This window comes from Columba livia, chromosome 14 (assembly GCF_036013475.1).
Source record: "Columba livia isolate bColLiv1 breed racing homer chromosome 14, bColLiv1.pat.W.v2, whole genome shotgun sequence".
Taxonomy (NCBI): Eukaryota; Metazoa; Chordata; class Aves; order Columbiformes; family Columbidae; genus Columba; species Columba livia.
The window spans coordinates 13,276,543-13,348,631 of record NC_088615.1 but is presented as its reverse complement, the minus strand read 5'-3'; positions in this window follow the sequence as shown (position 1 = coordinate 13,348,631).

The window sequence follows — 72,089 nt, the reverse complement described above, 5'->3', positions numbered from 1 at the left end:
AACAGGTCAAATGTGATTGGGATGCTCCCTTTTCAAGTGCAATATTTAGCATTGAGATGACAAAAGCTTCGCATGTATTTAAGACCACAAATGGCACACATTAGCAGGGATTTATGTTAGTAAGTTTGGAAGTCATTTATCAGTTGAAAAACAGAAATGGCAATCAAATACAAATGAGGAAAAAGTACCATATGAGCTTCCACTCCTATATTATTTTGTGGATTACAGATACAGCTAGCAACAATCTCAGACTCTCAATGTGCTACTTAAATCACAGAATCACAGAATGTCAGGGATTGGAAGGGACCTCGAAAGACCATCCAGTCCAGTCCCCCTGCCGGAGCAGGAACACCCAGATGAGGTTACATAGGAAGGTGTCCAGGCTGGTTTGAATGTATGCAGAGAAGGAGACTCCACAACCTCCCTGGGCAGCCTGGTCCAGTGCTTTGTTACCCTTACTGAGAAGAAGTTTCTTCTCAAATTTAAGTGGAACCTTTTGTGTTCCAGTTTGTACCCATTACCCCTTGTCCTATCATTGGTTGTCACCGAGAAGAGCCTGGCTCCATCCTTGTGACACTCACCCTTTGTATATCTGTAAACATTAATGAGGTCACCCCTCAGTCTCCTCTTCTCCAAGCTAAAGAGCCCCAGCTTCCTCAGTCTTTCCTCACACGGGAGATGCTCCACTCCCTTCAGCATCTTTGTTGCCCTGCACTGGACTCTCTCCAGCAGTTCCCTGTCCTTCTGGAACTGAGGGGTCCAGAACTGGACACAATATTCCAGATGTGGTCTCACCAGGGCAGAGTAGAGGAGAAGGAGAACCTCTCTCGACCTACTGACCACCTCTCTTCTAATACACCCCAAAGATGCCATTGGCCTTCTTGGCCACAAGGGCACAGTGCTGGCTCATGGTCATCCTGCTGTCCCCCAGGACCCCCAGGTCCCTTTCCCCTACGCTGCTCTCTAATAGGTCATTCCCCAACTTATACTGGAACCTGGGGTTGTTCCTACCCAAATATATGATTAACTCTCACAACACCCTTGTGGAGAAGGTAAGTATTACCAAACTATTTTACAGGTGAGGCTGCTGCCATCCCAGAAGGCAAGCAGGCTTGCCTCAACCAGTGCGCCAGGCTGTTTGATAAGGTAATACATGGGCAGCACACACAGGATGCCCTTTGCTTCTGCGCTGCCCACAGATGTTTGCCCAGGATGCTCTGCAAAGGGGCATGCTCAGCACTCAGCTGAGGATCAAGAAGGGGCTAAGGAGTTCTACAAGATTATCTTTGCCTGCCCTAGGTGTGCTCTTACTCTTTGGCCACTAACCAGCACCTGGACTGCAAAGGTTTGTGCTGTGAAGTACCAGCTGTTCTTCCAGGAAGGGAGAAGAACGATGAGTCACCTCCCTCGTGTTAAGAAAGCACAACCAGCCTGCACCTCAGTCATCCACTTGAGCATTACATCATCAGCGTAGGCATTCTGCCTGCTGTTGCACAGGATCTGCCTAGGAGCAGAAAAGATTCTATGTATTAATTGCATGGCTAAGCTAAACAACACAAATGGAAAATAGTTCACCATTTACATTCCCCCTGCAGTATTTTGTATAGCATAACCATACATAGGTTTTTGGAAGATTGCATCATGGGAAAGGCATTTCTCTTGTGAGGATTATGGTTTCTTCCCAGGGAATCCTAAAATGCTCTACATTCACGGGCATGGTACTGCAAGTGCTGGGCATGAAGAACTCCCTGCAGCTCCAGTGGGAGTTCTGCTTGAGAAGCTTTGAAGCTTTTAACAATATTAGACTGTAACAGCCCCCTGAGGAGTTTGTGAACATGCCAGCCAATATGGAGCACAGCAAACCACTCCTCTTACAAAATGTGTCACAGGATCTTTTATCCACACAGAGAAGACAGATTATTTGAGAATGAGCCAAAGTACCCACATGCACAACCATTGCCACACACTCAACCCCAGCAATTCCACTGCCACACAGCATAAGCTCTGTCCCACAAATAGGTGTCATTATGCTCTTTGTCAGACACAATATGACAGGGACGTGAAATTTGGGGTGCTACTAAGTGCCACTGCTTTTAAAATAAGAAATTCAAGAGTAATCCTTACATTTAACTATGGTAAAACTTTTTAAGTCCAAAACTTTGTCCTAAGTCTGAGGCAAGCTTCCACAGCTGTGAAGTGAGTGAGACCAGTTCCAAACTTCAGGGTGGCTACAAAATATTTTTTCAAGTTTAAATGTAGGTGACTTATTTTGGACACCAAAAGATTAAATTGCTTTAAGATCTACAATGCTGCATATAATTGTAACTTTAGTTATTCTCTCTGCTGTCAAGCACAGTATGACACTGCACGGAAAAAGACAGTGTCACATGGAAAACAGGATGCTGTTATGTAATTTTGATTTATTAAGAATACATTATAGTCCTATTTCTTACGCTATTAAAGGTTGCATAAACATGGAAGTACAGGACAGATGAACTGAACCTGCATAAGCAACTTCCATTATGACATTTTCTAGCTTATACTGCATGGTTTTGTACACCAAATATCTTTCTTTAAATTTTATTTATGTGCATATGAAATGTAATATAGAAAAAAAAAGTATGCTATAGTTAAATTTGTTGAAGACAAATTATGGAAGTATTTTTAAATTTGCTATACAGGAAATTAGATTTGGAATGCTAGGAAATATTTTTTTGGTTTTATTACTAATTCTATTGTTGAGATTGCTATTAGTACTTTCTGAGTTTTCCTCTTCTTCATCTACAAAACAAACAGATGACAAATAAGAGAAAAAACAACAAACACAAACCTTCAAGAAGACTCCCTGCCATTGTTTTGCTTGGGAGCTCTGTAAAAGTTGGGGAGAAGACGATGAAGAGAGTAACTTTCTCTTGAGTTGCTCGGTGCAGTTTCTCAACACCCGCAGCTGCTGTGCTGCACTTGAGCACCGAGGGGATGTTACACCCATCGCCATTCCCAGCTAGAGGAGCACACAGCCTGGCACACCTGGTCTGTCCAACAAGAGCCAATCCCACACATTACAGCCCCTCACAATGCTGTCCATAATCAGTTATGTGCTTGCTGATGATCGCATCTTCAAATACAGGACACAGATAAATGATTAATTTTTTTTCCCCATCAAGAGCAAGTATCTTTGTGCAAGAGCTTCTTACTAACTGGCAGGAAAGCCACAAGGTCATCTGTAATAGAAAAATAATGAAATAATTTGAAAGGAGAAGCCCAAACACTTGCTTGTAAAAGTTATGGCCTATTGTCAACTTGCTATGTTTGAGATAAGGTACCTATTTTGATGGCTTAGATTCTCCAAATTGCACAAGAGCACCTAAAACTGGAAAAAGCATCGTTTCCAGTGGGAATCTCACCCAGAGAACTGGCTGCCTTTGCCTGGGCTCAGCCGTTTTGCTTGTCAGGGCAATATTTTGATAACTATGTTCTACACTGAAAGAATCTGCCAGAATTTACAATCTACACTTTAATTTCTGAAGTTAATACTCATTTCAATGCAACCATTGACTAACAGTAGAGAACCTGCCTTCACTGCTGTAACACGCTGCCATGCTGGGATGCATAAAGGAAAAACTGGTTTTTGGGGACACAGTGACAGATACTTTGAAAAATCACATATATTTCAAACTGATACAAGTTTGGACTTTTGAGTAGTGATCCGATAACTGTCCATTTAGTCCAACTCATATCGTCCTTATATCTCCTTAACTATTAGACAGCAAGCGAATGAATCAAGGTACAGTTCTGTCTTTGCTGACTATTGTCTAAATGGTTTGTATTTATTTCTATTATAGTACACAGTCTGGCTCATGGCATTAGTATTTTGTCAGATTAAACTGCAAATAACTTTGTATGGGCATGCAGTTCTTAGCACTTTGCCCTCATTTGGTCCACACGAGGATCAAAACCTGCTGCAAATTGCTATACTCATATATAACCGACGTTACAATCTGCATGAAATACAATACATAAAACTGCCTAAAAAAGCTAAAGCGAAACAGCTTTCTAATTATGTGATCACAACTAACTGAAGAGTTATCTATTTGTTGAAAAAGCAATGTTAAAAATAGTTCTTAGCTTCCCCTAGCAAGAGACCAAAGAACTGAATCCAGAGAAGATTATTTTTCAGAAAACAGAAGAGATGGGAAAAGTTCAGGTGTAAGATGGATTTGACCACTGAGACTTGATGCTACAATGCATAGATTCGTTTGTTCCATGATAAAGAAGGAATCTGGTTATGTGTTTTTCTAAAATAACTGGGTACAAGAATGTATTCCATGCAGCCAATGAGAGTTTTTCCATCAACTTAGACAGGAAAGATTTCACCAGTTGTGTCTGCAACTGGGTATATAGCCTATGAAATGCCTGTTTTTTCCAGGCAAAAATATTTGAAGTATTTCATTCACGGTATGCCAGTTAGTCACATACCCACCAGAGATGTAGGAAGCACATACATTATTTACATTTTTAGCATTTAAATTGTGTAAGTACTGTTACTGTCAAACTTTGCAGAATGAAACGTAGAAATACAAATAACACACCTTCTATTCTCCATGACGGCAAACTGCAAGGAAATCTACACTAAAATTAGACTACATTATTAAAATATTTGACTTGGTATTCAAATACTTTATGATGACTGCTGAACCACGCTAAACTTCTGTGGTTTTTATCAACTGGCCTTTCTAGTGGTATTGTATAATATTCTTTCAATGTGAGAATAAACATACAAAGTGTAGTGTCATGACAGTTCTTTGCCTGTACTTCTGCTATAGTATAAAGACTGGCCTTTCAAGGTTTTTATTCTTTAACACAGTTTAAATTCTCACTGGCTTAGTAACATACATAGAAAATGTTCTTACAAACACCCATGTGAGGAGAGGAAAACTAGCCATTGGACAAATGAAAGCTGTGTAATGTTGAGCACATTGCAACTGACCCCCATGTTCTATGCAACAGAGTGCTCCTATCCATCAGAATCAAAATATTTTTACATGCCCAAACCCTTTGCTGCTTTCTGCAGCCTCTACCAGGTATTTCTGTGCTCTAGTTCCTGACATGTGATTTAGACACCAAACATGCTACATTATCTTCTTTTGCAAGCTGAAGAATGTCACATGTGAAAGGTCTGGATTCACCTGTCATTTGGTAACATGATTATATAGGACTTGAGCTAATACTTTTGTGAAGGACTACTTCTGATCAAATATACACGGGGCACTACTTCTGATCAAATATACAAGGAGCACAAAGATAATAATCCTTCTCTTCCACGTGAAAACATTTAAAGAAATGTAGAATTTAATTTGTGCAACATCATATGGCCTAATTTTCTGATGCTACTTAAGTGAAAACCAGAGAGCAGTACATATTATGAAGTTAGTTAAGAACTTTAAATAATAATTTAGAGTAAGAGGGTTTTGTTGCTGGGAGCCATCTCTTATTACTGCTAAATTCTCCTTTGTTGTTCACTAATAAATTCCATCTAAACACATAATTAATACCAACACAACTCAGGTCTTCTGTGTTTTTCCTTCAACATACTGTAAGTTTCCATCTAGAATGTGGCACAAAGAAAAATGAAAGCTTTGTGCAGTATAATAAACATTTCCATAGAAGTCTATATAGTATTTCTGTTTTACATCATGTTCCATTTATCAGCCTGAATTAGGCTTTTGAAAGAGAGGGAAATGCAGCTTTGCAGTTCAGTACATTTTCTAGTCTTTTCTTGCAATAACAAAATTGCTTAATGTCATTTCAAGTTCATCCTGTTCCATACACACATGTACGCAGAGCTATGGGTAATTCACTTATACAGTTCAACATCTCCTTTGTCACAGATGGTAAATGCGTAGATTTTCCCCTCAGGAAAAGAAACTCTTTTATAAAATAATTGTATATTCTGCTCTTTTTTTTTTTTTCCCTTCACTGATGCTCCTGTATTGTTATTATACCCTGTCAGGCTGGTAATTAGCATTCAGGCTCCATCTGACACAAATGCAGCTCTCAATCCTCCTTAAAAATCCCTTAGGACACGCATGATAAGTAAAATAATGTGATCCACTAAAGGGGGGAAAGTACTAAAAAAAAAATAATTTAAAAAGAAAGAACGAAAAAGAATGAATAAGAAACATGAGAGAGTGAATAACCACGGACGGCTTTTGTCATGCAGTCAATGCAGGGCTCTTGTTCAGTGAACTGCACGGGGCTAATCCTACTGTGTGGCATTGGCGTTCAGAATGCTACAGCTGTCTTCCTGCAGCTCTCCTTTGCTTTTCCTACACAAAGATCTATAAATTCTTCCCAATCTCACCTTTCTCCCAAACTTCTGAGGCACCTGGTGTACCTAGGTTTCTCTCTTTCACTCACAGTGATTGCCCCTCCTCCTTTTTCAGGTCTCTCCAGTGAATAAACATTTCTTCTTTTAGATCAATCATTATTTCTTGAACATTGTCATATGTGATACTTATGGTATCGTATTCTGAACTATTTTAAGTAGATTATATCGCTCTTGGCAAGACAATAATGTTACCTTAGAGCTATGTGTACATACCAGAATTCTTCCATATCTAGTGACTGCTGCTACTGAAAATAAGAAGAAACTGAACTTTTCTTGCAGTCCGCACAAGATCCTACTTTTCAGTAACTTCTCCTTCAAATGATCGGTGTGATCACAGGTTAGGTCTAGCCCAGAAATCATGTAAGACTAGTACCATCACATAGTTATTTTTTTGCTGAAACTCCCTCACGCACGGCTGTGCTTCCATGCAAGGCTGGCAGGTGTGCTGAAGCCAGACTGGTGCAGCACAGACACTGCAGCACCAACCCAGCTTATCACAGACCATGAGCCAGCCTTCTCTGCCTTTGAATACACACAGTAAGAGGAAAGACAGAGCAGCAACTCTTACTGAAACTGGTGGTCTAATATCCTCTCAGCATCCTGAAGTTAATATGGGAAAGACAACAAGAAGAGGCTTGCACCTCAGTACTAAATCAGTACGGCCGATTGCAGGGACAGAGACCTCAGAAGTCCAATGGCTCTCGGCAGCCGTGCAACAAGGCAGACAGTCAGCAATCTCATAACCATTAGTGGCTTTACATAAAACCAAAATACTAGAATTCTTAATTTTGTGATGTCAAAAAAGCGTGTCTCCTAATATGAGCACAAGAAACTTCTGTTTTGATATCAGGCCAGCAATTCAATGTCTATGAACACTTGGATCCAACTATTGGCATAAGACTAACACGCCAAAGATGTTCAGCCAGTAGCATCACACTATGTTATGGTCTAGACATTAAGTCAATGAGTACAGAAAACTGTCAGAACACACAGAAAGGCAGGTAAGGCTGGAGTGCTGTGTCACAGAGCTCACAGCCACACTGCTGCGCCTCCACCCACTGTGCTAAAGCTGAAGAGTTACTGAGCACACACAAAGCTCAGCAACAAGCATAGTATGAGGGTCTCAGACATGACACCTTCATACAAAAGCTACTGAGTTGTTAACAGAGATGTGTTCCTTAAAATAAGAATACCACATTTATGCTAATATTAATTAATGCTCCAGCCTGGCAATATATGCTTAGACATCAATCTTGGGTCCTACAAAATCTCACTCTTCTCACAGAAAGTGTCTAAGGAAGAGATCTCTTCACACCACTGACACAAAGGTGTTGAGTACAAAGTTCCTGGAGATCTGTATTTGTACTTTACATCTCCACAGCTGAGGTAACACTGCAAGCATGAGCACAGCATCATCACTCATGCCGTATTTCACTGCACAGACATGCTGTCCAAGGCTTCCAGCCACATATTTGTCCACAGGTAGGAGAAAAGCAGTTGATATAAACCATTGCTAATGAAATGTAACTTCTAATTGTAAAATGCAGTCTCAGAATGATTCAAGTATTTAAGAAGTTTTGGATGAGAGGAGATCTCTCATTCAGAGTGAATTCCTAGGAGAGTGAGATAAGCGTGGGGATGAATACACCAGGCAATGCCGAGCACACACAGCGTAACCTGCACTATTTTCAGAAGCTGAATAGATTTAAAATAACCTGGGGTTTCATATGTTTAATGGAGTTCTGCATGTTATCTCTTACTAACTGACTGGGATCCTGTCTGAAACTCTACACCTGTAACATTCAAATATCTAGCACAACCAGCGTCTGACACAAACAGCATAATACTGAGAAATCAAACAATACAGTCAGCTAAAAATGTTGCCTTAGTCCGGTATAAAAAAAAAGTGGAAGAATAAGGTTCAAACCCTTTCTGATTCCACATGTCACAGACCTAGAAGCTTTTAGGATTATTTTGAGAATTTGGAGTACTTTCTCCTCTCATACTAATAACTTCATCTTTTACTAGGTAAACCAATGAGGAGGATTAGGGATTCTGTTAGTCTGCGATTTATGGCTACAATGGATTTAAACACATGAAAACCATCTGCCACAGCACCCAAAAAGGAACTATTACATACCTAAATCAGAAAAAAAAAAAAGCATTAGTGGTGGATTTTCTGCTTTTTGCATTAGAAGCAAAACTCTGCCTCCTCCTGACCTCCAACTTACTTCAATCTCTCTACAATGTTTATTATGAAGTTACTAAGATGACCTTCAGAACACATTTGTGCAGTATCTGCTCACACATTTATGCTTTTGATGCAGCAGAATTCCCTTTTCTTGGGATGTTGAAAGTCCAGAGATCCAAAAGGGGAAACCCGCCAGAAGGACTGAGAGGGACGAATGTTCAGTCTCGACATTGCTACTCAGCCCAGAGGCCATATGGGTCTTGGTTGCCTCTCTGTAATTGCACGTGCCAATATATCACAATGTCAGCAGTATCTCAATGACATTTAATCTCAGTGCTTCCTCCACCTCATGGACGGGAACCATTTTCACAGAAGATGTGGACTGTAGAAATAGTGAGATATACACACATCTAAGTAAGGGCATGTTAAGTTGTGCTGTGGAATTGGCTTGACAGTACAGCACAAATCTTTTCTGTAAATGGCACTGGTTGTCTAGCAGTCTTCAAATGACCTCTAGAGAAGCACACTACAATGATGATCCTGTCCCCTCCAAAGGCACAACATTTTATGGAGAAAACCTCCTGAGATGTCCTCTCTTTCAGCTCTTGTATGGAAGGTTGGGCTCTGAACTAGAAGTAGTCTTGGTATACCAAAATGTCTAGTTCGTAGCTATTTTAAATCTTACTTTCTTCTTCTGAATTTCTTTGAGAAACAAATTATATATTTAACATCTACCTATCTTTCCATTTTAATGTTCAGCAAGATGAATGGATAGAAAGATCATACCACCACAAGTAAGAAGCCATATTGCACATTTCCCATATTTGGTCACGCTTCTTTTGTTATGTATTTGAAAAAGTAGTTCTAGATATTATCACATTTCTCTGGACAATGCACTGACCTACATAAAACAACCTACCAGAGAACAATCTTCTTTCATGAAACACCAGTTTTTCTGATGCCTTCAAGGCAAAAAATGTAAGCATCCCAGTTCTCCAAGTAGCAAAAGAAAATTATCTTCATAGATTTAATGAGGGAATAAATACAACTTTGCTAACCGATGACTTCCATTCATTTTAATGGCAATATGTTGCTTCTCCAACAATTAATAAAACAAACCTACCCCATACCAGGGAAAAATGCTGACCATACTAGGATAAGTGAACCAATACATCGTCCAAGCATGTACACACATTAAGTGACAGCATAATTAATCCTCAGTATATAATCAATGAGGAACAGTAAGGTCTTATGAAAAATTGAAGACACCAGAATGAGACTGAATTTTCTCAGCTAAAATGTGGAGTCACTAGTCAATGAATCCTCCCTCAGGAGACTGTAACAAACACAAAGAACCAGCTCAAGGACAGTCAGAGTTGTAAACTGAGAGCTATAAAAAATAATAATATAATGATTGTGCCAGCATGTTTATAATTTACAGGTTGGAGTTACAGGTGAGAAATAGGGGTTAGCAGTCTGTTATAATCTGAACCTGAGTCACTAAAGCACTGCAGAACCACTAAATCACCACTTTTCCCATTGCATGTAGTTTAAAAACATATAATAAAACTATCAGACAAAGCCACTTTCTTTCAGGGTTAGAAGCTGGAGCTGTGGATATCAATCTGTTCAAAGGTAGAGCACTACTAGGGAGTCCAGCAAAGGGAAGCTCTTAATTTTTGTTATAGTCTTTTCTTCTTTGCATTAGGCAATTGCCATGAAAATACAAAAAGCACAGGGGTCTTTTTGTCATAATGGAGGCAGGAAAGAAAATAGGAGTTCCATTTCACATAAATTTTGGTGTTCTCAAATTTAATTCCATTTTGATAATCTAATTCAAGGTAACAAAAAATGTTTGAGCATGCATTTAAGCAGACTGAAACTGGAGCCTTTAATCCTATGCAGTGCTGAGTAACTGAGTTTCAGATTCCCTTCTCCCAGTGGGTGTTGAGGTCATTGCTTACCCCGCAGCAAATTGGAGTCTCACTGCTCTCTATTCTTAGTAAATAGGGGAGGCTGCTCTGCTGGGACTGAGCCGCTGTTCCAAAAGGGTTTGTATCAAGGTTTTGAGCTGTTCCTTGGAGGTCAGTCCTCCTTAGAGAACAGTGAACTAAATAGGGCAACTCTTCATGCACTTGCTAACAACAGGACAGAGACCAGTACGCCACTTTTACTTTTCTTCCGTTATTAATTTTCCAAAGTTCCCCCTGCTTCCAATGAACAGAGCAGTTGCTGTTGCCATCAGTCTTGTTACATCCTTTGCAATGGACGGTACTGGAACACAGCATGTAAAGATGGAGCTATATCCATTTGGATTCTTGCTTAATAATAAAATATAGCTACAAACACTAAAAAAACTTATAAACAACCCTCAAGATACTGCCTGTTTATCTGACACAATCACCAGTTGAGCTGCAACCCCCCTTACGACTGATACACTGCATTACTCCGGCATCATGATCTGAATTTAACCTGAACTTTTAAATACCAATTGGCATTTGATATTCTTCACCCATGAAAAATCTGGACATGTTTCCTGATTAATTTACTTTTCTGCATGCTGTATCTGTAAATTCCAATGAATTTCTATGTGCATTTTTCATTGTTAAATACTTCCATCGAGAATAGTTGCAGCATTAATGATAACTAAAAATTACTACTAGAAAAAATGATTCTGCAAACTAAAGTAGATTGGTAATGCAGTGCAACCAGTAGCTAGGAAGAGTGCAGCCAAGCTTTTACACTGAATGAGCCAAGCGGCACAGTTTTGTTTCTGCATTTAGAGCCCTTTCTTTGAAACAAACATAGCAAACACACTGGCAGTCCTGTGATGGACAGAAAACCTACCATGCAAGCTCACAAGCTGTGTCTTTGTGGGGGCTTGACAGTAATTTGACTTTCTATGGTACTAAGTAAACAAAACTGAAATAGTAGTCCTCTGTTCTTACATTGTTCCCTAAAAATGTTTCTCTTAGGCTCAGCTACCCACCAGTCAGTGAAAGCTCAAGACAGTGTTAAACACTTATTCTGATCTGTCACAGGTTCCTGGATATTGTGAGAGAGAGAGAGGGGAATTTGGTACAGTGAGGAGAGATGTATCTGCAAACAAGGCGTAACACTGACTTACCCAGCCATCTTTAATAAAACACCATTTAACACACAGACTTCTTCCTAGAAAACTTAGTCTTGGAAGAAATGTATAATTATTTGATAAATAACTTCAGACCTTCTCAAGACAAAGGTTAACTCTCCATAACTTCAGCCTAGCGAATTGAAGGTTAAAAATGAGAGCTTTAGGATAACAAGAAAGTTCACATCTGCTGAACAGATATAATGCTTCCCTTATTCCAGAGTAAATAAATTAAGAAAAGATAATTTTCTAGTGTTAGGATTCAATGTGAAGTCATCAGCAATGCAGCATCTTAGGAGAACCCACACATAGTGCAGGAGACAAACAGTGAGCCAGAAGGAAAGGCTCCCAGTCCACTTAGGCTCTGGGGTCATCTCACAGCATGCTGTAATCAAGTGAAAACGCTCTGCTGGAAGCGTGTGATGCATTTAAACCTACTTCTGTGGTTTACATTTCACTGTAAACTGGGTTTAAGGTGGCTAACCTAGGAGCAGAGCAGCACAGAGTTCAGCAGACACTGAAAGCCCACAGTAGAAGCACCTGCTGCTTTGAGATTCCTGCCAGAAAGACAGCATAAAGCTTCTGCAACCACAGTTGCAAAAGTGCAAAAAGCCTCATAAGTACTTCAGGAAGGAAAGTAGAAGCCAAATACAAATCTGTAAGAGAGACACTTTCTTGAGCAGCCTGCTTTTATCACAACAGAATTTAGCATTTCTGTAGACCACAGCTACTACAGGGTCACCTCAGGTAGAAAGGTCCAAGCCCTCTCAGCTCTCCCTGGCAGAAACAACACTTCCAGCTTCCTTAGGAACCAGAAACACAGTGAGTGCGGAACATCAGGCTGTCACGTGAACTCCATGATATATGACAGGTAACAAATTACCTGGTACATTATCCAGAAGCTTCCATATCCGAACAGATTGACTGTACGCCAATAAATACAGGCAAATCTGGGTCTCATGAAAGCATGGAGAAAAGAATAAGCACACACACAACTTTAATTATGCTTTATGCTACAATGGACACACTGTTTAGGAGAAAAACTGTCTACAATATATGGTTATATGAGGCTTTTGCTCTACTTTGTCAAAAGATGGATGTGAAGCACTTCTTTCACTTGACATATTATTGAGCATACATAAATGCCTGGGGTTGCCCTGACCCATGTGCAGGACCTTGTTGAACTCTATGCCCAAGCCTGTCAAGGTCCCTCTGGACCGCAGCTGTTCCCTCCGGCCTGTCCCCGCACCACACAGCTCGGTGTCGTGGGTGAACTTGCTGAGGGTGCACTCAGCCCACAAGCATGTTAAACAGACTTGGGTCAAACTCGGGAAATTTACAGCACCTAAGGGATCTGCTGTATCTTCAGTAGATTGTTTTATTTTCTCTAGGAGAAAAATTGATATTTGACCTGTATGTATATTTGTATATGACTTTCATTCTGCCAATATTTGTATCTTTTGCCTTAAGAAGGGACTGCCAAGTACCTTCTGCAGAAAAACTTCCACTAGGTGAGCCATGGCAAACTAATAATGGAAAGTTATAATGTGGGACAAACAGGAAATACGCTTTCAAGCTTGTCTGACTTTGGTTCAATAACCTTCTTAGTGAATTTACTAAATTTACATGTTGGTTTTTTTTTTCCTAATCTCATTATAGGTTCTTGAAAACAGGAAATTGTCTCCTTCTAGCAGACTGATCTGCTTGCATACAGCAGGATGGTTCTCTGTGGCTGCAGTTGTAGGAATAAGCATGAAATGAGAAAGATTTTTCTTTTGTGAACAGATTTGCACACAACACACAGCTTTCAAACAAAGAAGTCATGATGTGCACATACCTTAGGCGCTCAGTGTGAGCTAGACAGGATCAAAATGTAACTGCTGTTCCAGTGAGTGGGACATAGAGACATACAGTGAGTCCCGACCAGGGCTGTGCCATTGCAGATTGCCTCTGAAAAATGACACAGCCTTCAGGATTGTGATGGGGCTGTTCCACATCGCATCACGCTATCCCTGCGCTTGTCTGTAGCTCTTTTGTGGTAAATTAGTGTTGACACTGTCAGGATTAATTTGCCCTATTACCTCTCTGCTACTTGAGAGGCCCTCAATGAAAAATCCTTTTTTGGAAACTCCAGCAGAAGGCTTTACAGTCCTGCTTATATTGAAACCACACTTACATACGAGCTCCTAGCCAGAGAAGACACACGAGCTAATAGGAAAGTATATGGATAAGAGACATGGAAATATTGAGAAAAAAGGATAGGAATGTGCTAACACAATTGACTACACAGCTATTCCAGGTTTCTTCTAGAAATATGGAGGAGGAAATGGCCTTCTTCTATATATATATATTACTTTTTAACACATGAATTTGGTTTTTAATGAAATAACAAAAAAAAGTGTTCTTCCTTAATTTAAAATCAGTTTGGGGGGCAAATTTTCAGCAAATGGTTAAGAATTTTCCAAAACTTTATTAAAAAAGAAAGATCTATAAAGGAGACCTATGTAACATCCATAATAATTTCATCCTATTCATTGAAAAACTTCACTTTTAAATGAATCTGAAATGACTCAACAAATTCAACTTGTGTTTACTAATAATTTAATCTTGAATGTATTTTTAAGAAAATAACTACTTTACCAAGCCAACCCCCTTTCTGTCTAAAGTTGAGAAGAGATCTCTTAGCTCCTTTCATGGAATAAATTATATTTCTTTCCTTGAACAATTTTGGGTTTTCATACAGATCCAAAATCTTTTGCCCACACAGTACTCTCCTGCCAAACGGGCTTGGAGCAAAAAGAGCTTTTTACAAATTAATAAATTTCCTGTTTCAAACATTTTGCATAAATATTGTGTTTCTTAACCTATTTTTATTTAGTCCAATAATTGCCATTTTGGTTCAAAATAAGTCTGAAAGATTATATTAATGCAGAACACTACTTTAGAATTTTTGTGCGCTGCCGGTATGCCTACATAGACTGTCCATGCTCTTGTATCCAAGACCTGCTCTTCTTATCTGAGGATATATCATCTTGCCTTTTGCACTGAGTCTTAGCTATAAAGCCTAAACAGGGAAGAACAGAATTCGGAACCACACGTAAACAATTGATCTGCAAGACACCAGCTGCAATTTCTCTTTGTGCTGCAAACATCCAATGCCTTACTCTTGTGTCCATTCAGCAGGAGAAAAGCAGCTCCTTGCACCATCTGTCCTTCCTGCAACTTGCTATAAGCTGGCCCAGAGTTTACAAAGAAAACGGTAACGAACGCAGAGCTTGAGGCTGTGCCTTTCCAAGCTGCCTGCAAGGCTTGGCCACCTCCAGACAGGTTTGAAATGTCACTCTTTTTGCCGTATCATGTTGCTTTGCAATTCCCAAAACCTGCCCACTCTGACAGCTCAGGCTACCTGCACCCTTGGCTGCTTGGGAATGTTGCAGTCCTCGAAGGCCAGATTACATACATTCATACATACCGACTAGCTATGGTTTCTCTTGCTTCAGAGAAGAGGTACCATGCATATCAAAGAGCATAATTTGGCTCTGTGGACTGAGAAGCTCTTAATAATTAAATTGACACACAGACACAGGTCTGAATACTCAGTACCATATGATGGAAGCAGAAGGAGAACATCACTGACTTTATACCTACATATCTACTCACTTCACAGTGTGCTTTCTGTATAGACATAGTTTTCTTGCAACTCAAAAGGAAGAAATGTCAATTAAATAAACTTTTGATTCCACTTTTGTTGATTGTGTACTTATGAGAATAAGAAACAAACAGAATGGACAGTGTGGTAACTTCTAAAACAGACATTACTTGTGATGGGGAACAGTTAATTGGCACCACAGAATGTGTCTGAAATACTGATTAAGTTTGTGTGGATAGGGAAGCAAGTCCCAACATACTTTCATCTGTTCTTAAATATAAATGAAAAAACAATACTTTTACTATAAGGTCACAGTGGGAACAAAGAGGATCAGCCAAAGCATACACAGCTGGTGATTTACATTCAGAACCCACAGGCAGCAAGAAAAGACAGACTGATAGCATCATCTTACAATCAGCTTTTGGATCATGTTGTGCATCTGAGAATGCCGGCAGACTCCATGGCTGTTTCTTTCCCTGCATTCTGCAAACAAGTCTTATTCAACAATCAAACACCGGCCTTTTCTATCCCTCAGTGCAAGCAGCCATTTATAGTACTATTTTATGTAGCTGTTAAAAAGTCTGCAGGCACATAATTATCACATTTGTGGGTGTCTTTCAAATATCAGTTAAAAAAAAACAAAAAAAAAAGGTAAAGCCTGCAAGGAAAGAAGATGCATATGGCCATCAGTGTTCTCCAGGAATCAGCCACCGACCTGTAACCACTCTTAAGCACATGGAGAGATAATTGAGAGTTTAGCTGTTTGTTCAGAACTTGGGGAGGGGGAAGGACACAAAATTGCAACACTTAATGACAAGACTGAAGAATACTTTCATATAGTGCAGAGATGAAGTTAATTTGCTGGGTAACTCTGGGAGCACTGGGGAGACTCAGAAGGCTTCGCCAACAAGATTTCAGGAAGGTTGTTAGTTGCCTCTCCATCTGCTTCACAAGGAGCTCTTGGCAAGCTTAACTCTATTTCCAGTTGCTAGAGAGACACTTTCAGCCTCAGGATGAAAATAACACTGGTCTTTCCTTTCAATAGATAGCACTGTAACTTAATTCTTAAATAATTTTCACTGTTCAGGTTGTAGTTTGGAAGCTGAATTCACAAGTTTGCTCACAAAACACACTAGCAGTTTATGAGACAAATATTGAAATTCAAAAGTGAAAAAAGTTCAGAACCAACCGCAAAATATGGTATAGTTTTTGTTTGTGTGTTTTTTAATTTAAGCAGTCAAAGGCAAACAATTCACAACAAATAATTAATCTGACATGTTCTTTTTGCTCATAGAATATCCTTAAGTAGTTTGTTACAACCTCAGATATGTTCCCTTTATAAGCAGCTTTGCTAAAATTTGAGCCACATTCTGAACTTTCTTGGCATGTTCAATACTCCAGAGTTAGCAAGCTGCATAGTAGAATAGAAATGAAGGAGAGCAATTCTGGCATGCACATCTTCAAGTCTAAATTTAATATTAAGCTTCTGTGACTGTACCCTCATAAAACTTTGAAGTGTCTTCTTTTCCCTGCTCTCCCCTGAGGAACTCACTAGCAGAAGAGAACCATGTGAATGATCATGAAAAGGAGGAGCATGAGAAAAGCAAATTAACTCAATGTAGTTCTCTGAACTAAAAAGAAAAGCATTTGGCAAACTCTGGATTTAGGGTATGACACTGCAGATTTACAGAACGCTAAAGAGCAGAAATTCAGTTATTCTCAAATGTGCTGAGTAGAATATCTAGATGCTCATCAACCAAGAAGCTGAAGTAAGGATAATCTTGCTTGTTCAGCCATTGTTCAGATTTGCAATTTATAGGAGTAAAGTGGCAGAACGCCTAATACTGCATCCCCTTATTAGTGGTCCATCTTTGTCTTAAATGAATTAGGTTGAGAATTCCTTGGTCAGCAGTGCTGACCCTCCCTGCTCCCCGCTCGTGAGTTAGATGGACTTGGCACCACAGCTCAGCCCCACTGCAGAAATGAAGGAGTCGGAGAGGAGAAAGACAGCGCATCACTTCAGCTGGTTACAGACAGACAAAACGCAGCCTGCTTCCTGAGAAATGCTGCTCCCAAGTGCCTTAGATGCTGGCTGCACCTGCTGTTCGGTACTTCTGCCAGGCGTGACTCAGTGTGTTCCAGAATTAGGAGTGCACATAATTACTCCCTTTTTGGGCCTCTCTTTGTAGGCATTACAATGTAGTCTTTCAGTGCAGATCCATTTCAAAGAAAAGAGCAAACAATCACATCATATATCTATACAGTAGCCTCTAAAGAGCTCTACAGAATACAGTGCAGATTGCTTTCCTAGGATGGAAAAAGCTACATTACAAACACAAACCAAACTTAATTTCGTGACACCTAAATTTGCCTCAGGTCTACAATATGCGCAATGACAGTCTTAGATAACAGAAGCATAGGCCACAAGTAATTACAATAATATTGATTTTACTCTGTATCACAGTGGTGATGTAAGTAATATTAGCATTCTTACATTGCACTGGAAAGTGCAAAGTGGATGTGTGAATATGATACTTTCATTTTCCATAAGGTATCACCAGAAACTGCAACAAAAAGATTTCAAATCAGTCTGGTAAAAGGGATTTTTTTAGAGACTTTGACTGAAATATTTGAAAATAATTTAACCCAATAAATATACAGAAATAATTCTCTGCTGAGACACTGAAGAAACGCTGGGATGTCTCGGTGCACTCAGGATAGGAATATGCACAAGGAACACTCAACCTGCTCACGAGTTGTGATGTAAGGAAAAAAAGATATGCATAGAATTCCTCACTCCCTCATTGTACCATAAAGTGCAGGTGATTGTGTCTGTCCCTCATTCTATGCCTGCACTGTCCTCTGCCCTCAGCCGCCAGTCACCACGGGCCACAAAGCCCACCACCCACTCGATAAATTCCCCAGGATATTGCTGGAGGAAAGAACTATATCTGGTGGCTCTTCAGTTGCTGCAGCATTCTTCAGATCTGCCAGAGGCATGACGAATTTGCAAGTCAACATGTTTTAAGATGGATTATCCTTTTCAGAAAATGTCTGTGGGGATGGTTTGGGAAAAAAAAAAAAAAAATCCTTTAAAAATCTTGTTCCTGCTTTGCTTTTCAAACTAAACATGAGAAGAAATATTCAGAGATGATTCCTGTATTCACAGCTAATGGGGGGAAAGGATGATTTAAGTTCATGTCACATTTACAAGAATAGTTAAATAGTCATTTATTTTGTTATTCCACATATACATACATGTATATGTACACACATATGCACGCACACATTCCAAAGACCATAGATATAAGCCTATAATATCTATTTGTCCACGCTCAGAATGATAAGGTTAGGAGAATTTTTCGAAGTTCTGCATCACTGCAAACCCCACATATTTCATAAAGATAATTAACCACTGAAGAAAGCTCCCAGCAATTTAACAGATACAAGTGAAAATGTGATGCCTTGGAGGCACATCAAATATTGGAGGTTAGCTTAACTACTGAATTATCCACTACACTTCTCTTCCAGCTCTGCCTTAGGGACACTACAAAAGATGTTTCAAGAATGAGATGGAAGGACCTGAAGGAAAAGCCATGTTAAAAACTTCTAAGGAGTGGCCTAGATCTTAACCTTATCTAAATTAGCTTGGACTTGCATAAGATGGGAAAAGGTTGATGTGGAGGAAAAAAATGATGATAATGATCAAGTGCCTTGACTTGCAGCCAGGCAATAAATCACTTTTATTGGACATGCCATGAATGACAACAGAGAGGCTTAGCACTGAGATTGAGTCACTGCAGACATTGTGCCTTCTGAGTCACCTGGAGAAAAAAACCCACCATAACTCCTTGTATAGGCACTGTCTTCTTAATTTGCAGAAATGTAAAGAAGTATCTTTCTCAGATTTCAATGACAAAACAAAATATAAGCCCCAAACCTTCTGGATAGCCATATAGTCAGCAAATCATCTCTCCAGTTAAAAAATTCTTCACTTACTATTTCCTTAAGATAACACACTACATTGCCCAGGGCTGACCTTTAGGATTTAGAAAAAAACTCCTATCGACATCTATTGATTCTCCTTACAAACCCAGAGAAGTTCATGGCCTGTCTGAAGGAAAGGAGTTAGCTCAGCGCAGGGCTGCTCCAGTTCTCCTGTGTGCAATGGTGAGGAGTCCCACCTGCACACAGGGCAGGGGCAGCTTGTTCTCTCCTGCTCCTGCTGAGCAACTGACCTGGGCACTGATGTGCCCTGCACACAGGGAGGAGGTGCTAAAGGCAGGAGGGGTAGCAAATGTGGGCATCCCGCCACAGCGGTACTGCTGCAGGGTACACGGTAGGAAGCTGCAGAGTGAGCCTGAGGACAGTCCTTGCTCAGCCATACCCAAATCCATCATCCCTCGTGGCAACCAGCGAAAGTATCTGAGGACCTTTGTTCTGCAGGTTCTTTTTCCTGTTCTTTTCTTAACAAAGGAAAAGCCTAACTTAAAAAGAAAAAAGAAAGAGCAATTCATTTCAGTGACCTTGTTCACACAAGCCAGCACTCTTAAACACAGATTTTAAGTCTAATCATAAACCTTCCAGAAGTAATCTCCTGCTGCTGCCCTCTCCAGTTTTCCCTACTCTCTTGCTGCCACAGGAGAGGAGCCAGCAGCCAGAATGAGATCACTGTACTGCTGCCAACTTTAAAAAGCACCAAACAAAAAACATTTCAAATAAAGCCCAGCTCTGTGCACACAACTTCAGCAGAGCTGTGTATGCATTCTGAAGGCTCTTAAAATATCTGTTATATGCTTTACAAATGTTAACTGCTTAATTGTTACACTTCATGGGAGGTAAAGGCCTAAAGGATTCAGAGATGAATTCACTTGATATCTTAGTTTTTGAGCTTTTTGGGAAGGATGGGGAGGATAAAGGCTTACAGCTTACAAAAATATGAACAACATACCAGTGGCACTCAGTCTACTAAATCACCTACAAGGGCTCCCACACAGGTGTGCAATATATTTGTGAGCTGCTAAAGAAAAGGCTTATGACCTCGAAGATGGGAGTGTTTAGAAGTAAACATCTTCTCAGAGGTTTCTGATAATGCAAGCAGGGTTTGCTTAAGCAGGGATACTAAAAGGAAGTTTTCTGCACCTTCTTTTTTTATCGGTTGTAATGTTTTCATTATCAGGCGTACAAACCAAGTTGTACTTGTAAAAAATTCTCAGTGCATCTCAGAGTCGTGTAATAGTCTAAAAAGAGTTTCTGTCTTATAAGATGGCATGACCAGCTTTTCTCAGGAGTTCAGGTCTTTCTCTCTTCCTCAGTACAGTCAGTATGTTTGAACCTTTGCCTCACCTCATTAATTAGTTCAGTTCTCCAGACACACTGAAAACTCCATCCTCTGCCCAGGTAGCCAGCCTCCAAGAAAACAAAGGACAAGTTCAAGCCCTTCTTTCAGGTTCTTTCTTAAAGGTCTGTCAATCTTCCCCTTATGAGGCGAATCCTGCAGTCTTGAGGGACCTCATGCCTACCCTTTTCTGTCAACGTGCTAAACATCTCATCTGTCTTTCAACTATTCCCCTTTCATTTAACTGTGTTCCCCTCATACTCCTGCCTATACTCCAATATCTCTAAATTATTCTTCACATAATCCGCAGTTGCCCTTCCTGTGCTTGGATTCTCTTGGTCTCTCAACTGCCAGAGCATGCTCTCACGGGCGTTATGACCCAAGTCCTGAGCCCGAGGTTTCCAGCCTCATTTCTCTATGGAGATCCAAGAGCCAACTGTCCTCACTTCAAGAGCTTGCCCCACTCCTCCTTGCTCTCTGCCAAGAGATTCATGTTTATTTTGTCCCTCTGCTCTGCACCTCTGTCCCTGGCAGGGTCTCACCTATGGCAGGAACGTGCAGCTGCTGTCACCTGCAAATGTCCTGAAAGGACGAGCATAATCTTGCCCCCTCTCCCCACACACAAACACTGCTGTGTGAACCACAACGTGCCACCCTCTCTCCTCATTGTTCGATTTTCTACACCTTGTCATCCAAAGAGCATGCAACATCTCTAAGAAACCACCGCTCCAGAAAAGCTTCTGAGAAGATGATTCAAAGGCAACGTCCTTTGCTCACATTGCCCAAACTCCAGAAAGCTTTCAGACCTCTGTTACTGCGTGTTGCTTTCAACAAAAAGGTGGAAGTCTAAATCTGCTTTCCCCCATCTGCAAAATCATTATTAGTGGTATTTCTTTTTAATCCATTTTGTCCCATTGTACTTTACCAGCTGTTCACTACAATTCCACTTTTTTTCCCCTCAGACATTGAATTTTTGTTTAGTTCGCAAGGAAGAAGAAAAATTCCAAGTCAAAACCAAAGTGCACAGAGAGGGCATGTCTGACCGCAGCTACACGTGCCCATCAAACCCTGACTACCTGGAGTTGTTCAGGTTTTTAGATCTTAATTTCACAATTATTATCACCCTCTGCTATATGCGTATTTTCTATGTTTGCACTAGGAAAAAGGTATTACCAATGGAATAAGGGATTTGTAGGAGACTGTTGTACAGTCCTATTAATAATATAAAATCAGTCTAAACCACAAAGTAATTTTGTTGACTCATGGGACATTAAACATGCCTTATTTAATGCCTTTATATTTTTTTTATTTCTGAGTTCTCCTTCAAACCATTTTTATTGTCTGATTTAGAATAATTCAACATAAGAGATGAGTTTTCCAGCTAAGAAGCCATTACCAATTCAAATATCAAATTGACTTTGCTTCCAATAGGCAAGAAAGTGAACTTAGCTTGTTAAACTTTCTTTAAATTAGAAATATTTTATAACTTAGAAAGAATAGCTCTGTCTTTAATGCATGAAATTCTTTTACTGTTGTAAAATTTAGATGTTTTACTTACCATGCATTTCAGGTTCAGGTCATAGAATACATAAATACTAGATTTTCTGATTACAAATATGTGACAAGTGCATGTCTATGCCTTATCTGCAATACACTGACCACACAAAATCTTCAGACACATATGAAAGTTATATTTTTTACTCACACTGACTGCATACAACACATCAACTGTAAAAGATTATACGTTGAGGTGGTTTGTTATTTTCTCATAAAAATAGAGGGGCTGGTGAAGCATGTTAAATGCTAAAACTTGTTTTTTTATAGGAAAATTTAAACCAGCTTTGGCAGAGAGCATTTCCTTGATCTAAAATAGAATTGCAGACAGAAAGACAACAAGATTGAAAACTCACTGTGAAATGAAAGAGTCCAATCCTATAGTAATTAAGTCTTTAATCATAAGCCTTGCCTGTCCCTCTACCCAGTTTAGTCCACCAAGCACCAGGCTCATTTCAGTACAACACTGAAGGGCTGATCAGGTAGGTCTTCACCATTCATTTATCCAGAATTTCACCTTGAGATCAATTCTTCATGGAGATTACTTTTGGTACTATTTCTATATCTATAACATTCATGGATATAATGGAGAGAGGGTGGGGATGTGAACAAAGTGCTAGTCTAAGACCATTCAGTCAACAGGTTCTCTGATTTGTTAATTATCTCCTTTAATCTTATACTCCCGTCTTCCTTTTTTTGCCATCAAGTGAGCACTTCCTAGACATACCTACACATTCTAATTTCTGAAAGTCGGCAGCATCTATGTTAGTGACCTTCATTTTCACAGGAAACAGGCGTGTATGGCAACTGCAGACACTTAGCCCTTCTCCTAATGAGGCAACTTGTTAATTCACAGAAATATACAATACAGTCAGGGGGTCAGGAAAGAATGACACATGGTACAGACAGCTCAGATCCGGACACTCCCGTAGTAGCCTGCTATACTTTTAGTAATTCTGGAAATGGGAGAAGAGAAAGAAGGGATCCCTTCAGAACAACCAGCCGAGTCTTTCAGTCCCAACCTGCACTGCAGTGCTGATGCCATGAGTTGCACCCAAATCTTACAATCCCATCTGCATTACCAAAATGTATCGAGAGCAATATAGCCTTAGGAATGCAAATGTAATTCTGTTGTAATAAGCAAACTACCCACTGTCAAAAAGGGGAATCAGATGATTCATATAAAAATGAATTGTCTGAAATTTTAAGAGGTCTTATTAATTCTCTTAGGTAAAAATCCGATAAAAATTGGCCTAAGCTACAAAATCACCTTTGTTTGGTTTTTTCTCCTATGGGTTAGCTTACTATAGCTGCACACTGCAGGAAGAAAATATTTCTAAATGGTCCACAGATAATCCTCTCATAGACATTCTGGATATGTGTACTTAATATGCCAAGTTTTTCAAATAGGATTATTGGAGATAAATTAAATACATGCAAAAATGCCTTTACTCATGTTAAAATTCAACACGGGGAAAAGACATGATCCTATGTTCTTTTGGGAAACGTTTATATTTTCTTCAGTATCTCTGCAATAATTGCATACTACAGCTTTAGAAGAAGTACATATAGACAATGAAAAATACTACAGTGAAATCATGAACATAGGGATATTGTTGCTCCCCCCGCCAAAGAAAAAACAATGGCAAAAGATTATTTTTTAAAAAAGCAAAAGAAAAGTGAATTCATTCCGAGTAACATAACAAAATGGAATTTTTATATGCATGCCTATAAGCACACATATATATTCTGGGATTAACACAGATTTATGTACCAGAGAACATAAAAGGTCCCTGAAATTTGTCTGAGCCTCACAGGTTTTTAAGGAATATTTTTAGAGGTATAGAAGAAAAAAAAAATGACACAAAAATGGTAATTTGTTTTTCTTGTCATTTTTTCTTTGCACTCATATTCAAGTTTGTAAAATGTATTGGCTAGTATTTTTCCATGAATGGCCACTGGGTGCCACTGTTCTGCTGCACAGAAAAAGAGCTGAAACAACATTTTTGCTGTAGTAATAAGTTTTTTATTATTAAAGTATGTGTGCTACTGCTGTATATAACATTCTTTTAGAAATGACACTGCTGCACAGTTCATAGTGGGCTTTTTCATAGCAGAACAATAGGAAAAGTGGCACTAAGAGATTGGAAAACCTGTTTAAACTCAACAGGCAATATAACCTCAGAGAAACTTTCTTATGACAGTATATTTTCTACTTAATAAAAGATATACAGCAGCTGAGAGACTGGGTATCCAGGCTCAGGTTTGATATTCATGTGCTGAATGACCTTGTAGAACTCACTGGGGACTGTTTCTGCCCAGCTGTGCACAACTGCTTTTACAGTATACAAATACATATGTCAAATGTTCAAACGTACATGGAAACAGGATCAAATACACCTAATAGGTTTTTAGAATATATAGCATGTGTGTGCAGCTACAGTGACTGTGCACATGCAATTGCTGCATTTCTGAATTCAGAAACCGCATTTCTTAACTTCTCTCAGCCTTATTTTCTTAAGTTAGGAAATGGGGTTAACAACAAGTATGTACTTCACGACAAGAAAAACACTGCAGGGAGAGACTTTAATAATAATAACAACAGGTTTTGGCATGTGTAAAAAGTAACCTCAAGAAACTGAAGTCCAGCTGAAGTGAAACTTGTAGGTTTAAAAGGAGATCACGGCACCTTGGAGCAATACGATATATTTTGGGATACCGCTTTCTATCCAAGTGATTATAGCTGCAGTACTAAAAGCTACCGATTGTTCCTAACTGTAATATAAATATATTTAAGGTCTAAATAATGCTCCTTGAGGTCAATGAAGACATACAAGTTCAAATGTTGCCATTTCAAATTATTAAGTAGCAAGCAAGAATAAGAAACACTGACTGAAAGTCCTTGTTCCCTCAAAGTCCAGAAGATAGATTTTTACAATATGAAAATAATCAGAAAGTATGTATCAGCCTTGACTACCTAGTAATACCTTTATGCCAAATCATGAAGAAAGATATTTCCAATTATGTAGACAGTTTCCAGCATTAAAAGTATATCTATATTATAATGAGAAAGAAATTTTGTGAAGTTTGTTGCAGCTTTTACAGATTATTGCAGCAACTATCTTAAGGAATATAGCTTAAGCTTTCTAATATGTTACACTGCCCAAATGCAGGCTGATGGTTATTCATTGTATTACTCAGGGGCATATCTGAAACCATTTCAAAACTGCTAAATGACCTCAGAAAGAATGACATTTTTAAGAGCAGAATTGGGGTAGTGTTCTTAATCCACTGCATAACCCAAAACCCTATCACATTCCTACAGAATGATTTTTAAAGAAGTTAAAATGACACTGTTCATGTTTTATAGCCTTCTATGTATGAGGTTAATCAGAACCTTTTTATTTTAAAAGCAGAAAATATTTTCTATAGAAAATATTGTGCCCATCTCAAGTTAAGTCACAGGAAGAGGCATTTGGAAAATTCTTTGTCATTCAGATCTAAAGAATGTTTTTTATATCTGTCTTTATTAATCCCAGACAATACTTCTGGGCCCTCACCTAAGAATAAAATAGCTTGGTGTCATCATTTTTAGAGCTGTTAGACACCCTGCTGTGCCCACCATCTCTTTAGAGCAAGACCATCCATCCTGCTTCCTTTCAGTCACTGGCAACTTCTAATACCCTGCACTTAAATTCTCTTCGTCGCCCCTCTGCAGTGTTCCCAGCCCTCATAAAGTTCAACAATAAAAAAGCACAGCAGGGCAATAAATAGTTGGAATGGAGTCCTGAACTCCTCTGTAGGCAGCCAGGTGGGTAGCAAGTGAGACGGGAAGATGACAAGATTGTCTGCACTTCTTACCTGTCGTGTTTGGAGTTTAATAGGAGGTAAAAATTGGTTTCTGTCTGGTGCTGACTGCCTTCCCTCTCCTGAATTGACCAGCTCGACTACCATACAGTGAAAACCGTTCCACTTCAAGGAACTGATGGGCGAAGGGCAGATCGCAGCAGAGACAGATGTGACCTCAGGGCACTTCCAGCTGTCCTTGCTATATTGAATGGTGTGGAAACAGCTTCTACTTTCAGACAACAAAGATCGATTTTATGAAAACTAGTGAACACTCCTTGGCCTACATAATTTGGGTGCGCCTGAAAAGTTAGAGGAAACAATCCAGAAATGACAAAAGGTTAAAGAGCAAAATATCCATCAGATGTTCATATAGTGGATTGTATGCTTGGCCAAATGGATGAACTGAAGTTCACTGACAACAGTAAGCAGGGAAATTAGGACTACTGGAAATTTGTTTTCCTCTGTGGTTTCCAAAATGCTATTATTGTGGCAGGGTTGGGACAAATTTACGGTTAGTTTTTTCTTAATATATTCATAAACAACACATAAATGTGCCTTGGGTATAAAGGCCATAAAGCCAGATACCTGTGTGAAGTAAAGTATGCCGAGATTAAAAGTATTTCCAATTAATATTTAAATCTGCTTCCTGTACCCTAGCCGAATCTGGCAGCACGTCCTTTGTTTTAAAGCAGACAGAAGATACAGATCTACAGTAAGAGAACATTTCATGCTTTGGTAAAAACAGAGGCAAACATATGGTTTTCACTTCCCTAATTTCATTACAGTTCAGCTCTTCTCAGCAATAACTGTCTCTCCCATAATACTTCCAAATGCCCTGAAATACTCTAAGTGAATTTGGTAACTAGCAAACTGCTGTGTTTTGCTGTTCATTAGCATGAACTGTCTTGTTTCACTCGCCTATCACAGCAATGCGAAATGGCATAATGCAGCGTTACACACTGTAACAAGTCAGAAAACATTTAAAAGGCCACATGTTTGTTTTTATACTTAATTCCCAACAGCCTAACTGTGTATTGTCCATTACACAAGGCAGGTAATTTAATAGCCCAGCTGCTCAAGAAGAAAGTGAAATGACAACTTTTTACACGCTCAAAAACTTGTACTGTTGTTGTTTATCTGCGGATGTCTCTCTATATTTAGACACTTCTAAAGGCTTTTTGTCTGTTTTTTCCCTTTTTATTTTTGACTTTCATGGAAAATAATACTCATAGCTTTTGTGAACTTCAAATAAAATTTAATATAAAACCTTAAACAGTTTGGCAGCATGTAAGTACTCAACTCGCAACTGTTCAAGTGCTTGAACACTGTCACAGTTGCGTAAGAGCTGGAAATGAAACTTGGCTGTGGACACGCAAACACAGAGAAACTAGAAAATTTCTGTCTCAAAAAGCTAAATATCAAGAGTGAACCATTTTTCCAATGAAAAGGTAAATAAATAGTTGTTATTATTATTTAACATTATATGACATTTTCTCTGTTGTACACATGTACTTGTCCAAAATGGGCCCATAGCCTAGCAGAGGACACGGCCCAAGACATTTTCCCAAACCATTCACTACAGGAAGCAAACTGCAACTGTAGAGAAACCTTGTTGAGGATGGAAGCAAGATTTCAGCCAGCATGGCTCAGTGCTGGCCTTCCAGGCACCAGCAATGACCTCCAGCCCCTGCATCTCTTTGGTTTATGTGCTAAGGAAGCATAAAAAAAAAAAAGAGGGAAAATAAACAACAGTCAGACTTTTCCTGAACTGAAGTCACATAGCCTGTTTTATATCACTTAGTTCTTCCCTTTTCCAAAGGAGACAGTTTTTTCAGGAGAGGTCATGGCTTAGATGCAGAATATTCCTGGGGCAATCCAAAAACAGTTTCTAGAAGGCAGAGTTGGCTCAACCTGAAGCTTCACCTGTATCAGAGGATATAAGCCATTTTATCACCATTTTACATATCCTGCCAGGGAAAACTGATGTGAGAGCATCTGACTGATCTCATAGTCCTTCTGAAGTGGCAGAGTATCTCACACTGTAGATTTAATGTGTAAAGTATTTCTCACCTTAAAAACCGAAGTAATGTACATACATATGTATGAGAATTAGGTAACATTGCTATACCTGATCTCTTCATCCCATTTCCCCTTACTTAGGACAATTATGTTAAACAGTAAAGCCTGACACTTTATCAGGAGATTCAAAAGGAGCTCAGCATTATCTGCCACACTGTACGAACTGGGGACCTACAGCACAAAGCGCTGCGGCCACGGGCTCTCAAGCAGCACAAGTAGAAGAACTCGGATCCGGTTGTCTCAGCACAATCCTCCACCCACTGGGAGAGGGAGGGGGAACAGAGTAGGATGGTTGAGCCTCCCCCAGTGGCCTCTGCTGGGTAACACCACGGTTTATTGTTAGTTATACCTTCCGATTATCTCTTTCAAGCCTGTTCCAGCTTTCCATTTCTATTCACTATGCTTGTATATAATCTTGTATCAGCCTGAGGGTGGTTAATAAATTTCATCTTTTTATCTCAGTTTTCTTCTTGTAGCAATTGTTTTATATTAAATAAAAATAGTAACATATAAAAGGTCAGGCAGGGCTGAACCTAATATGCTTGTTTTCATAGCATGGTACTAAATGTAACAAGAAGCATCCAGGGAAATGACCTTTAGTCTTGTAAAATTGAAACACTTAAGAGTAATCTGGTCCCAGCCAAAACCTATTTTAGTTTGCCCTTTATTGAAAAGGTGCACCAAATTGCACTGTGTGGCTGCTTGATCAGGTACAGATTAGAGGTCATCACAAGCTTTATAAATCACTGTGCTCCTGGGTAGGAAATAAGCAAAGTTACTGGGAAAAAAAAAAAAAATAATAAAAAAAAATTAGAGTAATAATGCCCTAACATTGAAATTCTTTGGCCCTGAGTCCTGCACCTATTTATTCCAATAGGAAACTGTTGTTGAATCTATACATGCAGGACAAAGCCCTGGTTGATCACGATTATGGACTACTTATGTATTATTAATACTTTTAAATATCTGTGGCACATGCAGAAGCTCTTTGTGCTAAGCAAGACACAAACAGATCCTGTTTCTCTTCAAAAAGACAGATTACCTTCAAATAATAATGCACTGGTAGGTTTTTCAAATAAATGTTTTTGCTCACACCTTACAGAAGCCTTACTTGAACCTCTGACCACAACAAATTCATCCACCAGCAGTATTTGAGACATTCTAGAATACTGTGAATGCATGGCAGACAGTAATGAATGTTTTATTTTTAATTGAAATATATATCTACCATTTGTAAAATCCATAAATCACACCAACAGAAGAATGAACACAAAGTGAAGAATTTGATACACTTCACATTACAATAAATGCATGAACTATTAAAATAAATGTGTGTATTACAGGAAAAACTGATCAAAATCAGATACAATATTTCATTCACCAAATCAGACACATCCCTGTTGAATCACTGCTTATTCAATACAGAATGAGATGCATCATCTATCAAAACAGATATCTCCTACAGTAAATCAAACTCACCATCTGATTCAAATGTGTCTCCTACTGAATCAAAAATATCACCCAATACATCAGTTATATGGCACCAGATACATGACATTTTAAAGAATTACTGAGCAGAATGCCTCTAGATTTAACAAGGATAATGTTTAATCTAAAATTTATTTAGACGAAGAGATCAGTAGTTCCAGAGTGTCTCGGAGGTGGATTCTTGGAATAAGGGCTGCTATTATATTAACTTTTCCCTAGAGTGTTCTTTGTTGAAGGCACCCTGCTAGAAGAAGGTGCTTTCTCCATCTCAGCAGAAACTGAGAGCTTCTGTTCCACTGTATGTCATCCCTCCCAAGCCCTAACACCCAGGACCAAGCTCTAAGCAGCCGCACAGTATGCCCAGGTTTGGCAGGCCCAGCTGGCCCAGTTTCTCAAAGGGAAGTGCTGACCCTTTTCTAATAGGTTTGAAACACCATAGTCCATGTGTCATTAAATATGCAAATATTAACAACATCAACCTAAAACTCCTGGACACTGAGCATGGACCACCCAACAACCAACTAGTGGGGTGCTGCCTCATAGTATTTTTCCATTATGTCCACATGCAGAACAAACCCAAGTCCATGCTTCCCCCATAGTGCACAGGTGGTCTCAAGAACACATTACCACAGTGTAAAGGAGATGACAAATGTTCACAGGGGCTGGAAAGAAAGGCAGAAAAGGGAAGAGGATTCCATCAAATGTTATCAAATATGTAGATGTCATTCCTGGCTTAGAAAACTACAGAGACACTAACCCATAGAAGCTGGGAGACTAACCCTGGAACTATCTACACACTTTCACTGATTTTTAACTTTTTCCTCAGCAACCAGCAGACACGACTATCGAAGACATAATGCTATGCTACACTCCTGGACCTAGGATAACCATTTTCGTATTCTTACACACTGCATCTGATCTCACACTCTTTCCTGGAGTTTGGGTATATGAGTCAAAGCTGTGTACAGGTAGCTTCTTTCTCCACAAGAACGATCTTTTCTGCAGACCCAATACCTAACTGTGTCTCACATTTTGTGAAACATGGTGCGAAACAGAGGGTACAGTGTCCTCCTTTTCCACAGCTGCCCTGTGGCCACAGCACTCAATCATGAAGGGGTACCACTGGCTTGCAGATGAGATACTCCACCATCTTGACATGGCAAAAATCAAGCTTTCCTTATTTTGTTGGGAACTACTTGGGTGTTCAATTTGAGACTACTTACTATTGGTGACCTTGCGCCTCTCCTTTTAAAGGTAGTTTAATAAGCAGCAAAAACCAGACGAATCCTGAGGTAAGAAGAGAAGCTGACAAGACAGCCTGACAACACTTCAGTTGTCTGACAGTCAAAGGAACAGGGCAGATTTAATTTCCAGTCCCTGTTCCCTGGATGGGAACTGATCTCTCAATTTTTATCGGTGCTGAGAAAGGAGCATTTAATATAACTTATGTTAAAACTGACCTCACCCAATATTATAAGGACTGTCAGGATCAGAGCAAGTCATCTACAATGGCACAATGTTTAAAGGACAAGCTACTTAACCCAGCCAGCTCACACATCCTTTCACAGGTGACAAAATTTGTTCTGTTTCCATTGGGACACTCCCAGACTTTGGGTTTATCTTATAAGTTAGTCTATAGGAGTAGTCCTCTTTTATTGCAAGCCATTAAAAGGAACAACAACCCATGCTTGTTACTGATGTGCTGTTCTCTATTATCACTCTGCTCCATCAATATAAGCATTGATTATAATTGCAGTTTTGCCCAACTTAGATTGATTAGAATGTAAAGCAACAAGAGTTGCACAATTATGTCAAAAAGAAGTGCCTACTCAGATGAGACACAAAGCTGACTGCTGCTTGATGTACTACTAGCAAACAGAAGAAACCTATGTTTCACTTACACCTGCTAGGAAACCTACAGAGGGAAATACAATCCTATTCTGCATTTCAGTATTCTTTACAGCAAAAACCACCATAAGGCTAGGAAATTCAGGACAAATCCAGTCAAGGGAAGAAGCAATTTAGAGACATAATGTCTTTACCAAAAATATCTTGCCTCTTAAATCTGATAGTGTTAACCTGAATACTCTCTTTGCATTGAGTTAATTAAGAATCTGGACAGCATGAACAGTCTAAAGACATGACCTTGCTAAGGCTGATGTTTATCTTAGATCGGGATGGACACTGGGTGTGTGGAGAGCTCAGGCAGCAAGGTGGGTGCTACTTTGTTCCACCTCCTCTGCTGGATGTTGTCACAGCTTCAAGTAACAAGTGAATAATAATTCCACCTTCCTGAAGGACAGAGCAAGGCTGGCTGGGACAGCAGGCGATAGATGCTGTGGCCACCTGCACAACAGGAGAGCTTCTCTTTGGTGGAAAGACTTACCAGTGAGGATTCTCTGTTCCCTGTCACACTACAATCTACTTGAGTAGGTAGAAGAATTGAAATTTCAGTTCATAGGTTTAAACTTCTTTCATTCATTGTTCCATAAAATAAGATGGCAAAGATTAAAAATAAGATACAGAATATAAATACCAGGGGTAGGCACAACTACATAAACTAAGTATTTTCTTTTGAAACACTTGTAGTTTCTGTGTGGTATGCACACAGCTCCAAAACTAAAATGGTGTGTAGGACTATGTACAAAGATTTCTTTGCTTCCTTTCTTTGTGTTCCTCTCTTTCAAAGAACATGTTGTCTTACAGTATATTGTACTACCTCTTTTTACAACTTGTAGTTTAAAGGAGCTTGAAGCAATTAAACACTGATTTTGTTAATGACATGTGCTAGAACCTAAGGCACGAGAGAAAATATTCAAAAGCTACTAAACTGTTATTTGAATAAAAAGTCTTAAAATTATGACTGTGACATCTAGGGTTTTGTTTCCACGGCTTAAATTTTAAAGAAACTCCTATTTTTACAGTATATCTTTAAGAATCCCTGTGTTAATTAAGACAATATAAAAATCAAATACCAAAATCCCTTATTATTTTTTAATTATAAGATTGTCTTAAGTAAAATTCAATTAATAGAGATAAAAGCTAATCCTTTTTTCTTAAAGAAAAACATCTCTAGCTTTCCAGCAAAGTACCTAGCAGTTTATACAAAGCCCCTTGTTATTTTCTTTGCTTCCAAGGCATATTCAGGTACTTCTTTTAAAGCCTACCCATAGAAGAGGTAAATCAATTAAACTCAATCAAATCAATTACAAATCCCTGCAACATTATGATCAGTGTAAGATTCTTGGTTAGCTTTAATGGCAATAAAGCAGCTAAATTCCCCACTCTCCACTTAATTAAAAAAAAAAAAAAAAAAGAGAGAAACTAAAAGAAATCAATTATTTTGAACATTTTATAGGATCATAGGATTTGCCATACTATTGTTCCACATATTCAAGCATATTCTGTCTGCCGGCAAAGCTGCTTATGTTACACGTGGCTGTGTTACACCATACACAGGGCAAACACCCCCTCTGCCTGAGTCCTCCAGGTGATCCGTTTTCATGCTGATGCATGAGATTAGCTGAAACAACTGTTATTTTAACTCACATTGCTACCACACTGTTACAACTGCCACTAAAATTATGCTGCATTTCTAGCAAGGATTCCTGATGTGCTGCTGTTCTGGGTTAGCACACATATGTCAAAATTTGAAATACTTGCAAAACTCATCCCCCACTCATGACCTTCTTTTTCCTTGTTTCTGAGGTCGCCCGCTACATGCAGCTCTGCCACATCCCCGTGCAGGGCTGGCACAGAGCGAATGGGCCCGTGGCCGCACAGCTGGAGTGCAGCTCCTGGCACAGCAGCCTGCACAGCACCTGCACTGGCCAGCGGGCTTGGGGAGGAAGAGATGAAGACCCAGCAGCCACTGAGAAAGTTGTAACCTGATTTTGGACAATATAATCTAAAACTTTCCAGACCAATGTTCTATCCAACTGTATTTGCATTTAGTGTTGAAAATAAAAGCCTTAAAATAACATCCTGCAAAAGCTGAAGAATCCTGCCAGCTGCCCAGTGAAGAGCAATGATCTACCCAGGAATTCAGTACAGCCAGTTGCTGCAGGTGGAATCCTCTAGACACTTCAGTAATTCCAACACGGCTTATTTTTCTGATAAAGAAAATAGTGGGTAATTAAAGATCACAAATATGACTTTATATTACACTGAGAACTTAATGAGCACAGCAAACTCACCACACCATTATCTTCTTAATATTATGTGACTTGTTTACTTTTACACCAACCGTATTTTGTAGAAGAACCATTCAGGAAGCAAGGATATTCATAGGTCTGAAAACATGTTAAAGACAAAGTATTTAAGCAAAATACAGTTCTTCCAAGATCTCTATCCACAATAGTAATGCTGTCCCTTTTGAAATAGAAGAAAATATGCTCCTGAAATTCCTCTGAAGCAGACATAGTCTTCTATGGCTAAATCTTTGCAATTCAAAGCAGATAAGACCAAAACTAACGAACCACTAGAAACCATGCAGATATATTTTGCTACCTCTGAAAACATAATTAATATTTAATACAGAACCAGAACAACGATCAGATAAATGTGATCGCTGGAGTTTCTGAACAGCCATGTCTGCATACAAAATATACTTTCTTGTGGTCAGAAGTGGCTGTTTCCATGTGTAATGGAATGTGTAATGGTCTCCTGGGCTGCATTAAGAAGAGTGTGACCAGCAGGTCGAAGGGGGTTCTCCTCCTCCTCTACTATGTCCTGGTGAGGCTGCAGCTGGAGCACTGTGTCCAGTTCTGCGCTCCTCAGTGCAAGAAAGAGAAGGAACTACGGGAGAGAGCCCAGCAGAGAGCTACAAAGATTAGGGGGCTGGAGCACCTTTCTTACAAGGAAAGGCTGAGACAGCTGGGTCTTTTCAGCCTGGAGAAGACTGAGAGGGGATCTTATTCATGTTTATAAATATCTCAAGGGTGAGTGTCAAGAAAATGCACCAGACTCTTTTCAGTGGTGCTCAACAACAGGGTGAGGGGCAGCAGGCACAAACTGAAACACAGGAAGTTCCATCTGAATACAAGAAGAAACTTATTTACTGTGAGGGTGCCAGAGCCCTGGAACAGGCTGCCCAGAGAGGTTGTGGAGTTTCTTTCTCTGGAGACATTCAAAACCTGCCTGAACACATTCCTGTGTAACCTGCTGCAGGTGAACCTGCTTTAGCAGGTGGGTTGGACAAGATGATCTTCAGAAGTCCTTTCCAAGCCCAACTATTCTGTGATCTTGCAACTGTGTACAATGCATCTAGAATATTTTGTTGTTTTGTTTTGTTTTTTCTCTCCTTACTGTGTATTTAATGGAGGGAAGCCTGTTATTCATACCTCTGTTCTTAATCAAAGCTGAGAACTCTGTGGAGAAGCAGAGAATCAAAATCAGATCCTGCAACCTAGAGCTGAGCAATTATGACTTGATTTGCAAGGAGCCACTTTGCTACATATTTAAATGCAGCTCTGCTGCAAAATTTGGGGACTTTTTCAGATAATCAAAATGCTACAGATTTAGCACTTTTATTTTTTGCTCCATCTCCTGCCAGCTTGAACTCTGATTGTAATTACTCTTTCATCCTCCTCTGAATGACATTGTTTTATCAGAGGAAGACACTGTATCTAGAGTCTGAGCGTGATGATTAGTAAGGCACCAGCTTTCAATGGGAAACAATAAGTGTGCCCTGAAATGAATCAGGATGGGATGTAATAACATGAAGCTAGAGATAATCTCAGGTCCTTGAGACACAACGCCTAACCTCCAGAGCTCTGCAACATATGTGCGAATGTGCAGAGGTAACTATGCAGAGACATCAAAGAGAATAGGGAAAAAAATAAAATAAAAAAAACCAACACGATCACCACCCAAAAAACCCTCTGTACTCCAGAGGGCAGTTTTTAAGGAACAAAAAGGAAATAAAGCCCAACTACTATCTGACTCCACTGGCATTTATCTACCTTTTGTGTCTTGAAAACTCTTCACGTTTCTTTGGACTGATCTAGCCCAACTAACTGCTAATAAAAAAATCATGCGAAACAGCCTATTCTCAACATTTCTTAAGACTCTTCTTCCTGTATTTTGTTTCCAGAAACTATGTTGAAGTATTTGAGCAGTGTTAGTGCACTAGCCCTGCCGCAGCCCTGCCGCTGGGATGGCGACACAGCAAACAGGGTTGGGTGCTACAGCTGCTTCTGGCTCCTGTTCCTGTTTCACATCTTACAGATCTAAGTAACCAAGTAATGCTCTCTGCAGGATTAAAAAATAATAAACACACAGAGAAGTGATCTAAAGCTCTAAAATAAAAGCAATATATGCTGCTAATGAGAAATAGCAATAGTGTTCCCACATTAGAAACATATCTACATTTCAATTTGCCTAGGAACAGAGATGTGGAAGGCTTGCAATAAATAAATTCAACTGTTAGAAAAACATTAAGCTTCATATGTCTATAACAGAAATGGACTGCTTTGAAAATTTCTTTGTGAGAATTATCTTTTTAGTGAAGAAAAAAACACTGATAAAATGTCAAGAAGAGTAATAAATTGACAAAGACAAGTGTGAGTACCTGTTGTAACATTTGCAGTAAATTCTGATTGGCGCAGGAGTATAAAAAAAACTGGTGGTGTTCTGGTGCTCAAGCCAGAGACATGACACCATTCACGTGACAAAAAATGTAACGGAAAATTAATGTTTTTCCTTAAGATTTATGGCAGCACTTCTGCTCCCTTAGGTTCCGTTTTTTTCAAAACCCTCTTCCGTGTCTACATTTATCACAGAATCACAGAATGTCAGGGATTGGAAGGGACCTTGAAAGCTCATCCAGTGCAATCCCCCCATGGAGAAGGAACACCCAGATGAGGTTACACAGGAAGGCGTCCAGGTGGGTTTGAATGTCTCCAGAGTAGGAGACTCCACAACCTCCCTGGGCAGCCTGGGCCAGTGCTGAATTATGCTGAATAATGCTCTAAATACTCTTGTTCTGGTCAAGAAAACCGCAAAATGGCAACTGGAATGTACTTTATGAATATTTTATACAGGATTTATGCAAAGATTCAGACAAGTAAGGAAATAATTTAGAAAATAATCAGCATTAATAATTTTCATCTTTATAGCACTTATAAGGCCAAAGACCACATTGTATTCATTGTACAACATTACTCAGATTCAGGAGACAAACTGTATTGTAAGCTTGTAAAGATACGACTGCCTTGCTAAAAACCTAACCAGAAGGTGTTCATGAGGTTTCTCAGTTTTGCACCAAAGCCCCAGTGTTTGAATAATGCATAACTGTGTCTCCTTGCTAAAAAGGAGAAAAGCGCCTTTAGGTTCTATGTGGCAGGGGGTCTGAGAGGGATGGGTTTTTTAAAAAAGCAGTTCAGCAGCTCCAAATACCTCTCAACTTATTGTACTTTGCCTTGTCTCCAAAAGAAACACATTTGTTATTTGGACTGTTAAAGCATAAGCCCACTGAAGGCTTTAGCAAAGGCAGCTTGCTCCCATGAACTGCAGTTTAATTTCCTTCACGGTGAATTTCAGAGCAGGCCATGAGCCCTTCCCTAAAGCTGAGCTTCAGCCGTGGTGAAAAATATGACTAGTTCAGTCAGTATGGTTGCTAGGCTAGCATGCAGCGAGGGAATAAATTAGCTACAAAATAGTCAGAGTTTCAAGCTTTTGTGCACCTCTAAAATATCAATAAGTAGTGTTCTGGAGTTCTTGAAAAATGATGTGCTTAAAACAATGCCCTCAGGAGGCCACTGCCCCATGCATTATGTAAGTTGTACTGAGCTCTCTTTGGCTAACCTTAAACATGGGCTTAAAAAAACATTTTAGAATAACATTGCCCTCCTGAAAACAAATATCTATTGAAAAAACCACCCCAAACAACCAAAGAGAGCCACCTGGTTTATTTGTCAAGGAAACCTAACAGTGTCACTGTAACTTCAGGACCTATTTGACAGTGTAAATCTGAGAAGCTAGCCAGGGATGCAGCTCACTGAACTGAATTTTTCCCCGTTACGAGCAGCTGGGAGGCTTAGAGTTGCTTTGGCACCTGAATAACGTGCAGGACTGTGAGCAGCAGGCTCACATGGACTCAGTAAGGATGAGACGCCAGACTTAACCACTTCAGGCTACATCTAGAGGCTGCGAGTCTGCCTCAGAATCCCATAGATTTAGTTTGAAAACTTACTGCAATCCTCTAAGCAAGGCAGGCCTTCATCACCAGCCCTGCTGCATCTGCTCAGCTTTCTGTAAATTTGGGTTGAGCACATATTTGTTTGTTTTCCGGATTACATCATTACAGATTCTGCAAAGGGAAATGGTGGAGCAAATACTGAAGTAAAGGGGAATAAAGGCCACAACCAGTGAACAAAGCTGCCGCTACAAAACAACTCTGCCCCATCTTGAGGTAACACTCCTCCGTGGACACAGAATCTTCCTTTCCTGCTTTTGAGTGACAATGGGAAAAACACGCAGTTTGTACCTGCCATGGAAAGAACCCAGCACCGGAAGAAAGAGTCTGACCATTTCCAGTGTTTCAGCAGAATTTTGCTTAAAGTTGAACGAAACTTTGTAACTTCAAGAAAATAAAACCATCCTGAATTCTTTTTAAGAGACATCCTGCTAAAAAGTCTGCTTTTCATCTTTTGTTACACAGACATAAACTTTTAAATGAATGAAGACCTTATTGTATGGCAGTGGGCAAATGCCAACATACACCCTGCGTGTCTGACCAGGATTTCATCAGGTTGAGATGGTTTACCCTTAATCCAGGATACATAAACAAATCTAATACATCAGAACACCACAAGGAAAAAGATAGAATAAAGGGCATTTGAATCCTTGGATTGACCTTGAGACATCATGCATAGTGTTTAAAACAAAAACACACACAAAGGTTTCATCGTGGGGAAACCAGCACAGGTGTTCTGCATTATTGTTCCCTTCCTGTAGCCTTGAGATGGGGCTGGTGGTATTTAGGATACAATAAAAGATTCTTACTTTTGCAGTAAACAGGACTCTGAAGAATGAACAAATGAAGTTGATTAGTTCGTCGCATTTCCACAGATAATACACCATGGCAAGACTCAAGTTCTAGCACCACATTGATATTAATGAAAAAGACAGCGATAAACAATCCAGAAAATGTTACTGCTTCAAGTCTGATTATGAGAGCCCCAGGTATTTTTAAGTAATCATTGTTTCATTTTTGTCTGAAAAATAATTCCTCATTTACGCAAATACAGATTTCTTTATAAGAACAATTATATTGAAATCATTTAAACACTTACATATAGAACATGAAGGAGTCATTAAGTGCATGTAGGACTCAGCCTACAGGCAATCCTGAGCATCTGGGATGTTTAAGTTGAGGTTACTTCTACCTCTGCAGATCATGCTTCATAGTTATCTAGATTTAGAGCAGAAAGCAACACAAAAGCAATTTCTCCTGCTTTATACGTGTTAACAGGAAATCTAATTTTCCTGCTAAGACCAGACTAAAGCAAACATTTTCCCTCCCTTGCTAGCCCAGCAACTTCATCATTATGAGAAGAAAGAAGCTTGAAATTATTACCATGACCTGGGAAACTAAACACTGTACACTTTAAACGCCTGCAAAGATCCTGAAATAATGAATGCACTTTTTCTCTTTATCTGATAATACCTAACAATTTGGTCTGTCCTTCCAGTCTCCTGCCATTCCCTTTTCCAGCCTTTCACCTCTTTCCTCAAGAAATCAAGGCTCTTCACTAAAGAATAATTCTGGTTTTGTGTCTGTAGCACGTCAGTGCTGAACACAGAGACAAACAAATATTGCAAAGGAAAACATGTATGTGGTAGTAAAGCTGGAAAGGAGCATTCATGGACTGCATATTATTACAGACTGGAAAACTAAGAAACGAGTCATAAATCACTTAAAAGCAAGCAAGCAAGCAAAAAACCTCAAAACACAGTAACCTCCCTTGGATTCTAAACCTTTTTAAATTGTTTTTGTTTGTTTGTTTGTTTGTTTGTTTTTAGGTAAGTTTTGGAATTCTTTGCCTTAACTAGAAAGTTAATATTATGTTTACGTCGCTATAAAGTAGCTTAAGAAATCTGAATTCAGAAGCCAATCAGAAAAAAAATGATTGTAGCATCCAGAGTAGGTAATTGGCATATTTACAATACAGTTCTTGAGAAACATGCCCAGAGTTACTATGCAAATGTGTGCACTTGGAATGACTAACAGTGACAGGCAGCCAGTCACCAAGCAGAGATTTGCATGCTTTGAGTTATTTAGATAATCATTGTGATTATGCAAAGCAGACACTGCAGATAAGAGGTAATGAGGGTGTGGCAAGAACGGAAGGGACAATGAGGCATCAGCAAGTATGTTATGTCTTTAAACTCTTTGGCAATTTGTGATGTGAGACAATATACCACAAAATCTGCATCTGTCTTGACCTCCAGAACCATGGAGTTATGTATTGCCCTCATGAACTGAATGGCACTTCCAGAGCTCTGGGACATCACATCCCTGGGGTTGTCGTTAAAGGACAAATCTGACAAGCAGAAATCACACAGCATTTTGGAGGGTTCAGCCCTACCTGTTCTGATCTCATATGGCTGGCTGGCTGCAAGGGTGTTGACAGCAAATGAAGCACAGTTGGTAAACAATGTATCACTAGTTCTTCATCATTATTTCATAATTAAATGTGGTTGCTACTATACAGTAAAGATATGCAGCTGGTTTGTGTACTGATCCATATTGATGTTACTACATGGGCAACTCACATATACCTGGAAAACGGTTCAAACTGAAAGCAACACTCCAAAATGGGACTTGAAGTTCTTATTAAAATTACAGAAACTTTGAGAAGCCTTTACAATCTAAGATCAGAGTCAGTGACTGGCTCCCACTAAAATCATATCACTGAAGGTATGGCAGACATCATGAAGCCCTGATATAAACCTAATTGAACCTTTTGGTGTATTCAAGGATGCAAAGTCTAATAATAATACAGGCCTATAATTAGATAGTTGCCTTCTTTTTTTTTTTTTTTCTGGGGGCAGGGTATGTGTGGAAGTGTCTTTATTTAACATATCTGAAAATAGACTCCACAATATTTAACATATCTGAAAATAGACTCCACAACTGCATAATCCTGTTACTAGAACTACAGAGACTCTTTGTATCCATTGCTCAATCTTTTTGAACTCTCTGGATTCAGTAGCAGCATTTTCAGTTTACTTACCATACCTTAAAACAGAAAAAATTACTGAACTAATAGATCTATGGAGCATTTAAAAATAAGTATTTTTAGTAACAACTTCAACCAAAAAGCTTCATTATTTTAAGAGAGCTTAATTTAATTTAGACCTCATTTAAATCTATTTTTCTGTTGTCTTTCATATTTTGGATCATTTTATACTACTGAATGCAATATTAAAGAGTATGCTACAGTGAGAAATCTCTTTCCGAGGAAGAAATGCATAGAGCAAGCATTATTTAGCCTCCCTTTCTGTTAAAATTTTCTTTCATGAATCAGGTATTGAGATTATAAACATCAGAGGCTTTCCTCCATACTTTTTTCTGAATGGAGCACATTTTAGCATCTGCCTGCCCTTCATACATTCTTATTGCATTTAGCATACATATATGACATAGTGCTAAATGGCGTGAAAACACTCTGTGTTTCTTTTTTGTTTTTAAATATAGAAATATTTACGGGACAACATAACCAAAATCTTGTTCTCCATCATACATCTTGGACCTAAAAGAACACTTAGAAGAGCAAATATAAAGTTATTTAGTGCCCTGGGGCATTATAAAAATGTCAAAAACATGACTGGAAGCAACACATATTTAGAACACATACAGACATTTCTCAGTAGTGTTATAAAAACCTATTTTGGAGAAACATACAATACTTAATAAAAAATGAGGCACACCAAACACATCTCTGCTGATGACCAATGCTATTTCAGGGGTTACTACAGCACTCACTTCTATGTCCATTTTAATCAAAATCTCCAGAACACTAAACCTGAGGCAGCAGCTGAAGTGGAGTTTGGGGCTTTGGAAGGGACATTCCCAAAGGAATCTGCATGAACATTTTCAGAGTGTCAATAGTCTAACAGCATTAAAGGCAGCCTAATCATTCCACGTAGTACAGAAAACACATTTCAGAGTCTTCTATTGATGAAATGATTAAAAAAAAAAACAACAAACATACAATTAAACAGAGCCAGTTTAACAGAAGAAGTGATTTGGTTGATTAAACCTGTGAAATATCCCTTGATCTAACATAACTTTGGGCTATTTATTTCACATAACTTGTGCTGAAGAAGTCAACAGATACTCTGATACAAACATCTCCTGGTGCTCACTAGCATCTTATGATGCTATCATGATGCCACCATATGGTGAGACTTAGCGCTCGGCCCTTCTTAGATTATGTTCTGAGTAACACTTCTGAATCTGCACTTGCACTGGAATTCACATGGGGTCAGCGTATAATTTTTATTTTGCAGCAGCATGCAGCCTAACTTATTGCATGTGTTTACATGGGTGTATATATATATTTATATTTTTTCACAGAAGTTCATTTGCATTGAAATGTATCTCAGTTCTTGACTTAACCATGTTTTACAGGAAATAAAATGGGAGCCATTACAAAGGGTGGCTGTTGCTTTAAGACAATTTTTTTCCCATTGCATGGCAGATGGATGGCTATAATGCCATCGCTTGATACCATGCCGAATTGTGACTGTGTCATTTTGTTAGAGCCTGCTGATTTTATAGAGAAATTTGCTGTTGGATTAGAGCCTTTGCCAATCCTGGCAGAAGAAAAAGGCTATTTAATGCGTCTTGAACTGCCATATGGTGTGGATAAAAGAAGTAGATTCATGGCAGTCATGAAATCTGATGAATATGAGTAAGTCCATGTGTCTTTGCCATATTCTCTGTCACACAATGCACCTGCTACAATCAGGTATTTTACACGAAAAAATAAGATTGTCATAGCTCTTGATCCTGGGTGTAGCTCAGCATCAGAATACACTACCTGTTCCTGATGTTTTCAATCCACATGAAAAAAACAGCCACATGAAATGGAATGTCAAGTGAGGAAACTCCCAGCTTATGGCACAGCATATTCAAATTGTACTTTAGTATAATATTCATCTAGCAATTTGAACTTTATCCATAATATTCACTCAGAAATTCATGGCGTTCTACTAACCTATTTAAATCTTTTTCAGACTAGATAAACAGAACATACTATGAAAGAACTAGCAATAGCACTGCCTCCAAATTAAAGGAAAACTCATGAGTCTCAGTCTAGATCTTCCACTGTTTTACTGCGATAAACCTTACCCTGCTTCTTCATCCATTTCTGCCTGCGCTGTGAGTCCAGTGATATCCACTAATATAATTCTTATCTCTTTTCCCTTCACTTTCCTTTTTTCTCCCCTTACTCCCAGAAACAGCCTACAAGAAAGCAAACAGAGGCAAGGACATCTTCGATCTAACACTACAGTTTTCTCCTCTGTTGAATAATGGGAGAAATTCTGGCTCCACTGTAGCTTCGGTATTTTAGCCAGTATTTTTCATGCGGCAGGCATTCTCAAAGATGTTTAGCAATGAACAGATTTCCTTTAGACTACACATGAACATTGCCATAATACAGAAATACAACTAAGTTAATGCTATAAGCACTAGAAAATTCTACTTGTAATAATGTCATTGTTCTTACCAGTGTTCAGCTCATCAGACATACTAACTAGCCCTAGTATTTAAACATCTAATTTTCAGACTTTCAGCCTCCAGATTGGCATCCAGAAAGCCCAGAGCAACACCTGGGCTCTCCATACAACACACAGGTGCTCTGCTGATCAGCCTTGTAGAAACAGGAGGCTCCAGGACATACAAGGAGGCAAAATCTGAAGCTATATGTGGAATTTCAAGGAAAATAATGAATGGTCTGTAGAATTACGTCACCTTCAGAATTAGGTGATTGCTGAACAAAAATATTTAGGACTATAAATATAGTAACAGTCTAAATCCAAACCAGGGCTTCTTAATTCTTTTGGGGATGTTCCTCAGGGTAGCACAGAGAGTCTGAAAAATATTACTGCTTTAGCTACCATTTTTCTTCCAGAGCTACTTGAAGTCTTATATTTACTTGCTAAAAGGAAAAAAAGCTCCGGATATCTGCAGGATTTGGACTGTGTCATACATAAAGACTTCTGGCAGAAGTGTTTTCACATAAAAATTTACATGAAAATATAAGGAACAACTCCAGTTCTGTTTAAGGGAGCCTTCTAGGAGAGAAAGCATGGGGCAGTGTGAAGGCGATGAGAAAGATGGAGACAGAAGATGTACTCCAGCCCAGCTGTGCAGCACAGAGATCGGAGCCTCACAGGGCCCGGCATCCAAACCAATTAATCCCCAGAGGTGCTGAAAGGCTCATCCTGGCTGTTACACCCGAGAGGTCACATCCTGCAAGATTCTCATGACAAAATGCCATCATTTCAGCAGACTGGTTGTAGGAATGCTCAGTAGTTGTATTCAGTCAGAATTAGCTCTGTTTGGAAAGACCTATTTAAACACTAGATCACTGTTGCCTCAGGTACAGGAACTTCCCACAAACACATCACAGAATGTAAAGGCAGGCAGAGCACAGCCATCGGCTGCCACCAGCAAACCGTGCACATGTAAGCCTCAGCAGAAGCATGCCCTTCCCCAGCCCTCTTCTGGCTGCAGGGCACACAAACCAGCTAATGGAAATACCTTACAGATGCTTCACATGACATTGTTTTGGACAAGAAAGATATGAGAAGTTAATCAAAAGACAACGCCTCACATTAGAGCACATTCAATAACCTGTCACTCACAATGTGAGGCTTGTGGAAATATCCCTGACTTCAGAACAGATGTGGACGGTGTCAGGTTAACCAGCTTATTGTAGTCAAATCCCATGCAGAACTTCATCACAAAACCTAGGCCCTGCCTTAAGCACAGCTAGAATTTTGCTCATCCACGTTGCTTATTGAAACACTTGTTACAACGCTGTCAGTGTAATAAACAGCAATGTCGATCACTATTTTATGGATGACATCCATTTAAAAAAAGCCAACAGATTGCCAGGAGGGTTAAAGATCCTAACAGTGTTCAGAGAACCGTGCTGCTGAGGTCACCTCGACACCATGGGGCAGCGTATGCACCGCCATGCCTTGTCCTGGCCCTGAAAAACAGGAGTTCCACAGCCTCTGCCTAACTTCAAGCATGTGCTGAATCTAAGGACATTAGGGGACATGATAGACGTCCAAAAAGATCAGTTAAGAAGTCATAAGCAGAGTGTAAAGAGACAAACCTTGACAAATTAGCCACACATGGCTATCTGTGTGCTTACGACACTACTGTAGCTCTTCACCTGGTTCCACCCTGCCCAAAATCTCTAGGTTGTTTTTACAACTTCTCACCGCTGGAAAAGTCCAAATTATAACATAAAACAGTATCAGCCATCTCTCAAGATACATCAGCTCTTACTGCTGCTAGGATTTTCTCATCTACAGTTTTTTATATCCAACGTATTGGATTTAGTTTAGCAAACAACTTTTCTGGAAATTGCTTTGTGTGCATTGCATGTTTTGCTAAGTGATATTTCCCCAGAGCTGGCAGATCACTCCACAATAGCAGATGTGCATGTTTTAGAAAATCACTACCATAAGGAATAGCATAATTATATTTACTGCTGTTGGTTACCGCACCACATATCGGATGGTAGGGATACTGGTACAATTGAGACTTACTAAGAACTCCGCTTCTTCCTTGGCATAATATACTTAATTACTTTTTTCCCTTTAATTGCAGCTAAAGATTACCTGCTCGCTAATAAACTTTTCTTGCAGTATAAGACAAAACAAGGACCTGCTGAAGGCAACTGAGGCTGTGTTTAAAGTATCAAAAGACTTTGGATTATATCCTTTTGAGTTTTCCACCTGCCTTATAATTTCACTATAATACTGGTTTCTAGAAGGTGAAATTATTGTAACAGAGCATGCACTTATGACAGACCATCCTGCTAAATTCAGTGATATCCAGGCATTAGTTATCTGCTGACCAGAAGGACTACATTAAGTTCTACAAGTATTTAAAGTTTACTATTGAAGATCTGACAAAAACCTTTTGTGTTATTTATATGTTCAGAACCAAAGGGAATTAAAAAGGCAGGAAATACTGTCCAGGGAATGATAAAACTTCAAAAAGATTTTATTGAAAACACGTTGCCTGAAACACTCCAGAAGCTGTTTATTCTATAAGTGTTCCTATCCCTTTTTGTTCCATTTCTGTTTTGAGAATACATATGCTGATTTCTGCATTCTTTCTCATTTAAATTTCAATTGTTGCTCCATTAGTCCTAGATACGTTGTGAATTTGTAGCCTTTTGAAATCTTGTTCTAATTTTCACACATATATGGGGCTGGAATAGCCATTTTTAGATTAAAGGAAAAGAAAAAAAGATATTGTAGGAAATTAAAATGACTTCAGTTCTCAAAATGGTAGTGCCATCTACCAGAAGAGCTTCTTAGAAATATGTTGTACATCTTTAAAAACCCAAAACCACAGATGACAATACAGAAATTTATTCCCTTAGAAAATCCTTGAACTCCTGGTCTCTCTAATTACAATACACTGTCCTGGCTGATCTGTCTTACAACATGGCTCAAGTTTCCACCTGGGAGAGCGTCAGCTGCTGTCTGGAAAACTAGTTTGTTCTTTCATAAATGAGAGAGTTGAAAATCATGGTCTCTATAGATGTTTTCTAGGGTCATTACTGTATAAATAGAGACTGGTGAGGAATGAACTACTGTACTGCAAGACTGACATTCACACTATGCATTAGGTAATTAAACCTTCTGTGTGCATTTGACTGATGTGCAGAATGAACTGACCCCCTGTTTTTCCTTTAACCAGAGGACAACTATTTGGTTCCATTAGTCAATTATTTAAAAGATAAAGTGATTGCTACAACTCCTTCAAAGAATCCTTCAGTGTATTAGTGCTTACAGGAGGTTAATAATTTAACATTAGAATGTCCACTAACATAATGCCACGGTCATGAATAAATACGAGCACAAAATACTGGTAATGGACCTTGACTCCATAATAAATCTAACAGATAAAATCAAGGCCAGCCATATTAAGTCTATATAATGTAACATCCAGCTTTTAGATGCCTATATCTTTGACAGGTTTAAAACTCCAAAACAGACACAGTTTTATTTCAACATAAAGAAGGATACTAAATCCCACACTTCTGAACTCCCAGTGTCTAAATATCAAGGCACCTCAATATTTCTAATATTCAGTTTTCCTCACAACAGATAATGAAGAGATCAAGTTCTTGTTCCTTCATGTAATACTGAGACCAGAGATATTCTGAGCATCCACAGGAAGTGTATGTCAAACAGGCAGACTCTGCAGTCCCAGGTAGTCCTAGGCACATCTTATTCACTAAACCTTTCTTTACCAGACTTTACATTCCCATGACAAAACTTGAAAAATACTGTCTCAGTTATGAACAGCAAGCATATTCTTCTCTTTTCATATACAGAAGCTAAGCACTAACCAGAATAACTCCACTTCTCAAAAAAAATCCAACCCACAGAATTAGAGACTCTCCCTTCTAACTCATCCACACTTTCTTCATTCAAACACAGCAGCATTGCTTCAAAAAACTAAAGACACGGGGAGCTGGAGAAAAGCAATGAATTTCAAGCCTTCTTACACCAAAGCAGCAATAATCACCCATTGACACAGCAAAGGGTATCAAGCTGCGTATACTTTGCTGAACTAAACTGCAGCGGTGTCCTATCAATGGATCTGTAAAAAGTCACTGCAGAAATACAGTGACAGGATGGTGATCAGCTTGACGTTGCTCCTTAATCTTTGAGGACAAAGCGGAAGAAAATGATACATGTGATTTACTATACATGTTTAAAGGGACAAAATATATATCTAATTCAAGGCAGCACTGGCACTGATACTGGAAAGGAGTTTTTGAAACACAAAAGTCTCTTCAAAGTTTATTGAATATCTTGTTTGCAACTAAATTATGGTACTGACTGCGATTTAGGGAGCTATTCTCTCATGTAACATGGGCTACAGCTATGAAAATAGAGTCACAAGCTGTTTTCTCTGGTCCAAATGGCCAGTGTTGTCTCTCAGCTTATATCCACATGGCTTAACTCACCTCCTGGCAAAAGCAGCACAGCTCCACCTGTAGCACTGAGTGTGAACTGTCATTGGCCCATGTGATTCCTGAGGAGATCTCAGGAGGTATGTAGAAGTGCGCCACTTGGCATCAGCCATGGTCAAAACCTTTTTACAGAGTGAATGGTGACACAACAAACACTCAAAGATTATCACTGGCTTGGTTAGTTTACTCCTACAGACATCCTGTGCTGACCAGGACCTTCTGAAGGTTCCCGTCCCCTCAGACAACTGGAGTTGGCAGGTGGCCAAGTACTTTTAAGAGAACTAAAATTTATATCCCACACTATAACAACAAAACATACTTCACCAAGAGACTCTTATGTCCTCCTTTAGCAGTGCCTTCCTACTCCAGCTGTGCCACGCGTGCTGCCATACACCAAAGTTTATAGTCATAAAAGTATCAACTCGTGAGTTTCCGTAACTGATGACTGCTTTCTAGAAATAAATGGGTGCATAAGCCTGCAGATGATTATCAGAGAAGAAGGAATCAAAGGAGAGAAGATGGAGATGAAATGTGATGAACAAAGTAACTGTAACAGGAAAAGTTTTTACTTATGCCATTACCCTTTCTTAGGAATTGGAGTTACTATCCATTTTTATCTGTATGACATTCAATTTTCTTTGACTAGCAGCAATATCAGCAGCACGACAGAAGGTGATCCTCTCAAGAATTCATGTTTTTTAAAGATAAACAAAAATTGGACAAGAAATGTACAACAAAATGAAAAAGCTCAATTGACTTAAATGATTTTCTTCTTTCAGTTATCCAAAGGTTTCCTGTTCAATAATCGTCTTGTCATTCTGACTTGGTTATTTATCTAGCTTTTTCTATTAATATTCTATTCTTAGAAAATAAATTATTTACTCCTCTGAAAAATCTGATGTGCTTTAGATAAAATGCTAACATACATGTCACAATGGGAAATAAACAAAATGTACTGCACAACTAATTCCACTCTTTTTCTGTCCTAAAACTCTGCTCTAAATATCCAAAGACTGAAGAGCCTTAGAAAAAAAATTGACTCCTTTAAAAAAAAAGCAAAAACAACAACAAAAACCTATTCTATTATTTTTATATTAAAACTGAGTGAAACTTGGGAGGTGGGTTTTGTTGTTTTTTGTTCTTTTGTTTTGCTTTTAATAACCCTAAGACTTCTCTTTTAACTTGGTGCTTAACCTCTTGTTTGTATTCTTGCTTTACTGTTACTGCAGCAATGTCCCAAAATTAACATCAAGAGAATAATTCTGCATGGTGGAATCTAGAGACGGGATTTATATAAATCTGAATGAATCAGAACCAAGAGGTGCTGAAAGGCTTTAATAATGCATTTAATGCATTTAACAATGGGCTTTGGGTAAGGCGCATCAATCCCACAAAAGCGTTCTTACTGTGGCAGAGAACTGTGCATTAAGCCACACATCTTCCCTTTTCTTCCCAGCTCAACACCCATGAAACCAAGCAGAAGGCTGATTGTTCAACTGATGGAAGCCCAGCTAGAAAATCTATTTGCAAGGCTGAATTCTGAGAACTCAGTAAAGAGTGAAAAGTCAGCTATGGAACAGGTGCTGAACCACTAGAGCTTTCAGATAGCCGGAGACTGCAGTGCTAGTTGCTCAAAATCCAATTTTGCTGGTCAAACAATGAAGAGATTTGATAAAGTCTAATAGCTAGATATAATGTATACTGTCTTTCTACAATATAGCAGCATTGTTATAATAAATGATGATTTCCACAGACTCTTGTTGACTTTTTTGAATCCAGAAACTAATTTTAAAGTATTACGATACAGTATTTATTTGTAACTGCTCTTACTTTAATAACCAGTAGAGCTTTTATAATTTTGTGAGAAAAAATGTTTATAAAGTATTTATTCCCTTCACTTTATGTGTGCAAAGCAATTAACCAAATAAGACATCTGCCTTTAGAAGATGTGTTTTCCCAAGCACATGTGATGGTGCTCAGGTATTTCCAGAATTCCAATATTGATAGCCAGCAACTAAATTAAACAGTTTTTGGAGAAAAAAAATCTCACATTAAAATTTGAACAGGAGGAAGCTTTGCTTTTTCTGGAAGTAGCCATTTAGCAAAGACTGAGGAAAGTAATAGATCACCTACAAAGATAGAATAAAAGTTTCATGCATTCAAGCTTTTTTAATCATTAAAGGAAAAAATACATGCAATGTATCTTTGCAATACTGATGCAACAATTTCCTTAAATGCCAGCACATAGAAAAGTCTGGGAAACCGAAATATTAACCTAAAATTCCCAAATCTCAGAGCTAGTAGTATGGCTTCCTCATTTCCATTTTCTTGCTTGGCCATGAGTGCCCACTAGAGAAACAGACTGAAAATATCCAAGAATATCCATTTTTGTATATGTTCATCAGTTAAGTACATTTGTAACAAACTCGCTATCTTATAGACTGGATGAGAGAGAAAATATATATAGTTAAAACTAAATCCAGACTGGCATTTGTAAAAGTAAACCTAAATGGAAATGTAAATATTTGTAGAACTTTAAAAAATAATAATAAAAAATCATTAAAATACAAACAAGTGAGCAAAAAAACATTTAAAATATTTTGGGGGAGAAAGTATTCTTCTAGTGCTTTTATTTATCTGAAACCAGTTACTTTTGAGTGACTGTAGGACTTTTGTTGTTACTAGAGTCAAGTAAGCCTGGGTACCGAGACACAGAAAAAGAAAAACCCTCAGGCTTTTCAGATATTCCTCAAATTAGCAACCAAAGATCATAACACTTTTGAACACAGGTATTTATATACGCTGTATGTGTGTTCTTCTTTTCCAAATTACCATTTCTCTATCTATGGGAATTCTTGCAATATACACCATGTGATAATACTACATCACACACGCATAAATATTTACTAACAATAAAAAGGCTCCCCACAATTTTATTCTTTCCTAAAACATCTGTAAAGTATTTTATTACACTATAAAAACATATTTTATTTAGGTATTAATTCATGCGACGTCTCAAGAGGCAACCACACTTTTAAAGTGTAAAGATAGGACACTTCAGTAATTTGAATCTTGTGATTATACACAAGCAGAGAAGTAAGCATTCAAAGAAAATTTTTGTGTTATCATTTGTATGTTGCAAAACTATGAATTTGTTTTAAATAAGTTTTCTGGTTTTCAAGTTTATAAGTTATTGTAAGTTTAGAAACTGTTATTGGCAGGTGAGTGGCCTTCAGCCTTCCGATTACAGGCACAGACTCCAAACTTCCGGCATTTGATCCATTGATCCAGGAGGGGTTAGAAAATAAACTTTCTTTTGGCTGCTTATAGCTTTCTGAGTCAATATCTGTCCAAGAGTTGGAGCAGTCACATCCTCCTTTGCACTTTAGTGGAGTCTGATGTCTTCCTATTGGCTTGTTCTTAATCTTTTAAAGTATTGCCAATTCTTTCTATCCCAAGCCCCATCAAGCATTCCACAGACCAATTCCAATATCTAATTTAGCTCATCTCTGTTAAAATATTTCCCTTCACTCAGCATACTACTTAAGAAATTTCGTTAATTCAGCTTACTGAGGAATTCCATGTAGAAAAATGATGCAAATTCAAAAAACGTAGGCAACATTTCACTCAGTCTTCAATGTTCATGGGCATGTAAGGCAGCAGGTTTTGCTCCCAACCTCTTAGGAGATGGCGAGCCACTTACCACATCTAATCTTCAGAAATGAATTGCAAAATTACTGGCTATAAACAGAAGATGAGAATTAGGCAATAAGAACTAAGACCAAAAAGTTACCAGTTTCAGAGGAAATACTTTTCAGAAGAAAATGACTTACATTTCTGACCATTTCTGAACCACTGCTTCTGAAAGATAGTGTAACTAGACAGTCTCCCTAGACATCAGCACAAATTGCACTGTGCCCTTCACGTTAGAAAAAACACATTGGGGATGACAAGTCAAAACCAGGGAAAATCAGTTGTTTCAAATTCTATGTAAGGAGAGCTGATGCAGCTCATGGCATCCCTTGAGCAGCGGTTAAAGTATACCTGTAACAAGGTAGGTATGCATTTAACACAAGACAATAACCACCCAAGGTAAGTAAATAAAAGTAATACAGTAGCGAAGGAATTGTTATCTTCACAGGTTATGCCATCCACACAGCAATAAGCTTCCTGCTATCAAGGGAGTCCCAGATACTCACTTCATTCTTATGATACACATTTTCTGGAAAAAATACCAGCTAATTTCCAATTTTGTAAGTATGCAAGGCTTGGAGGTGGGAAATCTTGCCCGTAACACAAGAATAGCAGCTACATATAAATCAGTTACATATCTTTTGAATTCATACATAGTACAATTCCTTAGACATAAATCATGTGATAACCTAATCTACAGGGCCTGGGCAATCACAAATACTGTGGCAAACTGCCTTCTGATCTTATCAATGGGTTGCCTCAAAGGTTATCACTGCAGCACAGACAAAAGTGCAGCAGTTTGTGCTGGACACCAAACCACCCCCACAGCCCTGCAGAGGAAGCGCATTACACAGACCATTTTGAGATACACCGCAACCACTCCAAATCTTCAGCTGTCAGGAACATGAAAGAACTAAGAGTTCACGTAGATTTGTATTTTTTAGCAATGAAAGCAAACCTGCACTGTGAAACTACTAAATTTCACAGCTGTTTTTTTCTCAAGCCACACTATACCCAAAAGCTGAGTGATTTATGTGTACATGCAGACGCCACACAAAAACTATGTAAATTAATGCCAGTTACAAATTCCTATAACTATCCTGACAGATCTCTTAGGAACTGAATGATAATTAACTTCATAAAAAGATGATTCTCTGCTGCATATGATGTTTCTATTTAGAAGTAAATGCATCCAGACATCAAAGTGAACTGGATGCAAGACTTAGGTGTTCATGTTCAAAATGTAAAGGTACTTCATGCAGTTGTTTGTGCTTTACCATCTTTGGTAACTATATTTGATTTCAGACTCAGGCATTCCATTAAGAATCAAAAAAGATGGCCTGCACAGCCAGTGAGGGACTCCGCTGCCTTTTGCCAACAAAAGTTTGCCGATATGCTGCCTGAAATGTAACATATCCCTTTATCATGTGACACCTAGACGAAGTCATACCGATCAGGAACAGAAGACACTTAAGTATTTTTCTCTAAAGAATAAGCACAATCCACAATGAGCCTGCCTAAGTAGAAATTAGCATTGAAGGGTTTACTTGCAACCTCAGCTGCTAATTCATTGCAAAGACCTCAACTCAGCAACATATCTTCACTTAAAACAGTTTCAGTGCTGCCTTCAATAGGTAGAGCCTAAAACTTTTCTGGTTTCTGAATCATTAGCAAAGCCCTGTAGATGTATTTTCAGCTATTCTTTTCAGTTTACTTGGGCAGTTATCTGTCTACACAGAGTGTATTATTTCTTTCCAGTTACGCATACGGCTTGTCAGATTTAACTTAGAAGTGACTCATAAGTAGGAGGAAAGATGATTTAAAACTGTAAAGTGTTGTAAAGTATTAGAATAACTGATGCTACCTTACAGTCGTTCTTTCTCCAGCATTAAAACACAGCTGCACACAGATATATGTATACTCTGTCTGTGCACGCCTCACAGACAGGTATATTAGGTATGCTATGCATAAAACAAAGAAAATCCAGCCTAGGGTGTGAATCTAATCAGTATTTTATTCTAAAATTTCTGCATGAGAAGGCATTTCACTGGCTTTACCTATGACTCTCCTTCTCGTACCTTGAACTGTACTTCTAATTTAATACTGATCTCAACATATGCATACCTATAAATACACAGACCGTAACCCTTGTACGTTGGCATTTTATGACTATTAAGGCAGATGACAATGCCAAGAGAAAAGTGAAAGCAAATACAGAAGTTCACCACTCTGTACCCAGCAGTGCACTTACCACTTTATCTCCTTCAAAGACATGAAGCAAGCACAAGCACCGCCAACACAGCACCCGTTTGCAGAGTGAAATGGAGAGATTACAAGGAAGATGCAATGTCATCCATTTACTTATCCCTTGTATTTACAGATGAAAGCTGTAATCTTTTGATCAATGTTGGATAGTAGGCATTTTATAATAAGCTTACACCCCCACACCTGTCAACAAACTAATGCTGGCCCTCGCTGGCAGTTAATTCTGGACAGAAACGCTGTAGTAAGCTAGGCGAGATAAATGCATCTAAGGAAAGTATTTTCAGCTTGGGGAAACAAACAAACAAACAAATTTGCTTTCAAATTTCAATGTATAAATCACCTACAGAATTATAATTGTGGGGCCGGGCCAAATGAACGTCTCAAATGGATCCTTTAACGTTGGTGAAGTACTAATAGCATTACATAAGAATGGTATCATTATGCAATTATATTACATTATTGTACCATTGCATAACAATATCTTTAATATCAATACAATTTACAGCAGATGCTGCAATAGGAAGGAAGTGCACAGCTTTCATACAAGAAGTGAATGTCTATTCCAGTGACACCCTCATGATTGTTCTGTGCCAAAGAATAAGACAAATCTAGCACTAACCCACCTAAATTTGGCATACGAATAATTCTGGGGGCTGGTAATCTGCTGTGTCTGTGAAACACTGATGTTCAGTCTTCAATTACAAATACACACAATTACTTGCAGAGAGGGACCGCTAGTACAGACCACAATGCCTTACTGCTTTAGCCAACAGAGAAAATAAATGATCGATCCTTTATCGGATTTGACTCCTGCAGTAATGTCAATTCTTTTAAAACAGATTGCCCTGTTTTGTCTTTTTAGCAATCTCAAGGCTGTGTCCTGCCATGTTCATTTTAGAGTGAAATAAAGAAAAGTTACATGCAAGCCTGAAGAAGCTATATCACAACATGTAGGGTTTCACTCGTTGTTATATAATGTAACTACTCTTCTTTGCTGAATCAAACCAAAAATATTTGCTCTGGAGATTGTTTAGGGTTCATAGAGTCATTCTTATATATTCAGTTAACTATGAACTCCGCTTCTAGAAAAGCTAATATATTGAAAAAAAAAAGTCTGTGTGTTTGACTACAGCATGCAGCATTCTACCTGGCTACCAGCAAGTGATCACTTACAAAAACATATACATGTGCTGTGGTTTTAATTTAACACACAATTTCCTAAGAATTCTGAAGACTTGTATCATATTTACTAGGGAAAACCATCTTCCAGCTTGAAAACCTCAACTTACACATTACAGAGAGCATTTCCAAGATCACTGTAACCTATATATTTCTCAAGTCAGCTATTCCTGCTCCTAAATCCCCCTTTCTTGCCTAACATTTTCATATGCTTTTGGGCCAGCTCATTCTTTCCATATAATGCACACTAAATAACAGATTTTTCTTCTTTTTCGGTCTATTGTCTCTATTACAAACCTCGAGGAGCTGAATACTTAAATTTCAAATGAACTTTGCGGAAGGCAGTTATCTAATTGAAATTCTAGGCTGCTAAATTTTCTCCTGCTGAGTCACCTGGGCCCAAAAGTCCCATCCGAATCCATGTGAAACACCTCTCAGCATCCTTTAAGTTGCTTCATAGAATATCTTTCCTCGAGAAAGTCAATAAAACCCTTCTTATAGAAGTGTTCAACAGACTAACAGGGAAAGAAGCGTGACTTGCAAGGTGACTGTTAAATTCCAGTTTGCTTATTGCTTCATCTTTCCCCCAGTTTTTATTTAAATGTTGCTTACTTTTAATGTAAGCAGGGACCTCATTTTCTTACTTGTATGTAGAGCATCCAGAGGAAGGCATTCCATACAGTACTAATAACAGCTTTGTAAATTCCTCTAGAAAGTTAAAATAGAAACATTATCCCTCTGCATGGATGGGAGTTATGTCTTTTTTCTATTTCGCTCTAACAGAAGCACCTTTCATTAATGCCTACCAACACTTCCAGTTCATTAATTCTGATTCTGTAAATGGAAATGAAAACAAGTTCCTCCACAGAGACCCATTTTTAGAGGCAGTATCTCAAGTCTGTGACTATGTGTCAAATTAAAATCCTAGAGTTGTGAATTCATTTGTGAACCGAAGCCTTAGGCAGCACGCATGCACATCCCAGCAGAGGCCTTGCCCTGCACACACACACCCTGCTGAAGAATTTTTAGCAAAATAACAACGGCCCAGGAGCAACTATACTAACCTCAGACAGGTTTTTTTCACAAAAGCACAGAACTATTTTGGTTGGAAGAGACACTCAAGATCATAAAATCCAACCATTAACCCAACACTGTCAGTAAACCATGTCCCTGAGAACCTCGTCTCTGCATCTGTTCAACCCCCCCAGGGATGGTGACTCCACCACTGCCCTGGGCAGCCTGTTCCAATGCCTAACAACCCTTTGGCGAAGAAATTGTTCCCAAGATCCAATCTAAACCTACCCTGGTACAACTTGAGACCATTTCTCTCATCCTGTCGCTTGTTCCTTGGGAGAAGAGACCACCCCTCCCCCCCTCACTAAAACCTCCTTCCAGGCAGTTGCAGAGAATCACAAGGTCTCTCCTCAGCCTCCTGTTCTCCAGGCTGAACCCCGCCAATGTCCCCCAGTCGCTCCCCACCCCGCTTGTGCTCCAGACTTTTCACCATGTGAGTGGATCCAAACGGCGTTATAACCGTAAAAAGGAAACTTTATATTAAAAAATGAGAACTTTTCTAGTCAGTCCTGTCACTCCATCTCACAGAAAAACAAAGCTTTTAACAATCAGCTTCTTCAGAAGCCTCTACCATCTTCCCCACACTGCTCCACGCAGCAGGGGCTGCGTCAGGCTGCACCTCAGCTCCCACCCCAGCCTGACACCTTGGGCAGGAGCAGCCAACTTCTTACCGACTCGCCTGGCAGTGGCTCAGCTGACTCCCCTGCTGGCTCTTGGTTGGCCTTGATCTCCAAGGAGCCTTTGGAGGCCACTCGGCGTCTTCTCTGGGGTGCCTCGCTCCTCAGCATCCCTGGGCAAAGGCGGGCTCCCAGCTCGGCCCCAGCACTTGGCCTGTTCAGGCACAACCAGCTCCACCAGCCCCATGGCACCCACAGCAGCAGCTGCCTGCCCCAGCAACCACCACACAGCAGCTGTGGGCTCCTTCCCCGGGTGGGAGGGCCGTGGCAGCCAACTCTGATGTCACAGTGGGGGCCCTGACATCACAATGGGGCTCCCCAGCGCTGAGCAGGGCGGGGAGACCCTGTGGGCTCTCCTGGGGCAACACAGCTGCCTCCTGCCTGGGGACAAGCACTTCTGGTACCTAACTGGACTCTGACTTAATCAAGACCCCTAATTTAATGACATGTAAGGTGGAATTCCCTTATCTGAACACACACAGCCACTACCGCTTCAGCTACCTTACAGATCCCCGCTACCACTCCTGAAGGCATGAGTCTACTGTTAGCCCTGGGCCAGATCTGCTGGCCCGGCAGCAATATCTCCATGGATTAGGCGTCTAATACAGCACCACAACTGTGTTTCAGCACCTAGATCACTTCTTCAGAAATATAACAATGTCATGTCAGTTCAGATCAGAATAACAAGAGTTGAGGCCATTAAATAAAAGCAACTTGTATCGCCAAAATCCAGTTTGAAGATCATATTCCCAAAATAAATGCAAGCAGTTAATACCTTGCTTATTCTGCAGATGTCAATACGGTAAGGTGACCCAGTGGCTAACACACAGATTCAGTGCACTATACTGCTAGACACTCCTCTGGCAAGTTGCTATACACCTTGCAATGAAGTAGACTGGCAAAACATGAAGGCAAATAACTGACATTAGTGAGGCACTTGGATATGGCAGTGAATAAAGCACAGAAACGGCTGGCAAGAAAACAAAGTTTCTTCATTCTGACTGGGTACTAGGAAAGTGCAAAGATTTATTTTGAATCATCTCAGTTTTAATGATCTGCTCTGGTCTCTTCAGGTTTGTTTGTTTGTTGCTGGAGTTTTTTATTATTATTTTTATTGCCGTTTTTGGCTTGCAATCTTGATGAAGGATTTTAACTGCAAGGTGATTAATCGGTGGAAAAGTAGAGGCTGCAGATCTCATAACCATAGCAGCAACATAAAAGTCTGGCTGGAACAAACAGATCTGAAGAAACTTCCCCTCCCACTCCATCAGGATAAGATTTACAGCTCGAATTTATGCAATATATTTATGGTGATACTTTCATACACGTGCACTTTACCACTGAAGTTCACCAACTTGGGAAATGGAACATATTTCAGGCACAGCGCAGGTCTCACTCCTCCCTAAGTTGCTCATCTTGGCATTTTCAGCAGATCTATTTGGATCTTTCCAGTACAAATGTTGTCACAGGTGCTCCAAACATACTGTGCAACTAAATATACAAGGGACATTCATCTTTGAAGCTGAATACCCTAAACCCCAGGTTCAAAGCCTTAAAAGGTCTAAGAAAAGTTGTTTTTGAAAATCCTGGCAATTTTAATGACATATACCAAAGTCTTCGAATTCATTCTCCCAAAAGAACTCACTTCAGGTCCCGAGGCAAAATTACATATCACTAATTACTTAACTACAATATACAATTGTGGCCTCAGATCCAGCAGCAAAACGTGTATGAATTTCATTCTGCAAAAACATAATTACCAAACTTCATCAAAAAACAGATGCCAAATAAACCTCTTTACAATATTATAATCCAAATTGTCCTTCCTGTAGTACTTCAGTCTGAAGGTATGCAAGCTCTGCTCCAGGAACACTCACAAACATATCAAGTTCTACTGAATCCTGCAGAGAATTGTGATAAGAATAAACTTACACAGTGAGTGTCTTCATTATTACAGTAAGTCATGAAAAGCTGGGCTTGTGCCAACTAGCTCACTAGGAATTAAGCTGAGAAAAGCTTTTGGTTTTCTGAGCATTAGTAGTTTGGGTTGTTTTCTTCTAAGAAGCTTGCACATGTCAAAAGAAGGCTCAGGCAATTTTACTCCAGCTCAAACTTCATCACAGGAACCTTGGATGCTATCAGATTTCTGCTAGTTGCACTTTTAATTATTTATCTTTGGTGAGCTTATAGATAATTCTGACTTGTTCAAGAATTACAGATCACAATAATTGAACAGCTCTACAAACTACAAATATACACTACAGCAGAAATTTTGGCCTACAGGATGTGGTTTGACACTATACCAACCACTGCAGAATTCATTTGCCACATAGCCATTAAATATTCAGTACAAAACAGCTTTGTGGTCTGAATATTTGTAACAGTGAGAATATCATGTTCACCTTAATATCCATGTATGAATTTTGTCTAAATAACTGAAGACTTCAGGAAGCTGTAGAGAATGAAAACATGGCCTAAGAATTAGGTGTAGGAGCCTCTTCCTTTTCAGATCACTCGTTGGTACTAGTCTTGCTGTACTTTCATTGATTAGCACTGAAAAGTCCACAATTCTCAATAACAGTATCTCTCATCTGGTTGTTTTAAGAGTAAGGAAACTGCAGAATATGCTTTATAGTTACACGTGTGTGCACACACACACACCTGAGTAACTATGAACAAAGTATATGATTTTTATAGTAAATTTGTAAGAAACTGTTATTTCTCTCATTTTACACCATGATGATGGACAGCACAAGTTTTTAAACTCAGAAACTTCATTTACTAGCTTAGTGAAATATTTTCCAGGTGCTGAAGCACAGGTTTTTGATAAACCTCACAAACAGGCTTAATTTTCTGGTCCATTCTAGCAGCCATGTTAATGGTTTGATACCTGAAAAACTATTATTCTACCAAATCGTCCTTACAAGCAAGGATTATACTGTATTATAGAATCAGAGAATCATTTTGGTTGGAAGAGACCCTCAGGATCACTAAGTCTAGCCATTAACCTAACACTGGCACTAAACCACGTCCCTAAGAACCTCTTCTATACGTCTTTTAAACCCCTCCAGGGATGGGGACTTAAACCACAGCCCTGGGCAGCCTGTTCCACTGTTCCTCAGCCCTCTCTGTGAATAAATTTTTCCTAATATTCAGCCTGAACCTTACCTGGTGCAACTTGAGGCCATTTCCTCTTGTCCCATTGCTTGTTACCTGTGAGAAGAGACCAACCCCCACCTCGCTACAACCTCCTTTCAGGTAGTTGTAGACAGTGACAAGGTCTCCCCTCAGCCTCCTGTTCTCCAGGCTGAACAGCCTCAGTTCCCTCAGCTGCTCCCATCACACTTGTGCTCCAGATCCCTCACCAGCTTCGTCATCCTTCTCTGAACTCTCTCCAGCACCTCAAGCTCTTTCCTGTAGTGAAGGACCCAAAACTGAACACAGGATGCAAGGTGCAGCCTCACCAATGCTGAGTAGGGGAGGACAATCACTTCTCTAGTTGTGCTGGCCACACTATTACTGATACAAACCAAGATGCTGTTGACTTTTTTGGCCACCTGGGCACACTGCTGGCTCATATTCAGCTACTGTAGATTTACTACTTTGTGGGGGGGAGGCGAGGGGGGAAATATATATATATGTATATATATATATATATATATATATATAAAAGTTCTCAGCTATCAGTCACATAATAAAACAGGTGCCCCTGTCCCTAGGTTAAGATAAATTTACTATTCAATTGGAAGAGTTTATCTGATTCTGATTTATCTGAGTAAGATTTCACTGTGCAAGCACAAAGTGTAGCCTTCCCAGGAAGCCTGCACAGAAAATCTAAACCTTCATGGGGGCACTGGACCTAGTGGCACACCTTCACACAACCTCCCACGTGTCACAACCAAGGGCAAGCATGGTAGAGTTGATATGATCACACTTAGCAGACATGTCTTCAACTTTCAGATATGAAATTCAGGATTGACACATACAGTCCACAAACTCCACTCAACTACATTTCTGTGTGGATGCAATGTCTACAAAAATAAACATGTCAGAAGGCCCTTCAGAGACTGTCACAAAAGTTGAACTTGGCACCAAGACTCTCAAATGAACTAGTAATTTTAGCTTTGTATTTTTGGTGGCTTCCTATTTCCAGAAGAACAGCAATAACTAGAGTGACCAACGACTGACTTATAGACTCTCCACTAATCCCAAGATGAACTGTCAGGACAGTGCCAGTGAGGGGCAGTGATAACTCTGCTGTCAATTTGAAGCATTCCTTCAGCAATGCATTTACATTTAAGAGATAAATTGTAATCTCATTAGGAGATATTGCTAATTACAGTTTAGGAGTATAATTTTATTTCCATTCTTAAATCTAAACATAAACAGTTTACATAAGATCATCAAATACTTGAGCTACAACCGAAATCTGTGTCACCTTCAAAGCTGTTCTTTATTATTTATGACTAAATCTCTTCTGCTAATATATCACCAATATACTGCTTGCATTTTCATCACTGTTCTGAAGCAACTAGTAAATCATGCTCATATTTCTCATACTATTATCTGTTCTCAAAACCTGAATTAAATGTGAAGAATAGGAACTGCACTCATGCGTTCCTAAAAGCCCAGCACAATCATCACTCAAACGTTTTCTCTCCATTTTTCTATTAAAGTCCAACTGGCAAACTTGTGGCTCATCAATGCAATTTTCTGATACAGTACTCTGAAACATTTCCATTGGGGGACTGGGCCATGGAATCCACCACCAGCAAATGAGGATGCAGCCCAAAAACCTATCAGTTAATAGATATTTAATCAAATGGAAGCACTTCTCATTGACACATATGGTTTCCTTTTTAAATCTAAAAGGTCGATTTGCATCCCCTTCAGCCCTCTGCTAGCGTGGCTTTCTTTGCTGGGGCTTGGTGGAGCAGAGAAACCGCCTGGCTGCTGCAGCACCTTGGAAAGGGCAAATGGTGGAGAAGCTGATGGGGCAGATGCCTTGTGCTGCTCACCGCCACCTGGACCCGCTTCTCAGCAACGAGCACAACCCAGCGCAACTCGGCCAGTCTGGCTCACGCTTTTCTGCAGCTAAACAGACACAGGAAGGGAAAGAAACAAAGTGGTCAATGGTCATTTACCTCTGGCTTGTCAGCACTGAGCATTGCTGACCCAAGGAAACTCGCAGAGTTAAGTATTAAAAGGGTTCTTACACTTTCAGCTGACCTAGTATTCCTGAGTCTATAGCTTAAGAAACAACATTAAGAATACATGAAAAGAAACTCAAAGACAGGCTGGACATTCAGGATAGATTTTTAGAAGTTTGTAAGAACACAAGTCTTGCAAAAACTGTGTACACGTTACATTTGCAAAGACTGCATACAAAAAAACATCGCTCACAAGCTAATTCATTATGTCAGATGAGACGTATGTGCACATTTGGTGTGTATTTTCATGAAGCGTCACTTTTGAAAACATGACATCTGCTGAGCAAGCTGCTCTTGACACGAATGAGGATCATGAATCTAGTAACTTACCAATTTATCACCCCACTAAATTCATCACATTGTTCATGACTTGAAGATGACTTGATGGTCAGATGAATAGGCATCTGACTTCCTAAATACAATTATACTCTCTTATTTTCTGGGGTCCAGGCTAATTTTATTGGTGTTCAGAGCAAAGAGCTGAACCACAGAGCATTTTTGTTTTGTTTTTGTTTTTCTGTTAGAGAAGAATCTAACAAGGACAGTTGAAAACACTCATTTCCAAGTATAAGAAAGTTAAATAGGTTCAGAAAAAAGGAGGGAAAAGTCCCTGAAAGTTATTGAAATGACAATCAATGCTGCTGCTTATGTGTCTAATTTAACTGAATTGGGATTAAATGCGCAGCAGTAACTATATATTAATTCAACATCAATTGCTTGTAAAATTGAAAGGTGCATTTTCTCCAGGTGAATCGTTAACACCTGGGTTGCTCCCTGACCTGCCCAGTTCATGACAAAGAAAGAATGTTCCTCAGGGAGAAAATGACCCAAGAGTGGGGGTAACTGCTGCTTTGAGCATCACCATGATTATTACAGCTGGTGTCAAGGCAAAAAAAAAAAAGTAGTTCTTGGCTCCTCACACAAATGAACAGGGAATGGCCCACTCACATCTCTTGTCAGGCTGCTGTTAGATGGTAGTAATATATTGGACAGGCTCTCAGACAAGCTGCTCTCCAGCCTTCATTCCTCCAGCTGCTCAGTTTTATCAAAGCATATAATAGCTTGACAAAATGAATCTCTGGAGCTAACAGATGGTTCAAATCCACATCCCATTTTTTGCTGCAGCAGTTCACCTCAGTTCTCTCCCTCTTCAGCAAATGAGCTTTTTTCTCTTTGACCTTGATCCCAGGCCAGCCAGCACTTCTGTCTCCCTAACTGTGTTTGGATCTGTCAGCTAAAGAAAAGACCTTGAGAAGATCCTCTAAAGTCCCCGGGAACTGCTTCTGCAATCTGGAATCGATTACTGCCATTTCAGGGCAGGTCGCAAACTCCTGTTTTTCTGCAGAAGTCCCACCCCTGCCCTGCTGCTGTTCAGGGGACACCATGTGCTGAGGAATTCCAGCAGCCAAGCTCTCAAGCTGCTCTTGAGCACACAGATAGATGGTTGGCACAAGAGTAAGCTCTAAGGAACAGACTGCATGACTTTCGGTAGCTCTCATTCCCATACTTAGTTTGCCTTACCCTTTACACTGATCAACTCCCACTTTTAAACTGACCATTTGTTTGTGAAGAATATGTGAAATCTAGTGCATATTGCATGAATGCGCTTGGAAAAAGGTGTTACAGAGAGCCTGTTTTCTCTCTTCTTATCCCAGTACTATGACGTAGGAAAGTGGCAGAGCAGAAGTATAAGATTTACTGTGTTTCATTCAAATGTGCTTCAGTCTGGTCAGGCACTTTCTTTCCTTATTTTCCCTCATTCAAGAGCTTTAGCAGTCTAGGAATAGTCCCTATCAAGTATAAATTAAGTCTAAAACTAAGTTTGGACAGCAGAACACATGTTTTTGTATTTAGTACTAGGATATTTATCTTCTAAACATATTACTTTTACAGTGTTATAAAGAAGGTCAAAGAAATATTTGTATACCTTTGATTTTAACAAGAGGAAAAAGATAAGAGCTAGGGTTATAACAGAAGAATTACACTACAACTATTACTCCCTAATTAATTCTGTCTGTGAGTAAATCAAAGCTCTAATTATAGACACAAAATCTGCTCAATATTGTGGAATATTTATGCAAAACATTCTTTCTAGCACTTATCAGCTAAAATATAATGTCTCACTAGAGCTGAAGCAGCAGTTTTAAAAAGAATGTCATCATATTTTTGTTGCCACTTCGTTATAGTTCAATACATGGAGAGTACCTGATGAGAGTCAAATTTCATTTTTTTTAAGTACGTTGTAAATCCTCACTGAGAACCAGTTCTTCCTTGAAGAAACATAATGTCTTTACTTAAAGAAAAAGAAAAAACACCTCCCAAAATCCTTAAAATGACATTTTTCTTATTATTATGAAATAACGTTCTTCAGCTCCACATCCATCAAGATGCTTTGAAAAACATTATATTTGACCTTCTTCTCCCTGTGCTGTGCACCATGCACTAGCACAGTGTAACCTGTCATTCGCATTTCCATTACATCATTAAATACTATCTCCCTCCAAGCCCTAATCCTGAAAGTTTCTCTAACTAAAAAGACTTGAATCTACCCCACTCAACTCAGCTGAAGTTACCTGGCTTTTTTCACAAAGACAGACGACTTGCTCACCAATTATATCTCTAAAGATGGTAAAGAAGAACAGGTTTGGGGTACAGACACTCACTCTGGAATGCATTGCCGTTATTCAGAGAGCATTAAGTGATTCTGTCTCACCAAAGAACAATCACACCTTAATGTCAATAAAAGATAAAACAATATAATTATCGTATGACAGTGGTGCCATTCATTTTAAAAGCTTTTGTGTGATGACTCAGTGGTTCTTTGCATGATAAATAACAGAGACATTCTAGTAGAATTAGACCCTGAGTCTCTAAAGTGTGTACATTTTGGACTTACTTTCTCTATTGCTTGAAAATAAAAGAGAAATTTGAAATAGACTCTTGAATGTCAGTAGACCCACTTCATGAGCTGTGCTGGTTACTGTAGCTCTTTTGTTTCTTTCATTTATTTATTTTCAAGCAGGTCCATGACAATTTATTGTTGGAAAGGGAAAAAACAGTAAACTTCACAGTCACCGGCCATCCTGCAGCCTAATTTTATTCCATAGAAATTCATAGCTGACAAATATTACACAGGCTACTGATTGACATTCACTTTTATATAAAAGTTGTGGCAAGCATCTGGTCAAACATCATAATAAACCTAGAACAGAGGCAGAGTGCACTAAAAAAGGGTCTAGTAAGATGGCATGAAATATTTTTTCCAAAGGTTAATTAACATTTTCACTAGATCTGCATCTTCCACAAAAGGCAATGAATATTTTCAGTATGTCTGCATTTTATTTTGAAATAAGAGTGGTTACAACAAACCTCTGCTAACCTTTAAGGTAATTCAAAGGAGATATAAAGTATGACAATTTTACAAAGTACGATACCTCCTATTGACCTAGGAGAATTTTAAATTGTTTTAATCTGGCTTCAGCTTTAAACTCCCCAGTTTCAAAGGAAGTGTGATAATAATCACTTCACTTCTGTCCTTTGAAGTTTCTTCACCTGCTCTTGCTTGAAACTCAGATCTCCCATTTATTTTGCACAAACACCTAGAAAACACAGCTTATTAGTCTTTCTGATATTATTAGGACTGACAAAATATCTCTCACAGAGGAGTTCAAAGTAGAGGTGAATGTTGCAAAAATTACCATTTCAGGAAGACTTGAAAAGGGAAAATTGCAATAGAAGTTAAGTGTGTTCATCAGCTGGAACACATGGGAAAAAAAATCACTCACATCATCGGACTGCATTTATCTCATCTGTTTCAGCCAAAGTTACAGGGCCAACAGGCATGCTGGGAAATGAAAGTACAACCGCCATGTAGGAAACTCAATAATTATAACTTGGAATCAGAGCAAGAGAAATCTTAATTTTGCTAGCTTGAAATATGACCCTGAACAACCTCTGTCATGCTTTCAAAAGAGGCAGGTTTCCTCCTTTTTGCTACAGGTCCTATATACGAGAGGGGAGAAATAAAGAGTACATATATATATACACGGGCACATACACAAATACACAGAACTTGTTGTCCCTGGCAGACACAGGACAACTTCAGGCTGACATGTACAAATTCCTTACACATTTTGGGAAAGTGAATGTACTAAAATAGCTGCATTAAAACGGTGAGGAAATTAGCTTTGTCTCCTGTCAGCATTCTCAGATGCCAGAGGTTGAAGATATTCTAGAGATATGGGGAGAGTAAAATAGTTACAGCTGCTTCACCTTCTGCAATGGGGTCATACTTGGAGCAAACCAAATTCAAAGATTAATCTTTCTATTTTGTGCTGCCATCCTCCTCTATACCAAAGAAAACACAAAGTGTTTGTCACTAAATCTTATAGTAATTTCATCAGTGAAGAAGCTAGTGGGCATGTAGGGTATTAAGCCTATTGTAGTCAATGTACTAACTGCAGATCAAAAGTCCTTTTTTCAGACCACTCATTTCCTTCCATTGCAATACAAAGAATCCAGGTCAGAAAAGGGAGAATGAATGGAATCCTTTTAGGAATACTTCAAGGAAATTGGGCTACCTAGCTGGGGCAGGCAAATTATAAATTCCTTCTGACAGCTTCAGGGTGCTAATTCAAGCCTAGCTACAGATACAAGTACTAAGTGACAATGTATCATCTCTATAACTTCTGCATTTACTTATGCTCTCCTAACACAGTTAAATCAAGAATGTTAATGAACGCAGGGAATGTCCCTAGTCAGTCAATCTTCTTAATATATTTTCAGAGCTCCATTTTCTTCCACTGTTAAAATACCTGTTTATAGTGTAGATGTTATTAATTATGACAATCATGAGGAAACAAATACATTTTTCCACCTTTAAATACATAAACAATAACATACCAAGTGGTGATGTTTATCTTCTGGTACAGATTTGCTAATGCCATGTACAAGAAAATTACCCTGACAGAAGTTTGAAATATGAACCCTTGCTCTCTCTAGTGTTTTGAGTCTTCTAAAAGAGGGCTCTACATACTTTTCCTGACTTCATCATTACCTGCTGAAAACAATGATGTTTCCAAAGCAAAAAATGAGGAGATGGATCTGAGAAATAGGGATGGAAAGAAAGGTTTAAAGGCAAGTGTTTGGAAATTGATATGGGAGGTTTAATCAAAATGCTGGTATGTCAAACAGAGAATAATAGACTTGGCACCTGGACAACTTCTGGAACTTCATTTGAGGCTTTCCTGTTTCTGTAAACAACACAGCACTGGGATGAAACTCCAGCAGTTCTTTCACGAGCTCATTTTCTGTTCTTATAACAATGCACCTTAATTCCAATTTGATGACTATTCCTGCCAGCAACACATTTTCATTTTCCTAAACCTCTGTCTGGGGACTTCTTGGAGCTGACAGTGCTGTTTTAGGGCCAATTTCTTGCAGTCATTGCTACCTATTCCCATGCACACAGCCTTGCCAAGATGCATGGTTCATACCACAGCTCTGTCCTGACTGAGTCTAAATTAATTCTTTCCATTTGTCTTTTGCTGCTACAGCTTGAAATTTTAGTAACTACCTCCCCAAGGAACTTTATTATGTCATCCATTTTATTAAGGGGAAAAAATTAGCTTACTGGTAAATGCTGATTAAATCTTCTGAGGGCTGAAAAGTTAGAAAGTTTACGGATTTTAAATCATGACCTTCCATATTTACGTGCTAGATTAATTCCAAAAGTTACACTGCTCTTTAGGACCAAAAAAAAAACTTTTACAATTTTATAAAAGTAGATGGAACGCTGCTCAGAAGATGCTTTGCAGCAGTACCTTTTAAGATATGCTGAGTTCTTTGTCCTTCTGTAGCACATAATGCTATTCTTCAGACCTCTCTTCTCCACATTGTAACTTCCTGCTACTCTTCTCTTGCTAGGTGTAGAATTCTTATATTTCTTTGTCTTCAAAGTCCTCTTCCTAACCCCTGTTTAATTTCTGGTTTTATTTCCAAGCCTTTCTGTCAGGAATTGCATTTCTGTTCTTCCTTGCAATGCCTCCTGCATGTTTTCATTGTACTAATTTTAATTTCTGTAACATCACTATCACAGCAACCTTACATCCAGAGACAGAGACTACATTCTCCAGTGACTATTATTACATTTCCCCGGTTTCTGCCTTCAGGGACAAACAAGGCTTGGTCAAATTCACAACTTTGCCTTCCAAGTCTGCCAAAGATTAATGAGAAAAAGTAACAATACACCTTTAAAAAAAGAATTATAATAAAAGCTCCACCCTTCAAGTGGAGCTTTTTAAAGAACACATTTTTAGAACATTTTAAAGAACATATAGATATTGCCATTTTGAATCACCCTAAATACAGGCAAAGACAGTCTGATTAAAAGAGTCTGATCCATGAGACAGGATGTCTGATCAGTGAGATGTGTCAGCTGAAAAGATTAGCATCACTTTGCTGAGTGGCCAAAAGCCATAAGTCAATCAGTATTTAAACTCTTAAGGTCAGTGTCTGTGTGGCAAACAGAAGCTGCAATGGCGGCACGTGCAGGAGTAACTGCCAGGAGTTGTAATCCAGTTAGTGGCTGTACTTAGAGCAATAAAAACGTGCTGTACTTCAGAATGATCTAGCAACTAGCATGTACAGAATCATACAATGTCCTGAGTTGGAAAGGACCCACTAACACAGCCCAGGAGCCAGTTCAATACCACTTGTGTGTTCTATGTGAGCAACAACCTTAACTAGCCACAGGATAGCAGGGAACACAGTCAGATCAAAGATTAGGCAGAGAGACTGATGAAGCAGGAACCGCAGATCCTCTAAACAGAAGCTGGAGTAAACCAAGATGTGATGCATTCTCATCCTTTCTAAGATTTTACATCATACCGGCTATCCTCACCTAGGAGCTCCACCAGGATAGTGACTTTGTAGAAAACTCCAGGGTTAAACAGCTAACATCCAAGACATTGAAAGAAACTCATTAGACATCTGCACCGGCATCCAATTCATTCTGTCCTATGAACTACAGTAAACAAGAAATTCAGCTAAGAGTCAGGGCACTAGGTTTACCTACAAAATACATATTAAAAAAAATATTTCTTGACATACTATTTTATCAAAAACATCTTCAGTATCAATGCCTTTTAAATCTCTCCTGATAAGGCCTGCTAAAGAACATGGCCCGTGTAACTGTGAACGTGCTGGCAGGCAGCAAGCGTGAGCTCCATGGGCTTTGCCCAGCAATCTCCCTCATGTGCTGCATTCTACTGCTCAAGTTTGCTGCTGGTCCCCAGCAGTTTTCCCTGTGGCAATAGGACTTTCCAGAGTTCCTAGTGAGAATTTTATTCATGAGACCTTATTTAAAAAAAATATATATATACAAAACAAACATATAAATATATTACACCTAAAGAGCAATGTTCCGTGTTCCTTGATGTGTATTTTCAGAACACTGGTTTTGAACAGTAAGTTTCATTTTCCAGAGTTTAGCTCTATGAAATACCAGAAAACTGTAACATTTCCCTCCACTAATCCTTTTACCTAACTTTGAATAGGATTTTAAATCTTTATTAAACTTTGATATTTAATACATTTTTATATTATTCTGGATGATAATTTTTTCCTCTAATTATTTTACTGGCAACATCTGTGTTCAGTAAATTGGAATTCTCTAAATGGGGTTACATTGTATTAATAAGCCAACAGTCCTGATGTTTAATTAGTTGGGTTTTTTAGTATATTTCCAGGAAAAGATTTAATTTGTACGTATTAAGTACACCAACTACACATCCTTACAGTCAGGATGCGATTCATTAAGCATAATCCCTAGTAATGAATCTTTTCAAATGTCTCTTAGAAAACAGTCCTCCTTTTCATTCCACCTCAGAAGCTTCTTAAGAAATGTAATCAAATTTATTAGGAAGGAAGCTAAAAATTCCCACTGTGGTATGAGGTATCAATCTTTGCTGTATATAGATTTCCACTCATCCAATGTGTCACCACTATTCCTCCAGCAAGACTTTAGGAATCAAGTGGGATAAAGGAATGCTCCGGCCCTCAGCTTCAATATCTGCCCATTGCTGCACTATTTACTGACAGACCTGAGACCATGGTGTGAAATTCTCTCTCTTGGGGGACTGACTCTACCTTCATACTATTAATTATCTCTTTACTTCCTACACATCATGTGGCTGCAAAGGAGGCACAACCTTAAGACAATAAGAAAATGATCTTTCAGGAGAAATATAATTTCTCACTAAGACATGTATTAGAAAAAAGAAAATTAATCATTTATTTATTTATAGCACATGTTTAGCATTTCCATGGGTTCATGTATCAAGTATTGACTACAGGATTACCAGAGCATGTTTTTAGCTAATCTCTTTTTAATGACTGCGAGCTTGCCAGGCTGGTGTCCCCATCTCCCATCAATTTTACTTCATTTGCAATATTTAAAAAAAAAGAAAATCAAAGACAAGTAGTAGAAGTATTTTCTACATCTTAACATAAAGCTTTAATTAAGGAAAGCATTTAAGCATGTGCCTGATTTCATGCCAAGGCTTAAGCACATGTGAAATTAGTCTTAAACATTATGTTGAATTGGACTCCGAGTAGCTTGAACTGAATTGCAACAAAATAGTCATCTATGTTACACAGCTTTTGCCTTCACTAAGTCATCATTTTCTAAGCCAGGGACATCACTACAGCTACAAGCAGACTAAACAGTCAAGGTAAACGACCACAATAATAAAAACCACGCTTGTGCCCACTGAAGGGATAAAGGGTGTACTATTCGCCATAATAAAATGCCATTAGGGTAAGAATTCCTCAGGGAATTCCTGAAGGCCACAGAAAGCGGAATACTAAATAGGGTTCCAAAAGCCTTTGGTGCTACCTCAATAGTACAGTAAGCAAAAAGAGAAGATGATTTTAAGTAGTCTTTTGCTCTTCTTTTATTCTAGAACCAGATGTGTGCCATCCCAGCTCCCAGGAAAAGACTACATTTACATATATCGCATAAGAAATTATACTGGACAACTAAGGAGTCTCCAGTTGTGTGAATCCAGATAGATCCCCAGGCCATGACAAAACCTCTTGTAAAAGCAGGGGGCTACAGCTGCTGGGAGAAGCCCACACAGCGGGGAAATTTTCCAGTAGTTGTTTAAGCCAGTTTTAGGGAAACTGTAATAACAGAGCAGAAAACTTCTCCTATGTCTCTGAAAACTGAGTTCAATGTCTTGCCACACTTGTTCTGAACAGTGTAGCTTTATGGCAGGTGGTAATATGTTTATTTATTAAACCAGACAAAATTCTAAAATTCTTGATCTGGTGTCATCTTTTGCACAGCTAATGTCAGTCTCCTCTCTTCCACAATGAGGGGAAAACAAACAAACAAGTGAAATCCAAACAACAAACCAAAGCAACAAAAATCTAAACAAAAATAAAACACAAAACAAACAAACCAGTAGCAACTTGTTTGAAAAGATGAGCATAGCAGCAGCATGCAGGAGCCATGCAGACAGAAGAAAAAAGATTTAAACTCCAAGTCAGCAAACTTTTGAGATGATTATTTCTAGATTTTTTGGGTTGTGCACAGGCTTCTGAGACAGACTGGATGGATTAAAGGGCTATTATGGAGCACACTGCAAACAGATTTTTCCAGTTGACAAAAGGAAGCTGTTTAAGTTGGAGACTGATGACTATTTTGAAAGCTGTTGCCCTGCACTGAAATGACCTCTCACCTTTCAAAATTAATTTTTGAATTAATATTTAAAATGTTTGTTTATATTGTACCTTCAAATCAGCTGCCTATGAGTTTAGCAGATCTTTTACAACTTTCTTGGAAGCATAGCATGAGATCCTGTAGAAAATTACTGGTGTCTGGAGGCCTCCCTTAAAGGCCTCTGGATCAAGCACAGTAAAACTCATGTAAGGCTCACAGTAAAGCTTACAAGCACGTAAGGCTGTTGTTTTGATGGTTGTCCCAGCCTGACACGCAACATAAATTAACCCTAATTCCAAACACTGTCTGCACTTTTTATTTCACTGTATCTTAAGCTCCAAGAAGATCCA